Here is a 72,089-nt window from a genome sequence, read left to right as displayed (position 1 = left end):
CTGATGTAAACTAGTTCTCTTTGCAACTCCAACTCTTTTTTAAAATTTATTTTATTGACATGCGAGACTTGTACATATTGTGGATGCCATGTGATGCTTTGCATTGCCCACACGGCATAGCGTTTAAATCCAGGGAAAGATGTGTCTCTTTAAACATTATTCCTTCTTTTTATGTGAAAATATTTAAGTCCTCTCTTCTAGTGCCTTCCTTCCTTCCTTCCTTCCTTCCTTCCTTCCTTCCTTCCTTCCTTCCTTCCTTCCTCCCTCCCTCCCTCCCTCCTTCCCTCTCTTCCTTCTCTCCCTCCCTCCTTTCTTCCTTTCAACTGGGGATTGAACCCAGGGGTGCTTAACCACTGAGCCACATCCCCAGCCCCTTTTGTATTTTATTTAGAGACAGGGTCACAGTTGCTTAGGGCCTCGATAAGTTGCCAAGGCTGTCTTTGAACTCTTGATCCTCCTGCCTAAGCCCCTGAAGCCACTGGGATTACAGGCATGTGCCACCATGCCTGGCTCCTTCTAATGTTTTAAAAGAATGTACAGTGTGCAGCACCCCTCAACATGCCACAGCACACTGGAGCTCTTGGCTCCTGTCTAACTGTAGCTTAGATGGCACTGGTCAGCCTCCGTCCACCACTCTCTCCTCTCTCTCTCAACCTTTGGACCACTCTACTCTTAGCTTCTAACAAATAAACTTTTAAAGATCAATGTAACTCCTGAGAAAGAAATACCTGTCAAAGGACAAACAAAAATGGTACTACATGAAACCATTCTAATGGGTCTCTTTTAGTAAGATGTGTGTGCCTTGAATGCGGTGTTAAGAACTGTCCAAATGGACTACACCCAACAAAAGTCAATATTTTCTAGGAAAAAGAACCTGAAGGGCTTTGTTTTTCAGGAATTTTTTTTCTTGATTCACCTCATTTTATACTCATTGACTCACTTTTACATTATATAATCTCATTAGTTTTTTTTTTTTTTTTACTGTAGTGCCTTCAAAAAGAACCATACTATGTTTGTCTGTATACATTCAAATACTGCATAGTAAAATGCCCATGTGGCCAGGTGTGGTGGTGCACACCTGTAATCCCAGTGGCTTGGGAGGCTGAGGCAGAAGGATCACAAATTCAAGGCCAGCTCTAGCAACTTAGAAAGACCTTGTCTCAAAATAAAAAAACAAAAAGGGCTGGTTATGTGGCTCATTGGTTGAGTACCCTGGGTTCAATCCCTGCTATAAATAAATCAAAAAATCATATAAAAATTAAAGTAAGTAAAAAGAAACGCCTAAATGTAATTCCTTTGACTATGGATGGGTCTTGCTTTTAGCAAGCTTGATATGACAATATTCTAATTGATCTAAAACAGAAAAAAGCTGGCAATAATTAGAAAAGGAGCTTTCTTTCCACATAAAATATTTGGTATTCTGTATTTAAGATCTTTGCAACTCAGTGAGGAGAGCAACAGATTTAGTTAATGAAGTAATTTGTTCATTTATTTTTGGAGGTTAGCTCTGCTTTATTCAGAATCGGAACTATTCCAAAATTCACCATCTTCAAATACAAAACAAGTAACATATCCATTAACTAATGTAATTAATGAAGGATATGTTTAAAAAAGTGCATACTCCCATATGCATTTAGTTAGTTCATAAATGACCTAATTAAACATTAACATAATTTTGAAATGACTTATTCATTTTTTATCTTACACTTTAAATACTTCATTTATACACACACAAACTCTTTGCCTTACTCTCAGGTATCTTCATGTTAAAGCTTCCTGTTTCTAATATGTTGAGCTTATGAAATACTATGAAAGAATGTATCTATATTTTTGGCTCAAGACTCTGATGAAGAGCAACTGATCTAAAAGTTCAATCAATGCACAGTTTTTAGGAAGGCATTTATAATGTAGGGCAAAGAATACTTAGGTCCATTTGTTGGTGTTCTGTAGTGACATGCCTGATTGCATTGCCACTCACCAGACAGATGTTTTTCTATCTAAGTCCATAAACCACTTCAGAGAGATAAGTCTAATCTTTTGAAAGACTTCCAGGGAAATGGAGTCCTTAATCCCCTTCGCTGATGTGTTTCAGCAAAATATTTACCATCTCTTATTTTCCTATTTAGTCTTAGACCCTCACATCTTGGTCAAACCCATTTCCACCCATCATTTTAAGTGGATATGGAAAACAACAGACAACAGTCTCTTGGAGAGGGGTCTTCATATTTAGGAAATTCTCTGCTGATCACCCTTGACTTACTTTTCTTTCAGCTGAATAATCCTGGCCTCATAAACTCAGAGGTAAATCAAATAATTATGCAGCTGTAGCCACAGCTACAAACAGCATTAGTCAGAAGAGTCAAATGACAACTAACTGCACGCCCCATGGGCAAGAGCAGAATGTTGTGCTTTAGTACAGAAGGGAGTGGGGGACTTGGGTAGTCCATGAGAGAAACACATCAAGCTCAACACTGCCCTGTCAGTTTCCTCCTCTTAAACCTTCTACACAGTCTGTTGCTGTAACCCTTTAATCATCCTTGTGGTTTTCCATAGAGCCTCCCTAAGTTCCCCACACTTCTCATTAGTGGATCCCAGGCCTGAAATGGGTATTCTTGCTGACCAGTGCTGTGGATGAGGGCCTGTTGTTCTTGCCAGCTGCATGTCTGTTTACATAGACCTGAGATTGTTTTCAGCAAATAGAAACAGCTGCTTTCTCAATGTGGGTTCATGACCCAGGGGTAACACTCAGGATTTTTCAAGTTACTGTTACTATGATCTTAATTAGTCTGTTTGCATGTATTTCCTAGCCAGGTGTAATCCTGCACTTTTGACTGAGTTTTAATTATTCTTTGAATTTTTGATATTTGCACTTATTTCCAGGTGACCCTGAAGTCTTGGAGAGCAATATATATATATCCTTCCTGCACCTAACCCAAATATCAAACTGTTTTGGCAGTGACTATGTTGACAGGCTATTTCCTGGTTTTCTAACTTTGTTGGGTAATAGGTTAGTGCTGGTCAAATCAGGAAATTTGCAAGCCCTCACTCTTCAACCAAGACACTCCTTAGAGCATTTTAAACATGTGCCCAATGTTTTGGGGGATGGAATATTGAACATTAAGAGGGTGTTTTGGGTTATTGTGAAACTATAGGAACTTTCTCTCCAACTTTCGTTTCCTGGAAACACGCAACAAAAGCAAACACAACAACTTTTATCTTCTGGTAAGAACTATGAAAAGAATTTTCAAGAAAGCTGGGCTCTGCAATTCTGCCAGAAACCCCAGTGATCTGATTATGCATCATCAGCAAGCAGTGAAAAAATTTATAGGAAGGATGTATAGTGTCCGTTTCCGACTCTTGGTCAATTGAACAGAAAAGAATTAATGGGTGCATTTATCTAAACAGGATTTTGTTTGAATATGCAATTAGCCATAGATTACAGCTCAAAATATATATATGCACTTAAAAGGAAAGCGAATGTTGATTTTTTGAGCCTGGAGAACATTATGTATGCTATATATATGTGTATATAAAATAACATCATTATACATTAGAAATAAAATGTGAGAAATCAGTTGCCTATTAAGACACAAAATTATGCAAAACTATGATATTGGATTATGAAAAATAGGCCAGATCTTTCAGAAATGGAATTGATGAGTTTTGATATATTTCCAGATAATTAAATTTAGCCACTATTTCCCTCATGTTGCTAGGGACCAAGCATCTTTGTTGTCACGGATAATAAATTTTATTCCTTAACAAAACATTCAGATGTCTTGGTATTACATAACGATAAAAATATGACTATAAAATTGTTATAAAAATGTTGCATAAGCAACTTACTTTATGTCTACGAATGATCATACATCTGAACCTTTCCTCGGAATTTAGATTAAATGCCTCTTCCTATTGCTTTCTGTGAACCTTGAAAGACTGTAAACAGCAAATGTTTTGAAAAGTAGAAATCCAGAAGCTACAGGGTTTTGTGACTTTTATGAGTGGTAAGTCCAACAAATCAGTTTAAGATTATGTTTGGGCAAACTAGCTTTTGAGACTCAAATTTTAATAATGCAAATCACTCTTGCCAGGATTGATTTTTGTCCTCCACAGCCAACACATCTGGACTTAGCATTTGATGTTATACAACTGCATGGCCCAAGCCTCATTTGGAGCTGGTTAACTCGTTTTATAGAGGGTGCCTTGCTTTACTCAGGTTGAGAACTCAGAGTCACACCTTCATTATTTAGGGCCTTTGATGTGTTCGGGTCTTGTTTCTCTCCTCGTGAAGTTCTAAGTTTGAAAGAACGAAGTTTTCATAAAAATTTAACCATGATTCTGATAGTCTTAATCTCTATATCTGAACAACGAAATCACCCACCAAAAAGCTAACCATTCCCTGTTGGATCCCTCTGGGTTCTTCCTGTTGCTCTGTTTCTCTCCTGTTTCTCCCAAAGACCCTCCCTGCCCCCAAGACCGCGGGGGGGGGGGGGGGGAAGTACCTCTGGAGTGCTCCTGGGTCTCAGCTCGGAAGTTGCGCTGGTAGACTGGGACTGCGCAGGCGTTGCCTTGTGAGGGGCAGTCCTGCTTATAGGATCTGCAGAGAATGCAGAGCTCAGGGATGATGTACAACAGCAGGAAAACCCACGCATTGGTGACCAGGCCAATGCAGATGACTGCGTCGTCCCACTGGGGCTGTCGCTGGAGCTGTGGGTTGCCTTTCAAGAGCATGGAGATCCACACCACCCAGATAATGATGGAGATGAGTACAGTGACGAAGATAAACTTCCCATGCTGCTTCCAGTTCTCACATGGGCCACAGAATGTGGCTTTGGAGACAAAAAACGTGAGGGCTATCAGGAAGAGGACATAGACGAGGAGGACAACAAAGTCCACATTGAGCTGACAGGGTGTCATGTGCAAAAACATCATGCATCTACTTGTCATGAGAGTCACATACTCAATGGCAATAATGACCTGCAACAGAGTGAGAGCAATAGCAATACCCAGAATCGTTGTCCAACAGAAGGAAACTCTACCCCGGACCAGCTTCACCAGGTTGGAGGCATGAGCCAAGAGGCATGAGAAACAGAGGGCAAAGAGAACCCCAAAGAGAAAAAAGCGTACAGGAGCAGTTTTTTCATTGAGCTGGATGATGAAGGCGAAAGCAAGTCCAAAGAGTCCCAGCACACCCAGGAGGAAGAGGATCTGTGTGGGGAGAACATTCCACTGGCTGCAGTCTCGGACCTTTCTCAAGAGGAAGAGAAATGCCAAGAGTAGAATCACCGTGACTATTATGCCGATTATTGCCAAGGACTCTAGAACAATGCCCCATGGCCCCTCATTGTCACAGAGGAAATAATACTCTCCACTGGAGTCCATGCAGTCTTGATACATGGTGACTTATATGAGGACCTCACAAGAATGGTCTTCTGGTCCCCTGCAGGGGGGGGAAAAAGAAATTGGACAAATTTAAGATTTCACATGTATTTACATTGGGGGTCCTATAGAGGGCACCATAGAGTCTCACATTCCAAATGAAGACGCCTGGGCATATGAAAAAAATGGCTATACCAAATAGTCATGCAGACACTGGAGAGGACTCCAGTTATATTTTGTTTGACTCCTGATACTTTTCTAAATGCTAAGCTTCCTTGGTGGTGGATGGTGGTGGGTGGGGATGGGCAGTGGGAATCAGATACATACCAATATGGTCTATAGGGATGGGAAATGCTGTCACACATATTACCCCCTAACTCTGTGACAGTTGCTTAGAGGATGTTAAGAAAGGAGATGAGAAAGCCAATCTAAACCTCTCAAAACTATCTTAGCTCCATCCTTCTCTGGGAAAAGCAGAACAGACTTCCTTAGAATCTCCAGATCATTCATCAATGTTTGCATCACAATTTATACGGCTTTTTGAACATAAATATGGGGTCTTTTCATGAAAAATGATATGTGACAATCTGCCTGACTGATGGAATTCCAGCTATATCAGGTTCTAGAACAAGGACTGCCAACACAAACCCTTTTAAGACCCAAGTTTTTAATTGTGCAAATAGTTCAACAGCACAGGTGCATTAAAATAGGTTAATATTTGTTGCTCAATTTAAGTTTTTATTGGTGTTCCACATCTGGAACGATGGGATAGAATGGGCTTAATACGGGCTGGGGATGTGGCTCAAGCGTTAGCGCGCTCGCCTGGCATGCGTGCGGCCCGGGTTCGATCCTCAGCACCACATACAAAGATGTTGTGTCCGCCAAGAACTAAAAAATAAATGTTAAAAAATTCTCTCTCTCTCTCTCTTTCTAAAAAAAAAAAAGTGGTGTTATATTTAAAAAAAAAAAAAAAGAATGGGCTTAATGCATCATTGGATTATTCTAAATACTGATGCACTGCTTGAAGGAGACAGGAGGATGATTTCCCTCAGTAATTTTAATGACTGTTTGTTCTTTCAGTTCAAGTCAATCCAATGCACCAGATTATTATTAAACACCTGCTATTTGTTCATCAAAGAATTACACAAAATTGTCCCTTCTTTCAAATAATTTTTTGAATAGTTTAGTACCAAAGCCCGTGTCTTGACTGAGGTGACCTAGGGGGGAAAAAAAAACCCCTGCATATTCATTTGGGGGAAAAACAAAACAAAAGACACCTTGCCATCAAATATTGCTAGCCCTATTCTTCAGTTATTCCCCAACCAGATGGCCACAGTGATTCTGGTTTATAGTAGATGGTATGGCCCCTTAATTCCGACTTACCTCCTCTGTGTCCCCTCTGGAAGCTGAGGCTGTAGTGGTGGTGAGGTTGTTACTGCAAATGAGTAAGAAGGAGACAACCTCAGCTTCTTTAATCTCTTCCCAAATGGGCGGAAGGACTGTAGGCCCTCACTCAGGTTCCTGCAGTGCCTATAAAAAGAACCGGAAGGACAGAAAGACACACCTATTCCAGTTTCACAGCAACTTTTCTACACAGATTTCTTTGGTGAGAACAATTATTTTTTATTCTACTGTCGACCAGGGGCAACTTGGTCTTAGACTGCATGGAGTCCATGCAGTTTTGATACATGGTGACTTATATGAGGACCCACACTCCCTGTAGGGGGTGTGAATGTAGGAAACTGCTTCTTCACATATATTCCAGTGTATTCAGGAAGCCAAAGGAGGCCCTCAACTGGCCTCCTACGAGGAGACTTGATTCTTCTTCTGACCTATTCTCTAGAGCCATTTCCAGAGTTTTCCTTACCTCTTGATTTTAATCATGAGATGCAAAAGAGCATCCATTCAACAGTAACAAGATTATTATTACTGGACCAGAAGGAAGAGTAACTTTTTCTACCTCTGGCATGCAATGGCTAATGGTAGGTAAATTTGTGAATTAGGGAAAATTTATTTTGCCTATACTACTCTCTTTTTCTCTCTTGGAAATCCTTCCTATGGCCGTGGCGGTCCATCAAGGGTGGGCCCTTACCTGGACCAGCCATTCCTAATACTGCTCAAGGCTTTGTCTATAATTTCCCCTCCATCCTTCCCTCCTCACCTCCATAAGTCTTTCTTGCTCTGGGTCTCACTCCATGGGGACATTCCTAGGTCCTGAGATGAAAGAATTCACAACTAAAGGTCACCAGCCAATACTGAAATTACATATTTCATTTTTTTTCCTGTGGTGACATATGATAGTATCTAGCCTGTACCAAGTGTACCTTTATAAATTTAGAAGCAAGCATGCTTCTTTTTCTGAATGTCTTCATTTTGACAGACGACTCTGAAGACCCCAAGTCAGTGCTTGTTTCGTTTGGTTTCAAGGTACTTTATGACCTGGCTCTACCTTTCATATTTGTTTCCGAATTCTAGACCTGAGGATTTAGCCAGGTTGGTTTTCCCAAATCATCCCAAAGAAATAAGCTCCCATCTGCTCAACTCCACTTAGATGTCGCTGTCTTCGTCACTTTGTCCCTGATTCTGATCCAAATGCTTTCCCTACCTCTAAGGTCCAGTTCATCTTATCTCCTAGGCTCTTCCTTCCTTCCCTGGTCATTCTATTACTCACTGATCACCTTCCACCAGGACTGTACAAGACTTGGGGTCGATACCATTCAAAATTATAGAAATCCTGTTTTCTGTTGCTAATTTTACCAATAACATTAATTAGGAAATGACAAGTAGAAATAAATGAATAATTATAAATAATAAATTTAGCAACTTACTTTATTTGTACGAATCTCCTTTAATTGGTTAGATTAATAGCTGCTTGAAACAGGGTCAGTTTTCACATTTTTTTGCACCTATAGCACCTGGCCCCATGCAGAGAACCTCTTAGGTGACTATCCATTCTAACTGAATGGTTAACTAAATGATTCTAATGATAAAAGCACCTGCCAGAAGATACTTTTGAGCAGTGTGGCTTTTCATTAGATGCTTTTTAGTGGAAACCACCTGTAAAGAAGTCAGGACCTTAGAACCGTGATCAACTCATTCTGAAGTGCTCTTTTCTCTTTAGAGACTCCTTAACTTGAAAAAGCTTTTTTTTTTTTTTTTTTTTTGCCTTCTTTAAGAGAAGAAAATTTTAGGGATGGGAGTGCTTCCCCTTCTTTGCTTTGGGCATCACTGTTGTCTATCTGAAGCTGTAAGGGCTACAGCTTACATGAAAGGTCAAGGGATTTCCAGGAGGAGGAGATGTGACATCCATGAGAATTCATGTCAAGAGCCTAGTGAGTGATTAAATTTCTGTCAGTAGACCAACAGGAGGATTTTCCCTCTTCCAAGAGAACTATTTTGCTGATTCCCCTTCACCTCATACCCACTTCCTGCTTGTTAGTCAGGTCATCCCTCTTTGTTGTAAGAGATTCTTCCTGACCTCCAGATGGCTTGAGGCAGGTGAATTAGTGGGTTAATGACCACAAAGCACTTTGAGCACCTTAGATAAAAGGACCTGGCTCAGGTATTAATTACTGTTGTTTTATAATCTAGGGTGATAGAATTAACGCATCTGCTGCTAGACCTGAAGGATGTGAGGGCCCATTTTGCCTACACACATCCAAATTACTCACACCTCCTTTCTTTTGGCTTCTCTGCAGCAACATCAGAACCAACAGCTCAGATATGGCTTTGATGAATCAAAATACATTGGTTACAATGAGTCCTTTAAAAATGGAGGTAAAACAGCCAAGAGGCCAAACTCCTTTTGCCAAACACCTATTTGCATTGTCTCTCTCTCTCACAGAAATAGAACTGGAAGGAATGTTAGAGATCATCTAGCATCCCTTTCATTAATAATGAGGAAACCAACATTATAACGAGGAATTTCATCATAATGAAGCAGAGGCCAGGAGAGTTGGAGGCACAGGATGTTAGAGAGGACAGCCAGGGTTGTCTGGCTCCTATCCACATTCTTGCCTCCGTACCAGGCTGCCTCTCCTGACACATCCACCTCATATGGACAGGCCCTTAGAGAGACATGAGCCTTTAGATGAGACTCATGGGTCAGGATCAGAAAGAAAGAAGAAGAAAGTACTAAAATATGAGAGTACATTGTATCCTTCATCCTGCAGCTGTGCCTGGCTGTGTGGGGACAGGCAAGGATGAGGGTGATCTTGGCCAGGAAGGGACCTCTGTTCTTCCACACACTGATATCCCCAGGGCTGGCTTCATGGGGCGCAACCAGTGTTGTTACACAGAGCCTCCACTCAGTAGGGCCCTGGGCTTAGAGTTCAATGGTGGTCACCATCTTGAAATTCTTAGTAATTTTACCTTTGAATTTATATTTGGTAAATGAAGTGGGATGGGCCAAAGCATTCCGCATGTCTTAGAGCTGTCACTCAAACACAGTCCTGTCTCCCATGGCCTCCTTGCCTCTCAGAGACAGACAGGCTGCTGACCACCCAATCTATGCCACCATTTAGTGCCCTGGGTCACCTGGCCTCCCCATTTCTGCTACTACCTATGACTGTTGCTGCCCCTCACTGGACTCACCTGTGTGCCATGGGTTAAGTCTGTGGGCCCTTGGAAAGGGGAACTGTTTTACCTACCTTCAGGCAGGGCTTCACATTTTCCTTTTACATTGGGCCCCAGAAATTATGATGCTCTGGACATCTCATTCAATTTTTATTTATTTTTTTGGTATATGACGGATAATTTGATCAATTATATAAGGGTTGCATACATTGTATAGTCTAATTGTATTAATTATATAATGTGCAGTTAGCTGTGAAGTCCTAGAGCAACTGGACTGGACTAGCAAATTGTCAGGACTCTCAAATGAGTGTCATTTATAAATGTCAGGGTATTTTTTTTGGAAAAGAAGTTATTCTACATTTCCCCCTCTGGTTGTGACTATTATACCATTTCAAGTGAACTGGTATACATTTTCTTATACGGATTTTTTTTATTATTATTATTGGGAGAAAACAGATGAATGAAATAGCTAGAGGTATGTTCAAGTTCAACTGTTGCAACTGGAGGTTAACATCTGACACTGCTGAAAAAAGACTCTAAAGTCAACAGACTCTAGTGAAAATTTTAATTTATTTGAGTTACATTCTAAAAAGGAAAAAGTAGATATAGGACCTTATAGTGAAGATTACTTAGATGTGATTTTATAAAATATGCAAGGCTTAACAAAAATAACAGACTCAATGTCATTTATAATAAAATTCTTGAAAGCATAAAACCTCCAAAATAAAAAACACACCTGGGGAAAATATGATATTCTTTCAAAGAGCATCTCAATATTTCCAAAGGAAAATCATATACATTTATTAATAATTTCTAAATTGTCAGCCACTATTGATGTAAGTGCCTTATAATTATCTATTTAGTTGTGTAACAGGTGGCAAAAATTAAAACAGGTTATGTAGCTGCCAAAAATTATTCTTCCAGGATGTATGGAATGGTACATATGAATTTTAATGATAAAATGATAAATCATCAGATAAATTAAATAGTATACCATAATATCTCAGTAAATCCATATTATAGTTAGTTGAAAAGACACAATGTTTTTAATACAGTTACACTCTGGTAAAGGTTTCATAGTTAAATTTGAATAAAGCACTAATGATTCAGGTTTCCAATCCTTGTAGTCTGATCAGATCTGAGTGAAAAGACAATTTTGACAGAGATTTTGTTACATTGCTTAAATTTAATTTTATACACAACTAGATTAACTATACTTTCCTAGCTATAAAAATATATTATTGCTGGGTGTGGTGGTGCATGCCTGTAATCCCAGCAGCACAGGAGGCTGAGGCAGGAGGATTGCGAGTTCAAAGCCAGAATCAGCAAAAAGCAAGGTGCTAAGCAACTCAGTGAGACCCTATCTCTTAATAAAATACAAAATAGGGCTGGGGATATGGATTGAATGCCCCTGAATTCAATCCCTGGTACAAAAAAATATATATATATGTATATGTTATTGACTTGGAATTATAAACTAAAAAATATTGTAAGGAAACTTCAAGTGTGGGTAACAAATATGACCAAAAACATGTCAGAGTATTAAAAACTATTTAAAAATCACTAACACTCATGGTTCATTTGTCATCAGACATTGACACCAAAAGAGATTCTATTGAACTTCATGGATTTATTGAAATCAAGTAAGATTCTAGTAAACAAAACTTGTAGAAATCATTTGTTCAGATGTCAGAGCTGACCACATCCACTTACCATAATAGTCAAATTCCTGGTTGCCATGAGGGAAAATACCATGCTAGGAAAAGTATACAGATTCAGAAATAAGATTTACATTTTTTTGAACTGAAAAATGATCTCACTTGATAAATATTTTTGGACATAGTATCTGGGTAACAAATTGCATATTTAGCTGATTTGGGAGCATTCTTCACCAAAATTTAAATTAAGGGAGAAAAGTATGATACATTTTAATATGTCAAAACACATTTGAGGATTCCAAAAGACATGGCAGTTTTAAAAGATGGCTATAATTATCTGACATTCTTCCCATCAAGAGGTGGGGTCTAATTCCCCTCCACTTGAACCTAGGATGGCTTTAGTGAGTCTCTTGTAGCCCATAAAATGCAGTGGGAGTATGATGTGTGAATTCCAAGGCGAAGTCAAAATTAGCTTTGCAGCATCTGTTTTGGTCTCTTGGAATACTTGGTTACCAAATGCTCTCTCCAGAGACACAGCTGCTGTGCTCTGTGTCAAGACAAGCCACACAAGAAACCACATGTAGGTTTTCTGGTCAATGCACCACCTGAGCCTGAAGCCCAGACTTCCAGCTATTGCCATGAAAGCAACAGCCACATGCATGGAAAGCCATGTAGGACTGACACTTTTGTTCCAGTTGTTTAGTTGAATCTCTGTGGAACAGAATCATATACATCTCTATATGAAAGAATTATTTGCATTGTTATCAGTTTTCTACAAGCTAACTTTTTATTTCTACAGAGTTTGTCAGAGCCAAAGGCACATAGCCCTATAGGGTCAGATAAACCCAGAGACACCAGCATTCCTCCGAAAGGATGTGCATTCCCAAGTCTTAAAATTGTCTCTATAAATGTAATAATTATAACTTTTCTGTGTTCCCAACACTGTTGCAACCTATAGAAGGGAACATTGTAAAATCAGTTTGAATAAAATAAAATTAGAGATATTGTTATATTTTACTTTTCTCTCAAGGTCACAATGATTATTTTTTAGAAGAAAATCTGAAGCTTGAAAGAAAATAGCTTTCCTTTTCAAAATTCTGAATCAGTCATTTAATTAAACTTCGTGAAGAAAGAAGAGAATAGTGACTGTCATTAATCGTACTGAAGAATGATTAAAAGCATTATGCATATTTTTGGATTAATATTCAAGAAAGACTTCCAGGGCTGCTGTCATTACTATTGTTAACAATCACAATGTGCGTGTATGAATTTTGGGGTAACAGCTTGGATTGGATTTTCAAAAGGAAAGAACTAGGTTGAACAATGTCCCATACATACATGTATATTGACTTGTCCCCAGGTATTCCATTGGAATAAATTTATAAACAGGTTCATTCTCTAAGTAAAAATTATGTCTAAATTTCTGTTTGGTGTTAGAATCTGGAATCAACTTAAGCATGGGATACATTTTGAGAAATGTACTCATAGGCACTTTCATCATTGTACAAACATCATACAGTGCACTTACACAAACCAAAATGGCTAAGACTGTATTTTGGATTTTTTATAAAATATATAAGTATCTATAAAATAATGTGTGATGTTAATTTTTCTATGCATTAACTTTACCATTGGTAGGAATAGTAAATATTGTTCCATAAAATTTTTGTCTGAGTATAAAATGTACTTCTGACTGGGCTTGGAACAAAAGAAAAGTTTGAAAATACTAGTGTCATCAAATGAGCAGTGGAGTCTGGCTTGGGTTTGGACCTCTGCTACTAACTGGTTCTCTGATCTTGGTAAAGTTTCTTCATCTCTTTGAACTTAAATGTTTCTTCTTCCCCATGCTATATTTACATAAGTGAAAATTATCAATGATTTAACTGATCATTTGTTTTGAGCTCAGTTACAGGGTTTTGAAAGCATAAACTGTATCAAAGGTTAAATAAGACTATTTAGGGGGCTGGGGATGTGGCTCAAGCGGTAGCGCGCTCGCCTGGCATGCGTGCGGCCTGGATTCGATCCTCAGCAGCACCACATACCAACAAAGATGTTGTGTCCGCCGAGAACTAAGAAAAAATAAATAAATGAAAATAAATAAATAAATAAATAAATAAGACTATTTAATGCTAATAATTTTGAAGGTTTTTTATACTGCAATTATCAACATACAAACTGTTATATTAAATTCAAGTGTTAGGTTTACATATTAGAGTAGTTCATTTATTTACTCTTAGACCTTCTTCCTAGACATGTATTGTGAGTGTTAATTCATTCATTTGCCCATTCATTCTTTTAATGACTTTTTTGAGCATCTATGTTGTGCTAGGTTCTTGCTGCACTTGAGCTACCACAGTGAACAAGACTCAGGTCCCACTACCCAAACTCAAGTTGCTTATCAACTGGGACAGGGAAGGGGGTAAGCAAGTAATGAAGATATCAGTAGGTTTTCAGCAAATGTCCTGTAGGTGCACAGAAAAGGGGCTCAGAGAAGACCTTTCAGAGGAAGAGATGTGTAAGCTACATGAAATGAGGGGTAAGAGTGATCCAGAGGAGAAAACAGCCTGCACAAAGGTCAAGGTGAGGCCGGCCACAGCCTCTTTTCCAAATGCAGGTAGGCAAGTCCTGGGAGCAGGAATAGTGAGAGGGGAGGAGGGTCCCCTGTCTGATCACCCAGGGCCTGATGTGCTATATTAAGGAGTATGAATATTATTCTGAAAGTAATTTAATTTGCTGCATTTAATTTACAAATTGCATTATATTTAATATTCATTCATGTATTCAACAGATCTTTCAGGAACGTTCATAATACTCATTATACTAAATGCTGTAAGTTCAGTGATGAACAAAGCAGACATGGTTTTTGTCCCCAGTGAGCTTACAGTTTGGTGGGAGAGCAGCTAATAGAACAGCAAATAAAACATACATATATAATTATTGAAAGTGGAAAGTGCTATAACAGATATTGTGGCAGAGGATAATGGAGTTGGGTCCCTTTATTAGGGTGGGTTAAGGTGGGTTAGGAAGGTCTCTCTTAGAAGGCACCATTCAAGCTGAGACCCAAAGGATAGGAAAACATGCAGAGCGGGAGGAAGAGCATTCCAGGTGGGGAGGTCAAGGTAAATGGGAGCGCTAAGATGCCAAAGAGCATAGTGTGTATGAGAAACTGAAGCCCTTTGTATCTGCAGAAAGAAGGGGAACAGCAAAGGATGACAGAGGAGTTGGAAGTAGGCCTTGATGATTCAGGGACTAGAGACCCCAGAAATGTAGTCTGATGCAAAAATACCAAGAAGGAGCATCAAGCAGGGAAGTGACATGATCCAGCTTATGTTGTGAAAGGATCAGTTTGGCTGTAGACTGTCAAATGTACTAAGGGACACCAGGTATTGGGAACAGAGTAGAAAAGACCAGGGTAAAAAGCAAGAGATCCTCTCTGGTCCAGGAGAGACGTAACAGTGGGTGTTAGTTCTCCAGGGTTGGATGGGGGGTGGTGGAGAGAGCTGGTGAGATTCAAGAGACACTTTGGAGGTGGAATCTGGGTCTTCTTGGTTATGGGAGACAAAATGAAGACAGATGGCCCTCATAGCCCCAAACCTGCTCCACCAGGAGCCCTTCACATCTCAGTTGAGAGCAAATCCATCCTCTAGTTGCTGAAACCAAAAGTTTTGGAGTCCCCTTGATTCCAGAGGTCTTTCACAGCCCACAAATAGTCTACCAGGAGATCTTGTCAGTCTACCTTCCAAATATAAATGCATTCTGATCTCTTCCCACCACTTCAGCATCACCATCAGGGTGTTGGTGGCCCTCATCTCTTGTCATCTCTCATCTGCTTTACTGCACAGCTCCTGAATGCTCATCTGCTTCTGATCTGTCCAATTCCAAACCTGCACCTCTTCAAAAACTTTTTTGTCAGTCCTGGGGATTGAACCCAGGGGCTCTCCAACTGTGAGCTAGATCCCCAGCTGTTTTTCTTTTTTCTTTACTATTTATTTTTTTAGTTATAGATGGACATAATATCTTTATTTTATTTATTTTTTATGTGGTACTGAGGATCAAACCCCGTGCTTCACACATGCTAGGCGATCACTCCACCTTTGAGCCACAACCCCAGCCCCTTTATTTTTTCTTTTCAGACAGGGTTTCCATAGTTGTTGTCCAGGCTGGACTTGAACTTGCAGCCCTCCTACCTCAGCCTCCTGAGTCTCAGGGATCACAGGAGTGCACCATCACACCTGGCAAGCTTGCACCCCTTTCTAGTGAGTCATCAGTACAGCAGTCAGGGGGATTTGTTTTTAAGTCGAGTTTGATAATATCACTCTTCTGCTTGAATCCATTAATACACTGCTCCATTTTATACAGAACGAAGGTCAAAGGCTTTAAAGTGGCTTCATCTTCTCCACACTCCCCTCTGCTCACTGTTTCAGCCCCACTGGTCTCCCAGCTGTCCCTCTGTCACATGGGCCTGAGAACCTGTGTACTGGTGGTTTCCTCTGCCAGGAATGTGCTTCCCTAGATATCTCTCTGGCTAACTCAGGCCCTACCTTCCAGCCTTCCTTCTCTGTGAGGCCTTCCCTGACCACATTAGCAAAGACTTCACACCTTCCTCTCACACTGCGCTCCGCAGCACTGCCCGTTCTCTTTATCCTGCTCTGCTTTTAAATTTGTCCTCGCAGTTATTACTTTCTGAACCATAATGTAATACACCATCTATATGCTTATTATTCACTAGCCATCTCTCCTACTCTACAGGGGTGAGGATGTTTATTTTTTTCTCTGATATATCTACTTGCCTGCAACAGGGCTTGGTATGCAGATGGTCCCCATAAATTTTTGTGAAGTAAATGAATGATAAGGAATCAAGATTGTGTTAAGCCAGAAGAAGGAACCAAATACAATAAACAAGGTACAGGCTAAAGTATGGTTAACAGGGAAGAATTTGCCGGGCATGATGGGGCATGCCTATAATCCCAGAGACTCGGGAGGTCGAAGCAGGAGGATTGCAAGTTCAAAGCCAGCTTCAGAAACTTAGCAAGGCCTTAAGTAACTTAGCGAGTGCCTGTCTCAAAATAAAACATAAAAAGGGCTGGCGATATGGCTCATTGGTTGAGCACCCCTGGATTCAATTCCTGATGCCAAACAAAACAAAACAAACAAACAAACAAACAGAGGGAAGAATTTTAAGCGGAGGATTGGTCAAATGCATGTGGTACCCCATATTCTCACTTCTGGCTGGAGGCTTTGTTGGGGTTTGTGTTCCAGGAGGGGGTCCTCACTCTTGCCCACCACCCATCCTTCCATTTTATATAAGAGAAGTTAGGAGAAGTAGAAAACTTGCTGGATGATCAAGAAGAAATGGGACTTTCCAAGGGAAAGATGGCCTTGTGACTGGAGGAATATCTGGTCTCAGGCTGTAGGTACCAGGGGAGAAGGACACAATAGGGCATCAACAAACAAGGGAGATTAACCTTTCTCAGACTGATCTCCGGTTTTTTGGTTTGAGCAGCAGGTGAATGGTGGTATGGTTTAGAGACAAGGAAGATGGAGGGGTGAAAGGTTTTGGGGGTTGGGAGGGTGTGAACCAAGAGTTCAGTTTTGGCCGTGGTAACTTTGCGATATGTGACTTAGTTGTGCAAGTAAGTCAAAGTAGGTCATTGGACATATGCTTCTGGAGATTTTAGATTTATTTCTGCATTTTTATACCTTTCTCTTACAATTCACAGGTATAAAAGAAGGAACACAAGGGAGAATGAGAGATCTGGGTCAAATGATATGGAGTAGCCATGCAACCTGATAAAGACCAGTGTGTGCTGGACCTTGAATGATGATTGATTTCAGAAAGTAAATATCAACAAGTGGAATAAATGAATCAAAAGGATACAAGAGCTTTATATGTAAAGTAATCTATAAGGTAATTTATGAAGGTAATGAGAGGGCTGGAGTGTACTGGAAAGATCTGCTGGGAGATTTATTTCTTACTTTCCTTTTTTTTTTTTTTTGGTTCTAATTGGAGAGGAAGCATCCACCCAGCACACTCACTGGGGATGTATACCCTATACCTTTCATGCCAGCCAGGGAAAGCAGACACTGAACCGAGTATATAGTGTTGCACTGCAGAATGGCCAAGAGCCTGGGCTCCAGAGTTAAAACTGCCACAGTTCAAAGTCTGGCTCTGTCACAAATCATCTGATGGCCTGGAGTTACTGATGACCCTCCCTGAGCTACCTAGTTCATCTGTGAGAGGGGTAAAGTCACAGAAGTAGTGACTGGTAACATAGGTAATTCATGTAACTGGTTTGCAGAGTGCCTGACATGGTGAATGCTCAATGCTAGCTATTGATAGCTCTTATTTTAAAAATTCTAACCAATCTACATGAATAAAACTGAGCATCTTCTATGTACATCTCCTTAAGCAATGGATATGAAGTGGGGGTCATAAATCACAGAAAAGAAGGGTATTACTGCAAGGATCAGGGAAGAATTCAAAGATGCTAGCACTGGACTTGAGGAATGGGGAGAGGATTCTAGGTATAGGAACAGATTGAACGAAGGCATGCAGGAGGGATGGGGGTGGGGGAACCCTACGGGAAACAGCATTTATCCTAATGCCACTGGAGGACAAGGAACCCTGGAGAGAGGAAGAATCATCATATAGGAAGAAGCTGGGGTCTGAGCAGCTACAAAATGACTTTTTGATGAGAATCTAGTTGATTGATGATAAAGAAGAGACAAGAGGTGGTTTTACCAATTGTCACCACACTTGCAGTCCACTGTGCATTGACCTCACCTGGTTTGATTCTTAATTTTGCATTGATGGCTATGTTGTTTGGGTTGGTGCATGAAATTCCGGCAGAAAAATTGTTGCTATAGAAACAAAAATATTTCTAAGGGAAAAGCCGAGAGCTAGTCAAGAGGATAAATTCAAAGGCAAAATCCATGGCATTCAACCAAATAAATACCTGTCAATGTGGCATGCTATGAAACTTTAATTACTGTGCTCAAGATCAAAGTAACATTACTCAAGAGTGGAGAAGCCAAGTGTAAATGAAAAAGATCTTCCTGAAACAAGTGATGACCAACCAGCTCCCTGAACTTAGCCTAGGGTTGCCCGTGTTTATAACAATCATCCCAGGGTCTTAAACACTCATAGAAGCCTAAGAATGTGGTATTGCACCGTGGTTCAGGCAGAACAAATTTTACTGGGTGGAGCTCACAAAAATGCAAGGAATATTAATGCCACAGGAAGGTGGCTTCTGGCAGGAGGCAAAGCATCCTTACAGAATCAGTTCTGGAGAGGCTTCAGCCTTGAGGCTGTGACCCTGGGAACTAAGTAGGCCTAGAGTGCAGATTAGGTATTTGTTGGTATCTGCAGTCTCCTGTTGACTAGTTTCCAACTTCGTTGTACAGCATTCTAAAGTTTTACTCCAGACCCTAGGGAAAGAAGAATGAGTTGAGGCCTTCATCAGCTTCTATTTTGGGAAAGATACTGATTAGGAGTGTGGGAGGGGGGAATCAAGAAACAAGACTACTCTGCCAGCCCATAGATTGGCAATTAGAAACTCTGGCCTGTGGTTCTGTTTGTCACTATTAAATTCAGAATAACGATAAACTTATTTCATCTCCTTAGGTCCTGTCTCTTTTCCCCTCCGTTTATAGTATCACCACTATCCAGTCACCTGCTATGTCCTCCATGTGGGGCAGGTGGCTGAAATCATTTCTCCCTTCTTTCCCTTGACCATCCTCCACTCTTCTGGCTTTTCAAAGGTGAAGAGAGGAGAGTGGAGTGGGAGCAGGACACTGGGAGGGCAGGTAGGAAAGTGCCTCTGAACCAGTGTCCATTGGCTCAGAAGCCAGATGTAGAATCCAAGTCTGTAGGATCTTCTGCAGTCTGTCTCCTACCTCCCACCTTCCCATACTCGTGACCCCAGGCACACACCTACTCTTTGTCCCCTTCCAGAAAATACTGTTGACCAGCTACCCCAAAGCCATTCTGAACATCCTTCTCCCTCGCTGCTCTCACTTTCCCCAGTTTTCTTCTGGCTATAGGGGGCCCTGTGTGTCAGTTCTGACCCATGAATATAGGAACTGATTTATAGAACTGAATATAGAACTGATTCCATAAGGATGCTTTGCCTCCTGATGCTTTGGGAACTTTGGGGAAGTTTGTGTTTTCTTGTAAAATGGGATGGATGCAACTGATACAGCATCTTCTCCTCTTCCCCTTTTCTGGCCTTGAACACTGGTTGTGATAGCAGGTGCTACACCAGTCATCTTGCAGCCCCAAGGGAAAGAGAACAATTTCTGAGGTGCCAGCATTGAGTCACAGAACCTACCTCTGGATTTTTTGCTATGAGGGGAAAGAGGACATTATTGGTTTCAGCTACTGATGTCTAAGTATTCTGTTACTTACAGCTTAATTTACTCCTAAAGGATAAATCCCCGAGGTAGGTGATGGCCATCTAATGGAGAACAAAGCAGATATGAATCTCTTTTTCACCAAACTTACCTGGTGTGAGACACACAAAAAAGGACGTGAAAAAGTCCAAAACATTACAAGTGATAATTTGTGTTATAAAGAAAAACCATAAAAAATGCTGTGACAGAACACCGTAGGGAGGTGGTACTTTAGACAGAGGGGCCATTGCAGGCCTCTTTGAGAAGGGGGTCAAGTTAGGACTATTAGGATGAGAAGACCCAGCTGTTGAAAAGGGGACAAAAAGGGAATCAGGCAGACATAACAGCTACTGCAGCTACTAGGGTCAAGCAGGGCTCAGTGTGTCCAAGGCTGGAGGACAGAAAGAGAGCCAAGAAATGAGGGAGCGTAGAGAAAAGTCAGGGGCCGAATCACACAAGGCCTTACAGGTCTCAAAGTGGAGTCTGAATCTCAGTCTAAGTGAAAAAGAAAAAAAAAAAAAGAGTTTTAAAGCAAAGATCTTTCTGGATGTTGTGTAGAACAAGGGAGGCAGGAGTGCCAGTGTGAAGGCCAGAGAGGGGCTGTTGTAGGAGTTAGGTGAAGGAGGACGCTGGATGACTCAGGACTGGGTCAGAGCACTCTCACAATGGCTGGTTTCTTTTTCCATTTTCTGACATTTCTCCTCTACCACTTCTTTTTTGTCACTGTCAGACTCTTTTTCTCTGTTCTTCTTCAAATGTTCTGTTCCTTCCTCCTCCACAGCCTTTTCCTGAGTTCCTATTCACCCACTCCGTCTCTCTCTACATGGCATCCAAACACAGTTCCTGAGTTAGGTTCCTTGTTTAACCATCAGACTCACACTCCCAGCCGTCCTCTAGGTAGCCTCACTTGAAGGCTTGGAAAACTAAATATGTCCTCTGGACACTATTCCCCAGCCAAGCTGCTTCCCACCTGTTTTTACCTTGAGGGGTGACACTACCCACTCACAGGCCCAAGCCCAAATCCTGGACATTGTACTTGACCTTCCTAAATTCTATGGCTGGGACCTGTGGGTTGAACTGACCAAGGAGACTAGCAGGAGAAAAAGCACGCACACTTTATCTGATGTGAATCTTTTTATGTGGAAAGGGAGAGGGCTTCCCAGAAGAAGTGAAGACCCTGAAGCAGGAGCTAGACCCAGGGCTTCCATACCATCTTAACAAAGAGCAGCAAATGTGGAGACATGATAGGGCAAAGGAGAAAGGGGCTGGAGCTCGGGGTGGTGAATCATGGGAAAGAGACTAGGAAGTTTCCTGGATAACTTACGGAAGATAAGGGTTACTTTTTAAGAACTTTTCTACCTTCTAAAAGTAACCCCTGAGTACTGTTTGTACAGACTCATCTTGTCCTTGACTCCCCCCTCGTCCCTGGTGACATGAATGTTCTCTTCCTGGTACAAGAAGAGCAGATTTCTCAGGAAAAAATGTACTCTGCTTTAGGTAGAAAAGGGGAGAGCAGACAGAGACCTTCTGGTCTCTATTTTCAATTGCCTTCAGCTCAAAATAATGTGACAAAATGACATACTTGGGGGTAATAGGCTCTGATCCTCATCAGAACTTTCTCCCCGATCGCATTCACCCATCATTCACCCAGTCCTGGTGATCCTCTCTTGTTCCAAACTGTCCATGTTGTTCCATCTCCACCACCACCATCCCAGTTTAGGCCACTATCATCTTTTACTTAGCATTGCGACTTGTCTCCTTGCCTTCTGACACATCCCCTTCCCATCTATTTTCCATGCCATGGACAGAAGTTCCCTGCTAAGACATGATGGTATCATGTCCTGTTCAAACTCACTCAGGTACTGTTCATTTTTCTCAGGACAAAATCTAAACTGTTTGACATGTGCTAAGGCCCCCGGGGTGTCCTTTTGTCTTGGCCCTGAGTTCAGTCTTCTCATCTCTTTGTGGGGATCTAATGGTACCTCCCTTTCCCTAGAGATTGAGCATGGAACATATGGGTAGGGGGGTGCAGGCATGGTGTCCAGCATGGTATCTGGCAGACAATCAAGGCTGATTTTCAGAAACAGCCATGACTTGCCTTTAGAAGAGACCCAGGAAGATCTCCAGGAAAAGTGATGTGCAGCTCTCATTCTGCTCCTTGGGAAACCTCGCTCCTGTCCAGTGAGGGCCTCTGTGGTGAGAAGGCTGTTTCCTCTTTCCCTACTGAGCACCCTACCGAGCCCTCACCTCTCAGGTAGTAACCCAGTTGGGCCCAACCCAGTTGGGCCACAGGTGGATCTGAGGTGGAGATTCTCCTGGAAAACCTTTCCATCTATCTATCCTAGATAGGGTGGGGGACAGCTTCAGACTCTGGTAGGCCTTGGGAGGATCGGAGCACCCTCTACATGCCTTGTGACCCACCAACCTCTTCCACGCACACTCACTCACCCACAGCCCTGATCCAGCCTAGCTTTCTGCACTTCCTGCTCACAGCCTCGCCTCCTCTTTCCTTCTCTGCAGCCAAACTGCATGTCATTTCTGTTCCTTTTAGTTAGTTAAGGATATTGAACCACAGCCTTTTTTTTTTGTATCTCATCATCCCAAATAGGTCCTCCTGGCAAACTCCCTGCCCCCAGAGTTGTTTGTGATTCCAAGTGATTTTTCTCCTTGGTCTGCTTCGGTGATTTCTGGGACTCTCCATGGGCCACAGTGATGCTCACCTTAGGGGCATATTACGTGCTCCACGATGGTCCTGGTAAACACCAGGTTAGAGACAGCCAAGCACACGGTGAACATCCCCTTCCCCAGGGTCTTTGTGTTAACATTCTGAAGGACTTTGGAACTCCAAACACAGGATTCCTGCTGTGAAAAACACCGTCAACAGTACTAATAACTATATTGTCTGTAAGACTGCAGAACCTCGGAAATAATCATACTTAAGATTTGTCTCAACTGCTTAAGTCAGAGATCTTTATATTTGGTTTATTTTTAGACAAGCTGTTATAAGAATCAAGCTGAAAGATCGTGAACAATTCACATATTCCCTCATTAACAGAAATACAAATTCAGTGATGTTTAAAAATCAGTTTTTAGTGGCCCATATGGCTGAGAAAGTACTGCTGGAGTTTTTCTGATCTGCCACAGAAAATTCTAAATTAACAAGAACCATATTGCCTGTCTTGGCTGTATTATTCCCCACCACGAGAAAAAGAACCTCAGTATATGGACTGCGCTTATTTCAGAAAACTGGCAGTGACTGGCTTTGAAGGAGAGTTGGAACTTGAGAAGCACTGGCCCCCCCTGACCCCAAGTCAGGGAACGCAGAGGCACACTTCCAGGAAGCTCTCGATGCCATGAGTCACTCAGGTCTTCACGAGCCAGACCTCATTGCGGCGTCCGTAGGGCTTCATGGGAGGGTCATATCCAGTGCAGAAGTAGATGTCATTTCGGTAAGTGGCTGTGCCCTCCAGGGCAGCACACAGCTGGGTGGCATGAGCTACGTAGTCAGCTTCCTTGGCATAACCACCAAACTGCCTGAGGATACAAGAGCAAGGGCTGGTAAGAAAAAATGTGACCTTAGTGTGGGGGGGGGCCATAGCCAAGGTCACTGTGACAAGCATTCATTGTAGTAAGACTACATCCGTCACTTCCTAGATAGGTGAACTGGACCTCTCTGTAAAATCTATAATATATTTTCTTTTTCCTCCACAGTCATGAGTGTTACATGCAACAACAAAGGTGAAGAACTATAATGCAGGGCTTCAAACATGATAGCCCCGTGCTAAATGCCAGCTTCCCTTATCTGCAATTTCCCAAAGAGGTGGTGAGCTAACTGTCTCAGGGCCACCCTTCACCCTTCTCTCCAGCTCCCTCTACTGCTCTAGCTGCTCCTCTTCTGGCCTCTGTCACTAGTAGGAAGGAGGACATCAGGGAGCTAGGGTGGAGCTGCTGTTGAAGGTAGTAGCTACTGTTGCTTTCAAAGCAGAGCAACTATAGTGATGGAACTCATCCAGTAGGGACATGTGACAGCTTCATTAAATCAGGGCTAATGAAGGCAGGGACCCAAGCAAGTTTTAGGAGGGATCTATGTCAGTTTTACACAGACCCCAAATAAGAAAACTCCTTTTAATAAATCCCTTCTGCTCAAATCACGAAAGCCTGCTTTTTCTAATAGGTTGAGACATCTCCCAAATCAGGTGTTTTTCTTGATGGCAGAAGCTGGGGACAAAAGCAATAAGGCCTTCATTTTCAAGAGATTATTATGTCCCTGACGTCATCTGCCTCTGAACCCAAAATCATCCTGTAGCCTACCCTAACTATACCACTCTAAATCTGGTTGCACTAAAATCTTTATTAGAGTCAATACATGGCATTTCTAATGAGCTTTATGACTCAAAAGTCTGAATTTGTACCAGGCTAAGACGAGGCCAAATAACGCATTATTTTTGGTGGAGTTCTCTGAATCATGCTTTGCTCTTTTATAAGTGGTTAGTCATGCTCGGCAAGCATTCAGCATGTTGATTACAGGGTCGCTGATGTGAAAAACATCCAGGATTCATCTGTGAGGGATTGGTTATTATAATGTCTAGACAACAGCTACAGAAGAGAGATGGAGCCGAGACCAATTTCAAGCAGATGAGGCTTGGTTCTTCAAATATATTGAAGAAGGAGTATAAGGCAGATGAAGAAAGTTGTACTCCAGTTTCATTGAGGCTCAAGAAAAGGGAAATTGGATTTGTAGACAGAGAAGGAAGATTCAGAAAAATTTTTTTTTTCTAGCAGTAAAAGTCTGCAAGATGCCAAAGTTTCTCACTCAGAACATCGTTATATTGAGAACCACCTGTCTGAAACAAATCAGATGCTGGAGGTGAGAAAAAGTGTTGAAGCTACCTGAAGGCCCTGCCAGTGAATGATACCTAACTGTGAAAAGGGATGTTACTGGCTCTTCAAACTACTTATTTTGGAAATGCCCAAAAGGACTGGTCCTCAAATGTGGCCATTCATCAGTTGGAGGCAAAATGGCTAATGTGGATGCTCAAATTCTAGCTCTGCCACCTCCACTCTTGGTCTTGTGAAAATTCTTAATTTCTTGACCCTTAAGGTCCTTTGTTAAATATGAATGACGATAGCATTGATTCAGAAGATAAAAGGAGAGAAGACAGCAAACTGCTCAACCCAGAGCTTATAAGATAGTAAACTCACAGCACACTGTAGCTTTTATTGTTAACTATTTCTTGGTATCCATGGGGATGAGTTCCAGGACCCCCTTAGGGTACCAAAATCTGTGAATGCTCAAGTCCCTTATATAAAATGGCACAGTATTTGCATATATCGTATGCACATCCTCCCATATAATCTCTAGACTATTTATAATACCTAATGCATGGTAAGTACTGTAATGTTTAGGGAATAATAGCAAGACAAAAGTCTGCGAATATTCAGTACAGATGAAAAATTTTCCCCAAATAGTTTTGACATACAGTTGGTTGAATCTGAAAATGCAGAACTAGCCAATACAGAGGGCCTGTTATGCTTTGCAATTCTCTCAGGACAGGCTTTCAATCCTGATTCTGAAGGTGAGGGACATGATGGTAATCTAAAGTAGTATCGTGAACTGGCTCATTTAACAGTTCTCACTTTCTCAGGTCTACTCTCAAAACCCTATTTAACCTTGTAAAACCTCCCCCCTTCCCAATCTTTTTCATTTCCTCCTTCCCTCATTTTCCCCTCCTTCCCTTTTCTTTCCAGTACATATCAATAAGATTTACTTATTATGTTCTGTTAGTCAGCTTTTTGTTGCTATAGCAAAATACCTGGGAAAATTAACTTAAAATAGAGGTTTATTTGGCTCCAGATTTTGGAGGGTCTAGTTCACCATCAGGCAGCCAGTCTATTGCTCTTTAGGTCTCTCTGGGGGTACTGGATGGTCATGGCAGGGAGAGCAAACTGCTCAACTCATAGCCAGGTAACAAAAGGGGAAAAAAGGAAGAAGTAGGGTCCTACAATCTCCTTGCAGGGGACATCCCCAGTGACCTGAAGTGACCAAGCTGGGGACTGTCCTTTTAACACATGGGCCATTCAAAATCTAAACTGTAGCATGTCCATTGTTTTTTTTTTTTAAAGAGAGAGAGAGAGAGAGAGAATTTTTAATATTTATTTTTTAGTTTTCGGTGGACACAACATCTTTGTTTGTATGTGGTGCTGAGCATTGAACCCGGGCCCACACGCATGCCAGGCGAGCGTGCTACCACTTGAGCCACATGCCCAGCCCAAGCTTGTTCATTGTTTTATGCCCCCTGGTAGACTAGAGGCTCAATGATGGCAGGGATCTTTGTCACTTTCTATCCACTGATGTACCCAGCACATCTAACACAGTGCCCTTGGCAAAATAAACAAATCTAAGACAAAACAATAAAAAGAGATTGTCTTCAGGTTGACAGACCTAAAGATAGCACTTAAGACCTACTCCTGAGTTAAGTGTTTAAATACGTCAGTGTGCTGCCAAATTCACCCACTCATTCACCTAATGACCCTCTGAGCACGTACCAAGAGGACAGAGTTGGGAGCTACAATAGGAAGCCCGGGTTGACTAGAGCCATGTAGGGGAACCTCATGCAACTTCTTCAAATTCCTAATCCCAGATGCCAAGAAGAACCCACAAAAGGGTTTTAAGGCAAGGGATCGATATGAGCAGGTTGCAATTTAGAGAGATTCCTCTGGTGGCAGTGGAGAGACGGTGGAAATGGTGGGGGACTGAGGTGGGAGGTCACTGGGGGCCAGGAATAGCCATTATGAGGCGATGAAGGCCTGGGCAAGGCAGACTTGAAAGGTGATTGGACATGAAGGGGAGGTAAGAGAGGGAGAGGAGAGGGTTCTCCTAGGCTATAGGTAAGCCCCTGGTTGGAAGCAGACTCCTCTAACTGGAATAGGGATTAAAGGCTGCAGAGTGACTCTGGAAAGGAGCAGTGGGGATGGGGCACTAACGGTCTGGTCTGGGGGCCTGATGACGTTAAGGTGCCTCTGTGAAACACATTCATGTGAGTTATTAACTGAGTACTAAATGGGTGTCTGACACTAAAAATCTTAGACTCAGGAAAGAATTGGAGTCAGAGATATCCACTGGGAAAGTGATGGATCAGGTGACAGAAATTGGGCATCCCCACCACATAGGCACTGGCTGCAGTCATGGTAAGGAGTGATGCAGGTACTGATGTTGCAGAGGGTCAGACGGTTTCTCCTGGGAATCCTAATACCTCAGTGGTGGGTGGAGAAAGAGGATGTGGCAAGGACATTGAGAAAGAAGGGTTGTCTGAGAAGGAGGAAATCCAGCTGTAGGTCATCGGGAGAATATCATCACTAAGGGATTCCAAAAATTCACTACTGGAACTGCCCCTCTTTCTTTCCATTTGTTCCTAGGCAGACCAAGATGCTCATAATGAAGATTAAAAGTCCCCTACTGCTTCATCATGGAAGCATTTTACTAGAAAGCAAACAAAGTTGGGAGGGTCATGGAAACATCCATGTGTTGTCTTCTCATATAACCAACTCACCCTAACCCCAATCACAGAGCCACAGAAACAAGCCAAAAAACCAGACCCTATTCAGGGACGTTGCCTTGGAACATGATCTATGGTCTATAGGGGTGACTCAGCTGGTGATCCAAGAAAAGCTTCCAGGCTGGACACGGTGGAAAACAACATGGTGCCCACAGCTCCTGATTTCACAAGCATGCCTGAGTGTGAGTTAAGGAATGCTCATAATGTGGTTTGAGCTCCTAAAAGGAAGTAAACAGAAGGTATGTATATTATTTTTGTAAGCCTGTTAATAAGTTTATAACTCCCATCTTCAAAGAAGTTCTCTAGGGCATTGTATTTTATCTTACCCAATGTCAGAACAAAGAATTTGGTTACCATGGAAACAAAGGACACACACACACACACACACACACACACACACACACATACACACACACAAAATTCCAGAAAAACAAAAGGAGCTGACTAAAAGACAGAGAATTGGAAGATGGGGAGAAGGGGAGTACTTTAGGTAGTTTGGAGGAGGCTGAGAGGCAGGCTTTTGGTCCAAGGTGGCAAAAATTCATTATGTGTTATTTATCCTTCATGTCTTGGTGCTGTCACGCAGTGAGGAAGAAAGAGAAATGGACTTACTGTGTTTGATCATCCACTGTTGTCTAAAACATCAAAAAACCACAGGTCAACACCAGTTTTTGTAGGATCTATGATGCACATAGCTGTGTGCTAGGCAAAAGGAGTATTGGAGTAGCAGCTGTGAGTCCATCAACAGGAAAAAGGACTAACAGTGCAGAATTTTGTTCAACCAGATCAAACCAGTTCTGACCACATGGAACGTCACTGAGCACAAAGCACAACCAGACACCATAAGAGCAGAAAGATGATGAAGGATTTTTTTTTTTTTTTTTATCATTGTGAGGTCCAACTGTATTGGTTAGGGCAGAAACACAAATAGATAACCCTGGACAGAAAGAAACTCTACAATGGAGGTAGAAGGTACATACAGAAGACTGTGGAAAGAAGAATAGGAAATAGTTGATTCTGAGATACTAGATAAAGGGAGTGATTATGGAAGACAAGAGTAAGCATCTCTTTTTGATGCTGGTAGGGAACAATATGACAAAGTTCCTATTTCTCTTAGAACTTAGGCAAAGACTGGGGAGTGGAATGAGAAAACTCGGATGTGTGAGCAAAGGTCTGGAAGTGGCTGCAGTTGGGTGATGGTTAGGATCCTCAGAGATCGGCCTCCTGAATTCACTGGGATTACTGCTGGGCACCACATTTTATGCCTTTAATAGAGCAGTATATGACGCTCTATATTTATAGTTATATGCCCTGTATGAATACAGTTGTTTATATATTTGGGTTTCATTTTATTTTTACATGAAGAGGAGACCAAGGATCATCGACTTCACATTGCCTTCAGCTATTTACATTTATATTTAAGCTGTAGCTCAATGACACAATAAAGTGCGCATTTCCTTATTTGGAATGAAGTACCATGACTGGGGCCATGTTGTAGAGGGTGGTAAATGCCATGACAAGGTACTTTCATTGGGTGTAACCACCTGGTCATATATGGGGAGACCCAAGATTTTCCCATACCCCTCTTCCTGGGATTGGAGCAACTCCCTACTAACTTGGACTTTGGTCCAATCCCTGACCTCTATCATGGTCAGGGACATGTCCACAACCAGAGCTCAGCAGACTTCCATGAGGCTCAGAGTCCAAGCAGGTAGAGGTGGTGTGAATGGTCCTGTGCTTTAGGGTGGGGTGGGTAATGATAAAAGGGTAATTTGGAGGAGGCAGTGGTGGGAAAACCAGAGCCAATCAGGAGGCCATGATAATCATTCAGGCAAGAGGTGAAGGAGACTTGTGACAGTATGGCTGTAAAGGTAAGGCTGGGAGGTGGTAGGACTGGGCCAATCAATGCATGTAGGAGGTGAAGGAGTGAGAACATCTGCACCAGGTAGGCAGGGGTGGAGGGGACTGCTGGTAGGACAGGGATCACGGACAGAAATCAGACTAGGGGAGGAAAGCCGAGTTTGGCTGGGGAACTCAGATGGGGTCACGGTGGGAAATGAAACGGTGCTTAATTAAATTTTAGATATGGAATCTTTTCATTGGCAAGGCTTTTAGAGGTGAGGTGACTTAAATATCAGAGATTCTCAATAATCACTTGTTCAGCTGAACTAAGCGTCCACTCATCTGCATCGTTACACAGCACAACATCACATGCCTCTCCAGATGGTGTGTGAACCCCTCTGGGGGAGAGGACTTCACGACCTTGTCATCAGTCCATTTTACTGTCTGGAACCTTGTGCCACAGTGCTTTTATCTTTGAGTAGAAATATATTTCCCTATAATGTTGGTCTGTGGACACCAGTTCTTATCTCGGGAAAAATGCAGTCCTTCAGTATCTGGAGACATTTCATTTTTGACTGTTTTCCCACTAGAATGTCTTTCCTACTTCCAAGGGCAGATGTTGCTTCTTCTCTAAAGTTCCTTCAGCACCTTCCCAAAGTTGTGAAACTAATAGGTAATAGAGTTGAAATTTAGACCCAAGTGTATCTATAGTAACTTTGATTTTTTTTGTTGTTTTTTTTTTCTAATAAAACTTTTTAATTCTCGAGGCAGGTAAAGTCAAGAAGAAGAGAACAGGCTAGGATTTACTGAGTGTCTACCTCATGCCCAGTATTGTGTGGGCATTTATAGATATAGTCCTATCTCCTGTTTACAACAACCATATGAGCCAGGCACTCTTACCCACACCTTACAGATGAGGAAAATGAGGCAAAGCAAGGCTTGGTTACTACCGGTGGTCCTGTGGGTATGGTGAGTGGATTGGAGCACTGGTCATCCTGGCAATGACCTTCTGGTTTCCAGCTCTTTCCTTCATATGCAAATATTTCATTAAAATGGTGCAAGTTTTAATAAAACTATCCAACCTTTCCCACTGTGGATCTTGTGGAGAACCTAGTACTGGAGGCCAATCTCTAATATCAGTGGCTTTTAGAAAACACAGAGGAAGGACAGTGGTCTGGAATATCACCCCTGGTCTAAGTTCGAGGATAATTCTATTACCTCCTAAGACTACTATGCATATTCTGATAGTGGTCCCCTACCCCTACAGCATTCTATTTATCAAAATACAAACAAACAAACAAAAACACCCCCAAATAAAAAAGCACTGGCAATTAATACTGCCAATAAGTGTGCGATCCCCTTTGTGGAGAAGGCCATAAAAAATGAAGACTTAATTCCGATGTAAAACTTTCATCTTAGAATTAATTTTGTCATGAACTCCCATTTTTACCCCGTATGGGAGTTCATAACCCACTTGAATCAAATGTATGAAATATGATATGTCAAGAGCTTTGTAATGTTTTGAATAACCAATAATAAAAATTTTTTAAAAAAAGAATTAATTTTGTCATGAAACACTTCACTGCTTTATTTGAGAGGTGCCAAAATCTAACCACTAGGCCACCAAGGAGCATCATCACTGCATCCTTTGAAATTATACTTTTGTATTTGAAATAGTACTGTTGCCTTCTACCATCTCAATGCTCCTTTCAACAGAATCAGAAATAGCACACATTACCACAGGGTACTTTTAAATGCACATTTGATTGTGCAGTGACATCAAGTGGCTGGTTGAGGAACAGCTATATGCTATTAAAACATTTTTTAAAAAATTCACAGAGCCAGGCTAAATACCATATTTGTAGGTTAAATACCATATTTGATACTTTCATCTGGTGAGATTTCAGAGAATTAAAAGGAAACTTACACAAACCTGACTTTAATCTATCTTTTAAATTGATATCTTTTCCATTATAGGAACAGGATTTCTTAGAGAAATGGCTAATTCTTCCTCTAGAATAAAAAATAGTGCTTGAAAATAGAAAGTGATAAAAGACTATTAAAGACATGTCAAAAGGACTGAGAAATCAACTTAAAGAGGCTTTACTGGCCCAAGAGACAACATGAGCATCAATAAAAAAAATTTTTCAAAGAAAGGAAACACAACAGGCATGTTTAAATTCATGTGTTTCTGTTGCTACTCAAAAAACAAAGACGATGACCACCTCACCTTTGGAGGAGGTCAAGGAATGAAATTATTATTCCAAAGTCTGGCAAATAAAAGAAGGTATATCAAGCACTGATCTTGCTTTTTCTGTATGACTCTACCTTTGCAAAACCAAACAGGAGATAAGGAAAGCTTCTCATTATTTAAGTATTTCAGCTAATAATATGAAGAAGGAAACAGAACATTACCAATTTGCAAGCTCTAATGAATAAGACACCTACCTTAACTCTGGTCTCTAAATCACAAGAATAGAGGTAACCAGACACTGTGACCCTGATGGGAATATACATCACCACCTAGGAAATATTCTTGCCCAGAATCCTAAAACCTGAATCTGAACACATCTCTAGTTTCAGATGCTTTAATTTATAAGGCAACCAAAGGAGGCGGAGGGACAAATAAAAGTGCCACAGAAACAAAATCAGCAAAATCTTGACTGTGGGAAATAGGACAAATGATTCATAAATTACAAGGAAAAATAAACAAGTACCATGGTGAGAAAAGCCATGGATTGTAAAAGTTCAAAAACATACCAATAGGGGACTGGGTTTGTGGGTCAGTGGTAGAGCACTTGCCTAGCATGGGAAAGGCATTGGGTTCAATCCTTAGCACCTCATAAAAAAAATAAATAAAATAAAGTTATTTAAAAACACACACACACACACACACACACACACACACACACACACTGACAGGCCAAGTGCAGTAGCACATGCCTATAATCATAGCTATTCAGGAGGCTGAGGCAGAAGGATCACAAATTCAAGGTCAGCCTGGCCAACTTAGCAAGATCCTATCTCAAAATAAAAATTGAAAAGGTCTGGGATATAGCTCAGTGATAAAGTGCCCCTGGGTTCAATCTCCAGAACCGAGAGGGGGTAAAATATACCAACCACTTGCAATGGATGGATATTACTTGGATCCAGATTCAAACTGTCAAAACAAACTATAAGATAATGGGAGAAGTCCTAACACTGTCTATTCTATGTTATTAGAACATTAACAAATTCCTATTAAAATTGGATTATGATTATATATTTTAAAAAATCTTCACTAGTCACACTAAAGTATTTATGAATGAAATAATATAATATTTGAAATTTGCCTAAAATTAATCCAAGGTGGTATCATGTCAACACATGACACAAAACTGCCATTGAGTTAATTTTCAATGGTGAATGCTGGGTATGTATGGCTTCATTGTCTTATTTTCTATAAGTTGAAAATTCCCATACTAAAAAGTTAAAAGAAGTAGGGCTGGGATGTGGCTTAAGCGGTAACGCGCTTGCCTGGCATGCGTGCTGGGTTCGATCCCTCGCACCACGTAAAAATAAAATAAAGAAGTTATGTCCACCAAAAACTAAAAAATAAATATTAAAAAATTCTCTCTTTCTCTCTCTCTCTCTCTAAAAAAAAAAAAGAAAGAAAGAAAAGAAAACAATTGTGCCAACTCTTGACTATGGCTCTGGTCTAACAAATAATGAGACATTAGCTTATCAGCAGGAAGTCTTAAGTGAACTAATTTGTGTCAACCTCACTCCTAATGAAACGAGAGAGAGAAAAGAATAATTACTGAAACCTACTTCCAGATGATAAACATTAACTAATTTATAAATAATATCTTAGTACATACTGAAAGACATTCTTTAACAATAATCCTACAGAATAAATTATATTATCAGTGCTTAGCAGATGTGGAAACTTAAGTTTTTTTAAAAATATTTTTTAGTTGTAAATGGACACAATATCTTTATTTTATTTATTTACTTTTATGTGGTGCTAAGGATTGAACCCAGTGACTCACATGTACAAGGCAAGCTCTCTACCTCTGAGCTACAACCCTAGCCCCATGGAAACTAATCTTTTATTTTTTTTATTTTTTGGAAACTAGTCTTAAAGGGGCCTAATAACTTCCCAAGTGTCATCCTGCTACTAAGGAGCAGAGCTAAGATTCGCACTATAAAATACTAGCTTGTTATATTGTACCAGGCTGCCTCGCAAAGCACAGGAAAGAGAATGGGAAAGACAGAGCAGAAATAAGGATGAGACAAGCACATATTCAGGGTGCAAGACAAGGAGGTGCTCACTTTTAGTGCCTACCCTGCACTTGGAGACAGGGTAGACTATGAGACTGAATGCTTCTTTAAATTTTGTATCCTATGGCTGGGGATATACCTGGGTTTGATCCTCAGCACAAATAAAATAAAATAAAATTGTATCCTAGGTGACTCACTTTCCTACCCAGAGAAAATACACTGCTTAATCAGAGTCTGCTTTCTCTGCAGCTTCTGCACCGAAGGCTGGGAAGTCTGAACCAGGTCTGGATTAGAGGGAAATAGGAGTTGGAGGCTCCCAGGCCAGCTGTGCAGTTGCATTGTGTCCACTGTCCTCTGGGAGGCTCTGTGGCCTAAGGATGCCACAGTAGGAAGGTTCAAAGCACTGCGCTATCTCCAGGGAAAGCTGGCCCACGGTCAACTGCAAAGTTGAAGTAGGTAAGCCAAATAACCAAGTTTGGAGGTCCTGGGAGTGGACTAAAACTCTGTCCAGTGCAAGATTATATGTAGTTATTTTTCATGAGGTTGTTGTAGAAAAGAACCAAACCCCAACCCACGGTTACCACTGGTCAAAATCCTGTTCTTCTCTTGTACCTGGTCCCGTGCCAGTCACACAGGAGGATTTTAACAAATGGGGAGTTACTAACCATCTAGAAGAGACTTGTTTACTGGGTAATGATTGGGGCTCAGGGATAAATACATGTAACAGGGCTGTGGGCATAGCTCAGAGGTACATTGTGTGCTTAGCATCCATCAAGCCTGGAGTTCAATCCCCAGCACTGCCAAAAACAATACAAACAACAAATATGCAACCATTTGTTTCTGCTACATTCTACAGTCAAGGGAACATGACTCTGAATGAGGTCCTGGAAATAGGATCAAAATGACAATAGCATGAATGCATGCCACAGACCGTGAACAACTAGGGATATGGAAGCCCAGCTCTGGCAAATGCTCTTTGCCCTTCTGGCATTCAAAGGGAGTGTGGGGTGAAAATCAGGTATTCTCCAGCTTTTCATATTTCCCATGCATATGTGACCCCAAACCACAGCTTAACTTAGATATTCTGAGTATCTTAGAATGCAGCTAGTGTAATTATTCATCTTAAGCTAAAACTAAGGGGATACAGTCTTTACCCACCAGTTTAGCAACTGGCCAATGCATGTATTCAGAGAAATTACAAATGTCTGTGTGCTGCAACCTGAGAAAATTAACATGAATAATTCTTAAGCTCCAATATTTCTTACTTGAGTTAATTCAGCAACAACAAAAAGCCAATACAAGTGCTAACTGGAGATAATCTAAGGAGTGGCAATGGAAATCAAGTGCTGCCCTTGGATGCCTTCAGAAAAGTTTCCTTACGTGGAGTAGACAGTGATGCTTTCCCGCTCCTCAATCTTGATGCTTTCATCACTGGGAATTGGTGGGTTGCTTTGAAACTGGTTTGGAATCCGGAACCAGACTTTTAATTTCTTCTGTAAGGAGCCATCTTCATTGGGGAACACAGCAAAGGAAATAGGGACTGTCATCCCCATTCCAATTCCTGAGAACATAAAAACACAGAATGAAGTAGGTATTAGAGATAGAGCTTGCTCAGGGCAATGGGAAATACACTAACTAGTGTCATTTTTCTTTCATGCCACTATTTTTTGTTCTTGAAATTAAGAACAGGGTTGGGGTTGTGGCTCAGTAGTACAGCACTTGCCTTGAATATGTGAGGCACTGGGTTTGATTCTCAACACCATATTTAAATAAAAAATAAAGGTCCATCAACAACTAAAATAGATATATAAATAAAATTAAAAAAAGAACTAAAAAGACTATGATATTTAAAAAAAAGAAATTAAAAAGACGGCGGAATATGATAGACATCATTCATGTATGAAGACATGAATGGAGTGAATATACTTTATGTACAACAAGAGATATGAAAAATTTTGCTCTACATGTGTAGTATGAATTGTAATGCATTCTGCTGTTACATATAACAAATTAGAATAAAAAAAGAAATTAAGAACAAATAATTCAGGCACTAAACTATATAGTTAGACAAATGCAAACAACTTTTATTTTTATATATATTGGAGGTAGGAATATGGTGGTACAATTCTTAAAAAAGATTATTTGGCAGTATGTCTCTAGACTATAGACATATCAATATTTAATTACTTCCTATCTAAACATTACTTTTAGAAAATAATCCAAAATATGGAAAAGGCTATATATAACAGGATATTCAGAAGCAGAATTTATAATTCTGTTCAAACTGTCCGCCCCCAAAAAAACCCCCAAAACCCTAGGAATCCCAGCAGCTTGGGAGGTTGAGACAGGAGGATTTTGAGTTCAAAGCCAGCCTCAGCAAAAGTGAGGTGCTAAGCAACTCAGTAAGACCCTGTCTTTAAATAAAATACAAAAAATAGGGCTGGGAATGTGGCTTAGTGGTCAAGTGCCCCTCAGTTCAATCCCTAGTATCCACCTACCCCCCCCCTAAAACCCAGTAATATATCTAGGTAAATCATGGGCACATGATACAATATAATGTAGCTATGAGAAATTGTGTGATTAAGAAAACTATTTAGAAATAGTAGAAAGTAATCATGAAATAATAATTTAACAAAAGTAAAATATACTATTGTAGGATTATTAAGATTACATTAAGGGGCTGGGATTGTGGCTCAGTGACTGAGCTCTTGCCTCATACATGTGAGGTCCTGGGTTTGATCCTCAGCACCACATAAAAAGAAAATAACAAAAAAATAAAAATTAAAAAAAAAGATTACATTAAAAAGCCCTAAAAATATCTTCAAAAGACAACAATGATTGCTCTAGAATGTGATCATTAGAGATACTATTTATTTTCAGGATTTTAAAAAATAAATGTTATAATTTTTGTTCATATATTCATCTAAGAAGATACTATGAAAATACTAAGGAAAAAATATTTCTTCTTGACCTCCTATCTGTCAACTTATTTTCCAATCCAAAGTCTGATTACTTTGTTCATAGAAAATGTTACTACGGTTAATACCATTTTCTTTCTAAATTATCAGCTGGAGCAACAACCTAAAAATTAAACCCAATATCTCTTTTTTCACTTGCGTTCTGACTCATATTTAGTTTGCAGTGATTCCAAAGTGCTGACCAAATTAGAAAGTTTTCTTAAGAGTTCAACATTTTAAAATATGGTTTATATTCTAACATGTAGACCTTACATGAAACTCAGACCTATCATTTTGAAAATGAGGAGTCAGCCAGCATGGATTGCCAAGTCTTTTAAAAGTGGAATGACCTAGTTGGGCAGGGTGGCACACTCTTGTAATCCCAGAGACTTGGGAGGCTAAGGCAGGAGGATCCCAAGTTCAAAGCCAACCTCAACAACTTAGTGAGGTCCTAAGCAACCTAGAAAGACCCTTTCTCTAAATAAATATAAAAATGACTGGGGATGTGGCTCAGTGGTTAAGTATCCCTGGGTTCAATCCCCAGTATTAAAAAAAAAAAGTGTGAAATATCCTAAGAATTCTCAGAAACTTCTGTTACCAAAACAAAGTCTGGAACCTATTATCCCCATAGGTCACTAGGGTCTCAGTATCTAGCAGGGTCTGAGCTACCAGAAGTTGGTTTGGTATTTCCAATCTGATGCCACCATGGAGGTCTCAAGTCAGATGCTGGCCTTTCCTTGCACTGGGGCTTGGCTTACCTGGGTATACCTTACTCAGTCAGCCATTCCAAAGACACAATGAATACTGTAAGATTAAAAAAAAGGGAGGGAGAAGCCTATGGCTACACATTAGGAAAAACCCATGAACTGACTCATACAGAACAGGGAACCTCACAGTGGGGGTAGCTGGGCTGACATGAGAGTGGCTCCTGCTGAACTCCTTGTTCAGGCAGCAACAGGAAGCTCACATGATACTGAAATAGTTAGGGGAGCCTTGTAGGCCCCACTTATGTTTTCTCCTGATGAAGTGAGATTATGCAGTGCTTGCCTCTGAGACCAGATCCACATCCTACAGGGAGACTCACCCTTGTCATTGGTACCTCCCACATACTTCATGACCTTGGGCATTGCTTCCCGTAGAGCCTCATCTACAGGCTTCTCTGTCACTTCCACAGTGGCAAACTTCCCCCCTTCACAGGCTCTTTCTTCATAGGAGACTTCTTCCTAGAGATTTAGGAGACATTGTAATTGAGAGGTATAAAGTAGCAGTCTATGCCAGCTATAAGAAGCACAAAATTCTAAGAACTTTCCATAATGGATATGGTGAGAACAGACAGGTCTGAGTATGATGGACCATCAGAAATAGATTCTTGGATTCCTTTGAATGTAGAGATACCAGAAGCTGAAAACAAACAAATAAACAAACAAACCCAAAAAACAAAAATCAAACAAAAAAATTCTCAGATTTGATATTCTCAGTTTTGATATTCTCAGGGAAATAAGAGAACATATTGCATTCTAAAACAATGGAATACTATAAATATGGAACACTCAAAGATCAAAACAACTCTTGGAAATAAAAACAATCTGATAAGAGAGATGAAAAATTCCATAGAAACCTTGGAATATAAAATTACAGGAAATCTGCCAGAAAGTAAAGTGAGGAAGTCCAAAATAGAAAAGAAAACAGGAGGATTAAGCCAGGAATCTATCAACTGACTAACAGGAGAGCCAGAAAAAGAAGGAAAACATGGAAGGGAGGAAACAAAAAATACAGTACTAACAACAGTCCCATAGAAGTCAAAGGCCCCCAAATCAGCCATTCCATTATCAGAGCTGTCCTGTTCACACCACTCTCCTGGACACGACGTCTTTCTCTCTTTAAAAAAAAAAAATAATGCATTATTTTTATTATAAAAATTAACTCATGTTAATTAATTGCAAAAATTAATGGGTTTCACTGTGATATTTCCATTCTTTAATCGTATCCACTCTCCCTATGACCCTCTCTTGCCCTCTCCTCTCCTCCTACCCCCAGTCCTCTTCCCCTTCCCTAATAATCCCTATCTCTCATTCACACATTAAAAAAAAAAAATGAATGAAAGACTTTAAAGTGAGACCTGAAACTTTGAAACTACTAGAAGAAAATATAGAGGAAACACAGTAAGATACAGGCCCAGGCAACACTATCCTGAAGAAAACTCTAAAATTAGCTCAGGATATAAAACCAAGATTTGACAAATGGGATTACCTCAAATTAATAAGCAAAGAAAACAACAGAATAAAGATACAACCTACAGAATGGGAGAAAATTTTTACTAGGTATTCATCTGACACAGGATTAATATCCAGAACATATAGAGAGCTCAAGGCAGTTATCAATAAAAGAATAAATAATCAATTAAGACAAATGATCTGAACAGACTCTTCTCTTTTTTCCATATTTTTCTTTGTATTATAATACACATAGGGGGCTGGGGATGTGGCTCAAGAGGTAGCACGCTCGCCTGGCATGCGTGCAGCCCAGGTTCGATCCTCCAGCACCACATACAAAAAAAAAACAAAGATGTTGTGTCCGCCAATAACTAACTAATTAATAAATAAATAAATAAAACAAAATGACCACTTTCACCATTCTTTTTTTAAAAAAAAAAAACAATACACATAGGTGGAATTTGTTGCTACATATTTGTACATGCACACATTACAATAATATAATTTGGTCAATATCATTCCCCAAGTATCTTCCCTTTCTATCCTTTCCTCTTTACCCTCCCCACCCCAGGTCCCTTTCTTCTACTCTATTCTCTCCCTTAGATTTTCATGAGATCTCCCATTACTACCTTTTCCCCCTTTTTCTGCTCCAGCTTCTCCATATGAGAGAAAATATGCAACCCTTGACCTTCTGAATTTGGCTTATTTTGCTTACCTTCAAGTTCCATCCATTTTCCTCAAATGTTATACTTTCATTCTTAAATGTTATAATTTCATTCTTTTTTACGGCTGAATAAAACTCCATTGTATGTATGTGTGTGTGTGTGTGTGTGTGTGTGTGTGTGTGTATATATATATATATATATATATATATATATATATATATATATATATATATATATATCCCAGATTTTGTTTATTCATTCATCCGTTGATGGACACCACCAATGGTTGGTTCCATAGTTTGGCTATTGTGAATTATGCTGTTATAAACATGAGTATGCGTGTATTACTATAGTATGCTGATTTTCATTCTATAAATACAAAGGAAAAGTATAGCTGGGCCATACGGTGGTTCCATTCCTAGTCTTTTGAGGAACCTCCATACTGATTTCTGTAATGGTTGTACTATTTTATAATCCCACCAATAGTGTTAATGTGTTTTCTTTTCTCCACATCCTCTCCAACATTTATTATTTTTGTATTCTTGATGGTTGCCCTCTGAACTGGAGTGGGATGAAATCTCAGTCTAGTTTTGACTTGCATTTCCCTAACTGCCAACAAAGTTAAAATTTTTTTCATGTTTATTGGACATGTATATTTCTTCTTTTGAGAAATGTGTGTTCAGTTCATTTCCCCATTTATTAATTGGGTTACTTGTGGGGTTTTTGTGTTTTAAAGTGTTTGGAATTCTTTATGTATTCTGGATATTAATCTTCTGTCAGAAGAATGGCTAGTAAAATTTTCTTCCATTTTTTAAGTTTTCGGTCACATTCTTATTTGTTTGCTTTGCTATGCAGAAACTTTTTAATTTGATGCTGTTCCACTTACTAGCTCATGGCATTATTTCTTGAGCTTTAGGGGTCCTATTGAGAAAGTCATTCCCTGTGTCTATATCCTGCAATGTTGACTGTTTTTCTCTAGGATTTGCATGGTTTCTGGTCTAATTCCTAGGTCTTTTATCCATATTGAGTTGATTTTTGTGCAGGATGAGAGATAAGGATCTAGTCTCATTACTCTGTAAATGGATAATCAGTTTTTCCAGAACCATTTATTAAAAATGCTGTCTTTTCTCCAATGTATGTTTTTGGCACCTTTGTCAAGGATAGACGACTGTTCTGGGTGGATTTGTCCCTGTGTCTTCTGTTCTGTACCACTGGTCTATGTGTCTGTTTTATGCCAGTACCATGAATGTTTTGATACATAGCTCTGTAGTATAATTTGAAGTCAGGGATTGTGATGCCTCTAGCATTGCTTTTTTTGGCTGAGAATTGCTTTGGCCATTCTGGGTCTTTTATTCTTCCAAATGAATTTTAGGAACTTTTTTTTTTTTAAGTTCTGTGAAGAATTTCATTGATTTTTTGATGGGGATTTCACCAACTCTGTATATTGCTTTTGGTACTATCACTTAAACAATATTAATTCTGCCTATCCATGAACAAGGAAGGTTTTTCCTTCTTCAAACATCTTCTTCAATTTATTTTTAATTTTAATTTTTTGTAGTTGCAGATGGAAAGAATGCCTTTATTTTATTTGTTTGTTTTTATGTGGTGCCGAGGATCGAACCCATTGCCTCAAGCATGCAAGGCAAATGCTCTACCACTGAGCTACAACACCAGCTGTTCAATTTCTTCCTTCAGCATTTTATAGTTTTCATTTAGAGGTTTTCCACCTCCTCGGTTACATATTCCTAGATATTTTAATTTTTTGAGGTGACCATGGATTATTTTCCTGATTTTGTTCTCAGTAGATTCACTATTGGTGTATAGGAAAGCTACTGATTTTTGTATGTTTATTTTGTAACCTGCTACTTTGCTAAATTTGTTTGTTAGCTTTAGCAGTCTTCAGGTGAAGCTTTTTGAATCTTCTAATTATAGGATTATATCATGTGAATCAGTAATAATTTGATTTCTTCCTTTTGTGTTTTTATTCCTTTTATTTCCTTCTTTTACCTAATTGTGCTGGCTAAAATTTCTAGTGCTGTATTGAATAGGGGTGGTGAGAGTAGACATCATTCTCTTTGAAAGGAAACTTCTCAAGAAAAATGTGATGGCCAATAAATATATAAAAATGTTTAACTCCTTTACCTATCAGGGAAATGCAAATCAATACTACACTGAAATTGTACCTCACACCAGTCTGAATTGCTATTATTAAAAATAATGCTGGTGAGGATGTGGAGAAAAAGGAATCCTTATATACTGTTGGTGGGAATGTTAATCAGTACAGCCTCTATGGAAAACAGTATGGAGTTTCCTCAATAACTAAAAACAGAGCTACCATATGATCCAGCTGTACCTGCCCCGGGTATATATCTGAAAGAAATGAAGTCAGCATACAAAAGAGATACTGGTACACCTATATTTATTGCAGCAAAATTCATAATAGTTAAGATATGGAATAAGTCTAGGTGCCTGTCAATCGATGATTGGATAAAGAATGAAATCATTTCATTACAGGAAAACAGATGGAACTGGAGGACATCAGGTTAAAGTAAGTAAGCCAGACACAGAAAGATTAGTATCACACGTCTTCTCTCATATATGGGGGGAAAAGATGTCCTTTAGCCATTTTCTTTGTAGGGATTAAGCCCAGGGCCTTACACATGTAACCGTATGCTCCACTACTGAGATACACCCCCAGCACCTCTGCTCCCTAACTCTTATCTCATGTGTGGTAGCCTCCCAAGCCCTTAGTGATCAGGTCTACTCTCTTCCCACACAAACCCTTCCCCCACCCCCCTCACCACCACTCTCTGCACTGAGTTTCTGTCCTAAATCCACTACCTCCTCCCTAGTGTCTGGATTCATGGCAACTCATGCAGCTTTCCTTCAGAATCCCAGCCCCTTTTTCCTTGCCATGTGGTGTCTCATAGGATATAATTTTGTATTGCTGGACATTTAGTAAGGTAAACTTTAAAATAATCAGTCCACACCAAAAAAACATTTCTACATCTTGCCTTATCATGAATATACACATGCTTAAACTAAACCAAAAACAACACTTTACCCTTAGGGATGGGGTGTATTCTGATTCTTTTTCTCTGTCCTGTTTTCTCCGACTCTGCTTGAGTGAATTTTATTCTATTGTACTAAAGAAGAAAAGTTGGTCTATATTGATTTAACAGTCTGCTAATGGAAAACTGTTACAGTTTGACAAATCTACAATGAAGTATATGTGGACAGGAACTATACCACAGAGCTTTATATGATAGAAGCTCAATAGGTATTTATTTGATTAAGGAGCTTCCTCTTCTACTAATGATTAGGAAAAACAGACACAGGATAGAGCACCTGGCTGCCTCAGGTAGGTCAAACAGGCTTCCCTATGTATCCTAGACTAAAGATTCTCAACTAGGTAGGAGAGCCTGTGAGTGGCCTGTGCAGTTCAAACAAATGTATTTAATATTATAACTATATCTGGAATGCAAAAACACCTATCATTTTTGTGATGTAAAATTAAAGGTGAATAGTGAGAAAGAGGTCAGGGTCACCTGACACCAAACCCTGAGTGTCAGTTTCATGCTTAAACTCTCCTAGACATGGGTGGGAGAAAGCACCAGATCAAGAATCAAGAGGCAGCAAATCGGCCGGCCTTGACTTTGGGGCCTTGTGCCTGGTAATCCAAAGATGGCTGCAATGCCCTCCATTCATTGCATCTTACACTTTCAAAGAGCCGTCAGTAGCAAACTGTTGTGTAAGCTTGGGGCCTTTTGCTCTTTTAAGTTCTGTCATAGCAGAGAATTCCAGAACTCCCCCTTTGTTTGAGACCCCACTGATCTTGCCATTTGTAGTGTTTTGAATTCCAGAAGTGCTACTCTGTGAACCGCATAATTTCAGCACTGCAAGTGGTTTTAAAATTCACCTCATCTAACTAATTTTACCAAAAAGGAAATGAAGAATGAGACAGACTGAATTGCCCAAGTTAGCTTGGTTACTAAATGGCAAAAACAGGAAGTAGAATTCCAGTCCCAGCCTCCACTAACGCTTGTTGCAAGACTCTCCACTGCCCTTGGGTGTGAAGTGAGTATTTTACCTCTCTTTTAGCCACTGTGTTATTTATCTGGGGAGACATCAGTATGCCCGTATCAAGCTCAGAATAAAGGTCTTACAAGTTATTTCATGCAGTTACTTCTTTTCAAACAGAGAAGCAACAACAGGACCTTCCTGGAGGAAAAGCTAGCTAGCTCCTTCCTTTGGCCTTTCTTTCATTCTCTTATGCATTCAACCAATAGCTATTGAGTATTTGCTATGTTCTGAGCATGGTGCCAGGTACTACAACACAGAGATGAAAGACAGTTTCTACCACCAGGAAAAGCCGGGTCTAATAAGGGAGGAAGCCAGGGAAACAGAAGATTATTATCTGAAGTGGTGAGGAGTGCTAGGGCAGTGTGGGAACACAGAATAGGACTCCTTAGGTTAGCATGGGGGCATTTATGTGTGTGCTCACATGTATGGGTAACTCTTGTTGCCTCTGAGGGGCTTATAGATCACCCACCTGGGTGTTCAGTCCTGGTTTCATTGATTCACTGAAGATACATTGAAAACATCTGCCAGATGCTACAACTTGGAGATTAACATGATAATGAAGACTGTGGTGAAAAGAAATACACAAATGATTATTACACGATGCGGTAAGTGATGATTGCTTAGGGAAGGGATTCCAGGTAGCAGTTTTGTTAGTTTAGATATGAGGTATTCCCCCAGAAGCTCATGTATGAGACAGTGCAAAAAAAATCATAGAGTGAACTGATTGGGTTATGAGAGCCTTAACCTAATCAGTGCATTAGTCCACTGGAATGGATTAGCTGGGTGGTAACTGGGCAGGTGGATGTGGCTGGAAGAGGTAGGTCATTGGGATATATGTTTTGTTCCTGGTAAGTGAAGCTTTCTGCTTCTCAGTTGTCACATCCTGAGCTGCTTTCCTCCTTCTGTCATGGTGTTCTGCATCACCTTGGGCCCACAGCAATAGAGTCAGATGTCTATAAACAGAGACCTCTGAAACTGGCTGCAATGCCCTCTGAAACTGTGGGCACCAAATAAACTTTTCTTCCTCTAATACTGTTCTTGCCAGGTCTTTTAGGTCACAGTGGTAAAAAAGCTGACTAAAACAAGTTACTAAATGAACAAAACAGGAGAGGTCAAGGATGGTGAAGAATACAAGAAGTTCAGCCAGGCATGGTGGTGTGCGCCTGTAATCCCAGCTACTAGGGAGGCCGAGGCAGGAGGATTTAAAGTTCAAGACCAGCCTAGGCAACTTAGCATGACCTTGGTTCAAAATACAAAAGGGCTGTGGTTGTAGCTCAGTGGCAAAGTGCCCCTGAGTTCAATACCCCGTACCTCAAAAAACAATGATATACGTGGCTGGAGCAAAGATTGTTAAGCCAGCCTCGGCAAAGCAAGAGGCCAGAAGTTCTGGCTCAGAAGAACTCACCAGCTATTGTAGGGAGTTAGATTTTTAGCCATTAGTTCAAGGATAATGATCTGATAGTATGCCAGACTCATCTACTCTGAATTAGTTCAACTTTAACCAAAAGAATGGGAAAATTGGGCTGGGGATGTGGCTCAAGTGGTAGCGCACTTGCCTGGCATGCACGGTGCGCTGGGTTCGATCCTCAGCACCACATAAACATAAAGATGTTGTATCCACCGAAAACTAAAGACTAAATATTAAAAAAAAAGAACGGGAAAATTATACTCCACATATGCATAATATGTCAAAAATACATTGTACTGTCATGTATAATTAAAAAGAATAAATTTAAAATTTTAAAAATGAGTTCAATTGACTTTTGTGATCTAAACATAGGATTCTTCAAATATATGTCAGTCTCAGTGAGTCTCAAGGGAAGGGACCTGGAGCAGGAATGTGCGCTAGGGAATGTATAAGTGATCTGGGCCCTCAGCCTCTTAGGCAAAAAATCCACACCAAGGAAAGAAAGGCTGCCAACAAAGGGTCCGATTCAACTCAGATTGCCAAGGCCCCCACTGTAAGACCACCTTCTTAAAGAACGCTCTTCAACACCACCTCCTCCATTTGAGTGACCCTCCTTTCTATGAATTACAAAAGTCAGATTTAACTAGTCTAGAACTGCAGGGCCTTGATGCTCTGCCCAGTCATCTGCCTCCTGATGGATGAGCAAAGTGTCCATTGGGAAGTTAGTTACACTGGGATCTGGAGCTCGCAGAGGCTGGCATAAACAAAAAGATGTAACTTGGGGAATCATCAGTACACAGGGAGATTCTAAATGGGGTTGAAACTGCCCACGGACCTATGTAGAACAATCTATATAAATCCAATCATGTTCACCCATTCCAAGCCTTCATTCACCGAGTTCTTAGCCTATTCTGGATAATCCTGACACCACCCAGCTTCTTTCTAACCTTCTAGACACACCCAGAGTACCTTCTCATCAGCCTCCTGCTATTTCTTTTCTTTTTTTTTTTTTTTGGTACTGGGATTGAATTAGGGGCGCTCAACCACTGAACTACATCCCATCCCTTTTTATATTTAGAGACAGGGTCTTGCTGAGTTGCTTAGGGCCTCACTAAATTGATGAGGTTGACTTTGAACTTGTGAACCGTCCTCAGCCTCCTGAGTCACTGGGATTACAGGCGGGCGCCAGGGTGCCCAGTTGCTATTGATGTGGGGTATACATGTTGATTATGGAAGCCTGCTTTCTCATTATACTATTAATAATAGTATCCTTTTCTGGGGGGGTGGTTACTGGGGATTGAACTCAGGGGTACTAATCTACTGAGCCTCATCCCCAACCCTATTTTGTATTTTATTTAGAGACAGGGTCTCAATGAATTGCTTAGCACCTCACTTTTGCTGAGGCTGGATTTGAACTCTCAATCCTCCTGCCTCAGCCTCCCAAGCTTCTGGGATTATAGGCGTGTGCTATTGCACCCAATATTAGTGTCCTAATGGAATACTTTCTATGTCTGGCATTGTTTAAACACTTTACATTAATTAATTCATTCAATTCTTCCATCAAGTCTGTGAGAAATTTAGTGCTTTAATACTAATTTCTAGAGCAAACTGAAGAGGTAGTCCAACAGTGGAACCAGGACTGAACCCAGGCTATCGGGTCCTAACATATTTGCACAGGCTGGGCACATCTGATAAAGACCAAGTTTTTAATTATCAGTCGGTCGTGTCCTGAACATTCATAGGACCCACCCAATCCCACACAGAAAGCTATCTGCCCTTCTCCCTACCTGTATTAGTCAGCTTTTACAGGCTGTGATCAAAATACCTGACAAGGAGTTAAAGTTTATTTGGGGATCACAGTTTCAGAGGTCTTGGTCCATGGATGGCTGATTTCATTGTTTGGGACCCAAGGTGAGGCAGCCCATGGTTGGGGGTGATGTGGATGGGTGGCCTGGATACTCATGGCAGGGTCAGAGGGGGGGGGAGAGAGAGAGAGAGAGAGAGAGAGAGAGAGAGAGAGAGAGAGAGAGAGAGAGAATAGGAATATATGAGAGAGAGAAAGGAAAAGGAAGGGATTGCAGGGAAGAGGCACCTTCAGGTCACACTCCCAGTGACCCACCTCCTCCAGCCATGCCCCACCTGACTTCAGTTACCAACCAGTCATGGACTGATTGGACTGCAGGTCTCACAATCTAATCATTTCACCTCCAAATATTTCTGCATTAACCCAGGAGCTTTTGGGGGACACCTTATATTCAAACCATAACATTCCCTAAGCAATGAAGGAGACACTTGAAAAGGTCTGCCGGACGGTGTGCCTGAAGTTGGCCTGAGCATCTGGAGAGCCTGAAGCCCACACTATTGGGAAACATCCAATTGCCAGGGAGTGTGGCCAACAATTTCTGGGCCAAACTCTTTCCAGAATAAGGGACATAATTTCAGGCAGAGGCTGTCTTCAAAATAATACCACACTGGCTTTGTAAATTAAAAGTTCACATGACGATGGGCTGGGGTTGTAGCTCAGTGGAAGAGCACTTGCCTAGCATTCGTGAGGCACTGGTTCGATGCTCAGCACCATATATAAATAAATAAAACAAAGGTCCTTTGACAACTAAAAAAAATTTAGAAAAAAAAGTTTACATGACTCTTTAATATTTAATTAATTGTCACACCAGCTTATCTTCAGAATTGAGAAATGAAAGGGTTTGGGGAGGTCGAGATGTTAAGTAACTGACCTAAAACTACCTGTAAAACTGGGGGAAGCTAACAGTAATGGTGCTCAACCAAGGGGCAAGTGTGCTGTGAAGCAATTTATAATTGATTATCTCACTGAAACCTCAAAACCATCTATTAAGACATGATCTATTACTTTCTCTCATGATTAGCTTCAGAGATTAAGTTACTTGTAACAGTGGGGCACAGGCAAGTTATGACATAATTGAATTATTATATATGTAGAGAGTACTTGCTTATAAAACAGTTTCATATTTTTTTTAAAAAAAATTATAGTATCTCTGGGAGTAGATGGTAAAGCTACTTTTATACCCATTCCAGCTGCAGAAACTGGGATTCCTTCAGGTCGAATGATTTGCTTCGGCCTGGTAACAGTATGAATGATATATCATATCCCATATGGCCCCATGGCCCCATCAAACATGGCAGGAAATGCTTATGAAAAGCTGTATTTATCTCTAGAGGTAACAAATCAGTGGCAGGTGACATTATTAATAAGCTTCTAATAGGAATGGGAATGACTGGAACACTCAGAACAGAAGCATTAAAATGCAAGGAACTGGTTACATAGTTAACAGAAGAATTGAGATGCCAAACAGGACAGAGAGGTAGCCCAGAGGCTAGTAAACATCCTAAGAAAGACAGAGGATTACCTGTTACCTGGGCTTCAGTATCTGGATCACTGAGTAGAAGCTAGAACCATGGAGGCATGTGTAAGAGAAGCCCAAGTTACAAGTGCCCAAATCTAGTGTTGGAGACTTTCTGTCTCTCTCTATACCCCCCCACCCTCACTGGGCAAACCAAGATGGGAGCCAGCTGACAGCTGAGACTGGGAAATAACTCACAGGGTTCAGCCTGGACTTCACACTGACAGACAGCAGGGCTAGGAATGGGTGAGAAAGGAATCGAAGGTACAGGCCACAGTCCAGCTCAGTCGCTGAACGGGCATCACCATTAAGCCAAAAAGACCAAGTGAGCCCCATTCATTATAGAAAAGAAGGCTCTCTGGGAGCGGTTTGTAACACACATTCTGATCTATTGGAGCCACAGGAACCTTATCAGGGCTGAAACCACAGACCGGTTTGACACTGGCATGATCTGATCCAGGCAGGATCCTTGCAGTGTTTACGAACATTTTTAGTCACTTATTAATGGTTAGTCTGACAAAGTTGCCTTACTCAAAGCCAAAGGATCACTTCTAGTGCTCCCTATTCCTTACTCCCCTTCCCTGCTTTTTTTTTTTTTTTTTTTTTTTTTTTTGGTGCTGGGGATGAAATCCAGAGCCTTTATGCATGGTAAGTGTTCTACTACCAAAGCTACCTCCAAGGGCCTTTCTGCTTACTTTTTTTCATAGTACAGATTACCACCCGATATTGGATATAGTTACTTATTTATTTGATCATTAATCACTAAAACATAAACTCCATGAAGGCAGGGATTTTTGTTGGTTTTGTCAACTCTTTATTCTGATAGCTTAGAAGAGAGACTGGCACATAGCTGGCATTAAAAAATTTGTTATTTGTTAAGTTAATGAATATTAAATTGGGAGGTTTCACATAAAGAATTTGGATATCTGATTTTCCTTAAAAATCTGGCAACACTGGGCCTGTAACTCAGTTGCCAACAATGCATGAGAACCTGCATTCAATCCCCAACACTAATAAAAAAAAAATGATGTGATTCTGCAATCTGTATATGGGGTAAATATGGGAGTTCATAACCCACTTGAATCAAAGTGTGAAATATGATATGTCAAGAACTATGTAATGTTTTGAACAACCAACAATAAAAAATATATAAAAGGAAAAAAAAAGTAATACTTTTTCACATTACTGCATTGCAACAACTGGTTAAAGTCATCTTTTATACATGCAAATCTGAGCTCTCTCTTATGTTTGCCTCAGTCTCCACCATGCTGTATAGTAAAAAACAGTCAGTTTAGTTCATTTCCATTACCTGCCTGGGTGCTGCAGGCATCTGAATGTGTCACCTTGATTGGGCCTTAAACTACTCAGTCTACATATAGATGGGGAAAATTAGATACGGGGATGAGTGACAAGCCTCTGGATGGCTGAACAGTCCAGACTAGAGTTGAGTGAAGGGCTTTTGTTTGATGCCTCTTGTACTGTTTCAAAAGTTGGCCCCCAGGTAACATGGTCCTTTAAAAAAGTGAGATGGTGTGCTGGGAGGTTATATACAGCTTCACTGTACAAACTGCCTGTCTGAAAGGGTATTATAATCAAGCAACACTCTCCTTGTTTTCAGGGAGGCAGTCCCACTGATGTAAATTTGGGGAAATTATAGCAATTATTCCTCATTCATTTTATTCATCCAATTCTAGAAGTTCCTGTTTTTGGAGAGGGGGCTACTGGGGATTAAATTCAGGGACACTCAACCACTGAACCACATCCCCATCCTTATTTAGTATTTTATTTAGAGACAGGGTCTCATTGAGTTACTTAGCACCTTGTTCTTGCTGAGGCTGGCTTTGAACCTGCCATCCTCCTGCCTCAGCCTCGGGAGCCGCAGGGATTACAGGTGTGTGCCAATGCGCACAGCCAACTCTTAACAGTTGGCCAAAGGCAACAGTATGGCTCTGGGCCTTTGCATATGCACTAATCTATTTTGTGCACTCTTAATCATCCCTGAGGCCTTTCATGGCATTGCTATGAAGATCCGAATTAGACGGCTCCCTTCCCTATATTCCCTGCCCTATCATGCATCAGGTCTATGCAGTACAGACCTTACTTGTTCTTTAATACTCAGTTCTCTAGTACTTGGAAGTTTAGTGCCGGCAAGGGCTTTTGGGCAGCAGTTTCTACAACGATGTGCCTCTCAACAAACAAAAATATTCAGAATGTTTTAATGAGCAAATGCTTCATCAGGTGGTGTCCAACTCGCCAAGGTGGATACCGCCCGCCCCCCGCGCCCATCAACCTCTCCCCTGACCCCCGGTCTGGCTGCATGGGACCTTTAGTTCCCCACCTTCTCTGGATAGTAGGGGGCCAAATCACGGCAGAGACCAGAACGCACACTCGGGGGCACAGTCCCATCCCACCTGACCTCAGAAAACCCAGCAGCCCGGGCCAGGATGAGGCGAAGTCGCAGGCCTCCTTCAAGTTCTCAGCAGCCCTACGGGCTTACCTTGCCCCCAGTGCTCAGGACCTGCCAAGGCCAAGTCTCTACGCTCCCGAACAGCGAGTTCCTGATCATGCCCAGCATGTTGCCGCCGCGCCTTTCCGGCCTCAGCAGTCACTGCAGTCAGCTCGCTGGCCAGCGGCGGCAGTGGCTGGGAGAGGAGAGGCGGGGCCGCTAGCGCTCCGCCCACCAGAACGGCGCTCCGGCAGGGGACGGGGCGGGGCCAGCGGCTCAGCCTACCAGAACGGCGCTCCGGCAGGGGGCGGGGCGGGCGGGGCGGGGCGGGGCCAGCGGCTCAGCCTACCAGAACGGCGCTCCGGCAGGGGGCGGGGCGGGGCGGTGCCAGCGGCTCCGCCTACCGGGACGGCACTCCTGCTGGAGACCCGGGCGGTCGCGCAGCGCTGCCTGGAAGTGCCGGACAGAGCGGAGCTGTCCTGCACCCGTAGATACCGTCTGGGACACCAATTCCCGCCCCCGACCTCTCATCTAAATGACTGGAAAAGCCGCTGCACTAATTTCCTACCGCATTCTTTCCTACAATCTATTTTACTCACAGATTCTGTTAGTTGTCCGCACAGCTTTGCATATTCTCTTATAAAATCGTCTAAACAATTGTGTTACCATTTATTGCATTGTCTGCTCCCTGCCCAGTATTTTACAAATATGATCTCAGTTTCTCATATTACTTTTAAAAATAACATTTTGTAGCCATTTTACAAAGGAGGCAAAATAACGTTTCCCAGCCAGTGGGCAGTTTGGCCAAGATTTAAACCAAAGCTTCTGGTGTCAATGTCCAAAAATCTTTGATTGCACCGTCACCCCAGCTTTTTACAGATCTATGTCTACCTCTACATTTGTCATTGCTTTCCGATTATTTTTTGAATGTTCCTCCTCTGAGGCACATTGATCCCTCCACCAGGTCAGTGACCCCTCTGACTCACCCTTGATATTTGGCTTCTATGTAAGTACACTTCAAACACGGTGTTCCCTCAAGAACTGTGTAATCCTGTTTGTTCTAACATTCTGCGAATATGATGTTTGTTTATGTACTTTTAACCCATTGCTCCAAGTGACATAAAATCTGTAGTCATTTGAAATTTTTAACTGAATCCTTAGTCTAATTTGTGGAGGCTACTCTGAGCTTAGCTGAGGGAACTTGTCTTGTGTATCTGACTCTTGGGAGAAAGTACAAGTCCAGCCTGAGCCAGCAGAGGCAATCAATAATGGTGAAATTGCTGATTTCTAGCTTTGTGAAAACAGTAACTTTATTAACTGTGAATAAAAAGATTTACTTTTTGACAAATATTTGTTCATTGCTGTAAAATAAATTACTAAATTACCATTTAATTATTTAGTTTTTTTGAATAAAAAAAGAGTTATTGATTGTAAAAGGCACAATTATTTCATGTACTGCCAAGAAAGAAAACAAATGCTACCTGGTAAACAATGACATTCAATTGGTTTAAAATGCATCCAGAGACTTTAAAATATGAAATGGCATTTAGCTTACAATTCATAAGAGATTGTTATGTTGCTTTTTAAGAGTCTGAGTCTTTTTTCTGCTTGCAGCCATGTCTGTCTGTCCCCGACATCCAACTACCCCCTCCCCAAGTGTGTGTGTGTGTGGGGGGGCGCCTGCATGCGTGGGTGGGGGCTGGGAATTGAACCCAGGTTCTCAAGCATACTAGAGATAGGCAAGCACTCTATCACTGAGCTTGGTCCTTGTCCCTAAAGCCAATCCAATAAGGAGGACAAGATTTTGAGAACAAAGGAAAAAGAAGGTTTATTGCTTTGTTAGGACTTCTGTCCTAAAGGCTGTGATTCTGCTCATCAGCAGGAACAGGGAGCTTTTAAAGAGGTGATTCAAAGCTGTTTTCGGCTTGGGAGGCTGAGGCAGGAAGATCCCAGCAGGATTTCTAGTTCAAAGTCAGCCTCAGCAATTTAACGAGGCCCTAAGTAACCCAATGAGACCTTGTCTCAAAGATAGAATATTAAAAAGTGCTGGGGATATGGATCAGTGGTTAAGTGCCCCTGAGTTCAATCCTTGATACAAAAAAAAAAAAAAAATAGTGATTCAAAGGCTATATTCCCTGAGTTCCCTATTGGAGTTGTAATTCACTTGTATATTTGTCATTTCTGAGAACCTCTGGTACCATCCCCAAGTCCGGATTACTTGGTTCCTATGGATATGTACAAGGACAGATATATCTGCCTAAAATGGAGAAGAAAGATAATCCTGTTTCCCATGAGATTAGGGACGGGGAGAGCCTAGAAAGAAACAGGGAGATAGGAAGAGAAAGAAACATGTCCATTTTAATTGGGCCAAGGACCTGAACAGACACTTCTCAGAAGAGGACATACAATCAATCAACAAATACATGAAAAAATGCTCACCATCTCTAGCAATCAGAGAAATGCAAATTAAAACCACCCTAAGATACCATCTCACTCCAGTAAGAAAGGCAGCCATTATGAAGCCAAAAAACAGCAAATGCTGGCGAGGATGTGGGGAAAAGGGTACACTTGTACATTGCTGGTGGGACTGCAAATTGGTGCAGCCAGTTTGGAAAGCAGTATGGAGATTCCTTGGGAAGTTGGGAATGGAACCACCATTTGACCCAGCTATTCCCCTTCTCGGACTATACCCAAAAGACCTAAAAAGAGCATACTACAGGGACACAGCCACATCAATGTTTATAGCAGCACAATTCACAATAGTTAGAATGTGAAACCAACCTAGATGCCCTTAAATAGATGAATGGATTAAAAAATGTGGCATTTATACACAATGGAATATTACTCAGCACTAAAAAATAATAAGATCATGGCATTTGCAGGCAAATGGATGGCATTAGAGCAGATTATGCTAAGTGAAGTTAGCCAATCCCTAAAAAACAAATGCCGAATGTCTTCTCTGATATAAGGGGGGTGACTCAAAATGGGATAGGGAGGAAGAGCATGAGAAGAAGACTGCCACTAAATAGGGAAGAGAGGTGGGAGGGAAAAAGAGGGAGAAGGGGAGTTGCACGGAAGATGGAAGGAGAACCTCATTGTTATACAGAATACATATATGTTGGGCCTGGGGATGTGGCTCAAGCGGTAGCGTGCTCGCCTGGCATGCGTGCGGCCCAGGTTCGATCCTCAGCACCACATACAAACAAAGATGTTGTGTCTGCCGAAAACTAAGAAAAATAAAATATTAAAATTCTCTTTCAGAAGACATATATGATGTTGTGATGAGAAAAAGAAAAAAAAAGTGTGTCACATTAGATTGGATAGAGAGAAAGGATGGGAGAGGAGGGGAGGAGTAGGGGGGATAGGAAGGGCAGCAGAATAGAATAGACAATATGATTGATGCATGTACATTCCATGTATGTGTTATATGTCAAAATACATTCTGCTGTCATGTATGACTAAAAAAAAATAAAAATAAATCGTATGGTTAAAAAAAAAAAGAAACATGTCCATTTTAAAAATAAGTTGCAATGGCAGAGCAGCAAGTGCTATATTCAAAGCATAAAGTGGACCACTGTTACATTGTATCTCCAGTTCATCTGTCTTCTTTCTTATAAACTAACCTCTTAAATGATGAAGGTAAGCAGGTGGCAGTGCATGCCCATAATTCCAGGAGGCTGAAGTAGGAGGATTACAGTTTTGAGGCCAGCCTCAGCAACTTAGTGAGACCCTGTCTCAAAGTAATAAATCGAGGGCTGGGGTTGTGACTCGGTGGTAGAGCACTTGCCTAGCACGTGTGAGGCATGTGGTTCGATCATCAGCACCACATAAAAATAAACAAATAAAATAAAGGTATTGTGTCCATCTACAACTAAAAAGTATTTTTTTAAAAAGTAATAAATAGAAAGGATTGGGGATGCATCTCAATGGTAAAATACCCCTGGGTTTGATTCCTAGTACTGTGGGTAGAGGTGGGGGAAGAGGGTGAAGGGAAGTTTACATTTTTCTCTCTTTTTTTAGGTGTGTTAAATAAAAGTTACTGGAAGCCATTTTTTGCACCAAATTCCAGGCCACAAAAGAATTGGTAAAAATCAAAATGGAGTCATTCATGTTAAATTCTATGTTGTCAACTGAAACTAAGCTGTTTTCTGACTTGAGAAATCAGGATAAGAAAGAGAACAACAGAATTTCCCCCAAACTGGCCAGTTTTAATCTAATTTAAACCAGTCGTTTCTTTTTCGATTGTCCTATCTCCCTGCCTCTGCCTTACAAGGAAAGTGATTTTAAGATGACCAATTCATTTTCATTTCCTACTTCTGCTTTCTTCAACATTTTTCTGTCTATAAAGCCAAACTTTTCTGCTTTGCTCATTGCAACACTTGTTCTGTTTTATAGAATGAAGTGTTGCCTGATTCTAGAATAGAAAACAGAGTCAATGAAGGTCTTTAAGTTGATGCAATTTTGCTCTTTGATGGGTGACTGAGGGGTTTGAATTAGTCATATTTAACTAAGGAAGGGTCTTCAAGCTATACTGAAGGGCTTGACAAGAAGAGGTACGGCCTGGTCGGGAGGGGCCTCAGACAGACAAAGTGAGACACATGATCACAGGCACTTCCAGGGACATCACAGACACAGCAGAAGGTAGAGGATACAGGCTCTGGGGCTTCCAAGCACCCTGGAATGAGTGAGGTACAGAGGAAGCAAGGGAGCTGAAGAAGGATGGAATAGGCGTGGGCCAGCTCCACAGACCCACTGGCTCTGTCCTCTCATTACCTAACTGTCTTCCTATAGGGTGGGCAAGGATATGGGGGTACTTCTCTTTGTATTCCACCCCTTGCCCTTCAAACCTTATCACCCAGCATTTCCCAGGTCACCTTGGTCCCCAGCCTTGGCCAGGGGCAGAGAGAATATTCAGCCACTGAAAAGAGAGCACTGTTTTGCAGGAAGACACTTTAAAGGTGATTTTTTCTTTCTGATCTATGAGATAATTCCTTCTTCCTTTTCTGCAGGAAATGTTCATTAAACCAACATAATTTCTTGAAGTCAGAAGGGTTTTAGGGGAGATCATGTTTGAGACTGGTGTGAGAAGGTAACCTGAGGGCTGGGATTGGGCTTGTAGCTTAGTAATAGAGCACTTGCCCAGCATACAGTTATATGTATATATTTGAACCCAAGGCCCTGGGTTCAAATATATACATATAACATTACTTTGTGTTCACATTTGGTTAACCCTGATTTTTACCTTTATTCTTCCCTCAAATAAAAATGCACGTTACATTGAGAATGTGCCATGTTATACATTCTTTATCCCCAAACAGGACTGAGTCATGAAGCCTTATTGTGGGGGGAAAAAAAATTCAGGACACTTACTGAAGATTTTAGCGAGTAAGGGAAGCTATTCAAGGGGAGCTTATTGCAACCGGTGTAGGGCTCATTGCAGAGGGGAAGAAAGTTGGGGCTCAACTCTGAACACAAGGAAGAGTGGGAATTTAAAGTCCAGGTGCTGAATAGAGGTCAGAGGGTAAAAATTATTCAGAGGACACATCAGGAACAAGGGAAGATTCTGGCTAACTGACCTAACAGGCCAAACTTGCTGAAAACAGTCCAGGATAACCAGACCTCACCTGGGAGATGGTGAATGATAAGGAACCCAATTAGATATTGAGGGTGATCAAATATTGAGGGTAGGGGTTTCTGGCTTTCTGGCTAAACTGACTTAACAGAATTCTTGCTGAAAGTAGACACTGCAGAGATGGAACTCAGAGGTCCAAAAGTCAGAGACCAGTTGGGAAGAGAGTTCATGACAGCCTGAGTCGAGTTTGGTCAATGAAATGGTGTCTTGCTACACTACCCAGGTTGGCCTCAAAGTCCTGGTCTCAAGAGGCCTCACTTCTCAGCCTTCCAAGTAGCTGGAACTACACAGGCACACTGCACTAGGGAGAGAATCTCTTTCACAGGTAGGAGAAGCCATTTCTCCTTTGGTCTTCCACCCTTCAGAATAGCATTTAATTTATTGTTTTAAAAACTACTCATACAGGGGCTGGCTGGGGTTGTGGCTCAGTGGTAGAGTGCTCACCTAGCATGCATGAGGCACTGGGTTTGATCCTCAGAACCACAGAAAAATAAAATAAAGATATTATGTCCACCTAAAATTAAAAAAAAAATATATATATATATAAAAAGAAAACTACTCATACATTAACTGGGCATGGTGGCACATACCCGTAATCTCAGCAACTTGGGAGGCTGAGGCAGAAGGATCACAAGTTCAAAGTTAACTTTAGCAATTTAGCAAGGCCCCAAGCAACTTAGCGAAACCCTGTTTCAAAATAAAAAATAAAAAAAGGGCTGGAGATGTGGCTTAGTTGTTAAACACTCTTGGGTTCAATCCCTGGTGCCCCTCTGCCCCCTCAAAATCACTCACACATTAAAAATTTGGCATTTTACTCAAATATACTTATTGTGGCAAATGTACAAAGAATAGTACTAATTAGGCCAGTGCACTAAAATAACTCCTAATGTCTTTGGCATCTTCACTGTGTGACAATTAATACTTAGTTTTTTCCTGAGAGGAAAAAGATGCTCTTAATATGCAGGTAAGCCACATTTCTGAACCTTCAAAGCTGAGGCTGAGTGGTAAGCCCAGGACCATGGAGTGTCAGGGGAGAGATCAAGGTTGGAAGGATAGATATGAAAGGCATGGGCCTCTTTTGCTGATTAGTGGCATCTCAGAAATGATGAAACTGCTCAGACAGAGATTGTAGAATAAGAAAGAGAGTCTGAGAAACCCTGAGGGATACCAGCACTCAACAGTAGGAGTCATCACCCTATGGAGAAAGAGAAAGAGGGGGGTATTCAAAGGGGAAATCCTAGGAGTCACCGAGTCCAGAAGCCAAGAGAAGAGCCTGTTCCAAGAAGGAGTGGTGGACAAAGCCAGATGCTGCCAAGAATTTAAGTGAGAAGGAGACTAGGAAGTGACCACTGGAATTAGCAGCAAGAATGACTCTGACCTTGGGAAGAATGGTTATCATGCAGGTTGGGGGTGCAGAAATCCTTTATGGGCAAGCTGCGGAAAGAATGGGTGATAAAGAAGTGGAGAGGACACAGTTTGGCTGTTAAGGGGAGGTAGGCAATACACACACAGGCAGCTGAACCAAGAGGTAGGTTGAAGATACATTTTTTTTTTGTTTGTTCGTTTGACATGGGAGAAACTTAGCTAGTTTTAGTTTTGCAAGGAAGGAGCTAGGAAGAAGACGTGTTAAAATTTCAGGAGGGAGCTGGTTGACCAAACGGTTCTCCTAAGAAGTTAAAAACAAATATCAACAACAACATGGGAGGTTGGACATAGTTTTCATTATAGGAAGAGGGAAGGAGGAAAAGACAGGCATTTGTGTATGCACTTTTGTAGGATGGAGGTGGGCAATTGTGGAAGCTCTTGTTGGCTTTATTTTTCTCTGTGAAGTAGGTTATGAAAATGATGGAACATGTAGCAGGCTATGGCAGGTACCGTTCTTTGCAATCAGGGCATAGGCAAATCAAAGAATAACTGGCAATGAGGCAACGGGCATATGCAAACTAAGAAGGCTAGATTTTATTCTCAAGGTTGTGGGACTCTATCTCACTAGGATTTTTATGTGAGATGGCTGAATAATTGAAGTTCCTAGCCAGGCAAGGTGGCTCATGCCTATAAACTTAATGGTTTAGGAGACTGAGATTGGAGGATTTTAAGTTTGAGGCCAGCCTCAGCAATTTAGTGGGGTCTATGCAATTTAGTGAGACCCTGTTTCAAAATAAAAAATAAGCCAGGGGTGATGGCACACACCTGTAATCCCAATGGCTCAGAAAGCTGAGGCAGGAGGATCCAGAGTTCAAAGCCAGCCTCAGCAAAAGCAAGGTGCTAAGCAACTAAGTGAGACCCTGTCTCTAAATAAAATACAAAATTGAGCAAGGGATGTGGCTCACTGGTCAAGTGCCACTGAGTTCAATCCCTGGTACAAAAAAAAAAAGTGCTGACTATGTGGCTCAGTGGTTAAGCAACCCTGGGTTCAATTCCCACTACAAAACAACAAATAAACAAACAAAAACCTAGTGCCTGCCTCACCTCAGGAGTAATTTCTGGTGCCCCTTCTTAGAACACAGGGCAAAATCAGCAAAGGAAGTATTTACTTACCAGTAATTGTTTCCCTTCATCTTTCCCTCTAAATTGCTAACGCTGGCTTTGAACTTGCAATTCTTCTGCCTCAGCCTCCTGAGCTGCTGGGATTACAGGCATGCATCACCACACCCAGCTCATCTTTCCCTCTAAATGGTAAAATAAAAGTGCATCTCTTTTGATTTCCAACATTTCTCAAGATCTTATTTGTTTAATGTGATTTGTTAATCTAGCATGTTGTTTATTTAGTACCTACCCTGTTTCCAGTTAATCTCTGGGGTTCTAAACTGTATCGGACAAAAATTTTTGAAATACTGGAGTTCAAACTCCCATGTGGAGATGGGTGGTCAGTAAACACATTAATAATCTCTAATAGGGCATGGTGGTGTGTGTTGAGGCAGCGGTTTGTCAGAGTGTGCCATGTTAGATGGGATGGTGACATCTGAACAGACCCCAAAGAAAAATCCAGAATAATCGAGGAGATGGCTGGGAAGAAGTTTTCAGGAAGAACTGGGCCAGGGTCTTGAGGTGGGAGAGTACCTGGAATATTGAAGGAAATAAGGAGGCCAGTGAGCTGGAGGTGAATGAGAAACACCAGCTCCAACCATTACAGGTTGGGTGACCTTGGGTGACTTATTTGTTCTTTCTGTATTTCCAGGTTCTTATCCACAAAATGGAAATAATGATAATATCTTGTAGACTTGTTAGGAGGACAGTTATAAAGTACTTAGAAGAGGGCCTGGCACAGAGTAAGTGCCCCAAAGTCCATCCTTCACCAAGAAGGAAGAAAAATGACTATTTTTATTTTTGGGGGGGCTTTCTCTTGGTCAATCAGCTCACTCCTGAAGCATGTAGGACCTCGTAGGCCATTTACTAAAGGGCTTGGGGTTAATTTTGAATAGCATGGGGAGCCATTGAAGGGTTTAAAAGGATCCCTCTTGCTGTTGCATTGTTGAACACAGATTGTGGGAGGGATGGGCAGAAGCAGGGAGACCATTTGGGAGAGTCTTGAGGTAAGGAGTGCAGGTGAGAGACGTTGGAAGCCAATGGTGGGAACTATAGAGATGGTGAGAGGTGGTTTCCCTTGAATGTACTTGAAGGCACAACTAACAGGATTTGCTGGTGAAATGGGGTGTGTGGTGTTGAGGGTGACTCCATGACGTTTGGTCTTAATAAATTAAGAACTTTATGGCCCTTCCTCAGGAGTACTGTACTCTGCCTCAGCTACTCAGCTCTTGCTTGCAATTGCTCAAATAAGAACAAATATAGCTCTCAAATAACCAATGGTTTTTAGATACAGTACAGTCTAAGTTTTATACTTAGAAAAGGGAGTATGTTGGGGCTAGGGATGTGGCTCAAGCGGTAACGTGCTTGCCTGGCATGCGCAGGGCACTGGATTCGATCCTCAGCACCACATGAAAATAAAATAAAGATGTTGTGTCCCCCAAAAACTGAAAATAAATATTAAAAAATTCTCTCTAGAAAGAAAGAAAGAAAGAAAGAAAGAAAGAAAGAAAGAAAGAAAGAAAGAAAGAAAGAAAGACAGACAGACAAGGGAGTATGTTTTTTCTGCAGGAAGTGGTCTGCATAGATGACCTTGGCTTGTATGCTGACAAACCATTGTACTGGTGCTCAGGGCCCTTAGTTTCTGGTAGTCACAGCTTTCCAAACATGACCACTTCCCACCTGGTTTCTGCTTACACTGGCATAGCTAAGTAGTCCAGTTGGGCAGTTCTTCTAAATGTAAGTATCTGTTTCAAAATTACACTCAAGCTCTACCTCTTGCAAAAAATAAAACAACAACAACAACAAAAAGCCCCACCACATTTGCATGTTGAAAAGAATGTTTTTCCAGCTTTTAGCATTCCTAAAAAATGGTATTTGAATATTGAATAGGCAAATTTTAGTTGGCATTAAACTTCCTCTCACCCTAGTAGCAGTCATTGTAAAGAGCAAGTGTTACCCAGATGCTTGGTCTAGCGTAATGACAAAGAATGTCTATTTTCCCCATTTTACACCTTTGCCTTCTCAATTGGCTGCTCTGCCAAAGCCTCACCGGGACTTTGGCTACACTGATGTTTTTCGACCCTGTCCTTATCTAGATTTTAGACCACAGCGTAGCCATTACCTACAGTACAATGAGTCAATGTGTGTTCATGTGAGGAAAGTGAGAACCCAGCAGTTCAACAAAAATTTATGAGCTGTTTTTGCCAGGTGCTGGAAACAGAAGAAGAGTATTACAGTACATGTCCTCTTGATCAGGTAATTTTACACTTGTGTGAGTTGTTGAGAATATATGGTCCCCTGTCACAGACTGAGATAGACTCGATCTGTTTGGATTTTTTTTGGGGGGTAGGGTGGGGTGGGTACCAGGGATTGAACTCAGGGCACTCGACCACTGAGTCACATCCCTAGCCCTATTTTGTATTAGAGACCGGGTCTCACTGAGTTGCTCAGTGCCTCACTACATTAATGAGGCTGGCTTTGAGCTCACAATCCTCCTGCCTCCGCCTCCTGAGCTGCTGGGATTACAGATGTGTACCACCGCACCCAGCCTCTTTTTGGTACTGGGGATTGAACTCAGCGTCACTTAACCACTAAGCCACATCTCCAGCCCTATTTATTTTGTATTTTATTTAGAGACAGGATCTCACTGAGTTGTTTAGTGCCTTGTTTTCTGCTGAGACTGGCTTTGAACTCTGGATCCTCCTGCCTCAGCCTCCCTAGTCATTGGGATTATAGGCATATACCACTGTGCCCAGCCAACAATTCTTTTTTTAAAAAGTGTTTTATTTATTTATTTTTTTATGTGGTGCTGAGGATTATACTCAGTGCTTCACATGTTACGTGAGTGCTCTGCCACTGAGCCACATCCCCAGCCAAATTCTTTGGATTTTGATGTAAACAAACTAAGGGGAAAAAAATCTAAATAATACAGAAAGTTGGATCCAGGAAGTATTCTTTGTATGTCAAAGAATCAAAGAATTCTTTTGGTGAAGAGTAAGATATTTATATTCTTTCAAAATATCTCCCCACAAAGAGTAATGATACAGTGGACAAAATGGACAATCTCTTCCCCAAATGATTAAAATAATTAAAATTGACATCACCAATAAGGGGTGATGTGTTTCTGAACTGATACTAAAATTAAAAGGGTAGAAAATTGCCTATTTGGCCAGGTGTGGTGGTGCATGTCTGTAATTCCAGAGGCTTGGGAGGCTGAGGCAGGAAGACTGCAAATTCAAAGCCAGCTTCAGCAACTTTGCAAGGCCCTAAGCAACTTATCTATAAATACAAAAAAGAAAAGAAAAGAAAAAAATTGTCTATTTGGCCTTCTAGCCAAAAAAAAAATTTAATCTAAGTCTAACCATCAAGACATCAGAAAAAATAAATTGAAAAAAATTCTAAAATGAATGGTCTGTATTCTTTAAATATGACAATATCTCAAAAGACAAGAAAAGACTGTGGAATTGACCCACATTAAAGGAGACTAAAGAGATATTATAATTAAGTATTGTCTGTGATTATGGACTGGATCCTATATTAGGAAAAAAATTGCTATAAAGAACATTAGTGAGCTGGGCATGGTTACTATACCTGTAATCCCAGTGGCTCAGAAGGCTGAGGCAGGAGGATTGCGAATTCAAAGCCAGCCTCATCAATTTAGGGAGGTTCTGAGCAATTTAGCAAGATCCTGTCTCTAATATATATAATATATATATAAACGAAACTGGGGATGTAGCTCAGTGTTCAATGCCTGGTTTAAAAAAAAAATAGCGAAACAACTGTCTAAATTGGAATAAGGACCATGGATTAGATGAAAGGATTATATCACTGTTGAGTTTTCTGAAGTTGACAACTGTTTTGTAGTTGTGTGAGAAAATATCCTTGCTATTAGGAAATATACACTGAAATATTAAAAAAGGGGATATGATATATACAACCTACTGAAGGGAAAGTGAGTAACGAGAGACAGGTAAGCAAGAAATGAAAGACAGAGACCAGGCAGAGCTACACAGGAGAGTATTTTTTTTTTTTTTTGTCAGAGCTGACAAAATTAAAGGCCATCATCTCTCTATCGCAGAGAGAGGCAAAACAGGCTTGGGTTCCAGGACTTTTATAGGGCGGACTCAGGAATCAGAGCTGAACTGGTCCTAATGCAGGTGGTTAGGGGTTGGGTTGTTATGAGGGAGTGGTGAGCCTTTCTCAGAAAGGCCCTTGGGCGGGAAAGTGAAACTTTTTCCTTAAAATGGCTGCTGTCATTTAAGATGGCTGTTCAGATGCTAAGCAAGGACCTTATACCTACTATCAAAATCCATGGAGATAAATTGTAATACACACACACATACACACACACACACCACTTCTTTAGCTTCATATTTAGTGTCCTCTTTCTTGTTGACTGTATTCCAGCCATAATAGTCTTTGCATTTCTTGAGAATGTAGATATATTCTAGATTAGGGATGTGGCACCTACTCATCTCCTGCTTGGAATGTTCTTCCCCTATGTTCAGGTTATGGATCACCTTTTCAGAGAGAACTTTTGTGACTACCCAAACTAAAGTGCTTCCTTTCTCCTAGAGCATTTAGCATCATCTCAAAATATTTATTTCATTCTGATGCTCTTTTCCCTGCTTTTGTCTCTTCTTACTAGGATGCACACATCCTAAGAGGAAGGAGCTCGATTACAACTCTGTCCATAGTACCTAGAATAATACCAGAAATATCAGCTCTTGATAAGTTTGTGCAGCGGATGACGGTGGGACAGGGTGGTGTGGTGTGAGATGGGGCAGGGCTCTAGGAGGAAAGTGATGGTGTGACATGGTCATAGGAGGGAATGTGTGTGCATTAGTGTCTGATGATCCAAGTGCATTTTCAAGAAAGGGGACATTTTTAAAAGTGTGCTTAAAAGAAGAAGAGGGAGAAAAGGGGTGGGGGGGAGGAGAGCAAGCATGACCAAGGGAAAAGTTGTATACAATGCTTATTGAAACTTAAAGGTTGATCGTAATCAGCAAAAATTATGAAAAAGAAAAACCAAAAGAAGAGGAACATTATTGACATGGCCATAGTTCAATTTTAAGATCAGCTATTTCTTTTTGATGACATAGTCTGTATTAAAATTGCAGCAAGAATGATGAGAGGAGCTATTAGCATCTGTATTGGTTCATTGTCCATTTATCCAATTAACATCTATATGGGTTCACTATTCTTTATTTTGGAAAATTTATTAATTTTGGAAAATTTCTTTTCCATCTTATTTAGGATGTTATGATTTTACTATTAGGATCAGCACCTAGCTTTGGCTTTTCATCCTTTTTTGTGATACTTCTTTCATAGCGCTCTTACCTGTGGGCCTGTGATGTGGGCCGATGGTCTTCAGTGTACTTCTTGCATTTCTGCATTGCCTGCAGAGCCTTTAATAATGCAGATTCCTTGACCCCAAATCAGAATCATGGGCAACAGGAAAACTGTTAACTTTTCAAAATTTTCATGTATTTTTTTTAGTTGAATATATGTTTCAAAAATTCAAAATATGCTGAAGGATATGAAATAAAGAATTTTCCTTCTAGGTTCTGTTTCCCAGCTACCCACTTCCCTTTCTCAGATATATGAATTTTTTTTATTAACTATATGTAATTTCTTCTGGAGATATTTTATGTATAGAAATGTCAATATATGCATATATTCTTCTCCCTACTCCTGAATTATTCACATGGTAATATACTATATGCATACTTTCTATATTTTTTAAAAATATGACAATATATTTGGAAATAATTCCAAAATATTTCAGGGTACACAAGAAGCACCTCATTGTTTTCACAACTGTATAGATTTTCATGTATGTATGTATGTGCCAAATTATTTGACAACAAGCAGCCTACTAGTGGACATTTATGTTGTTTTAAATTTTTTTGAAAATAGCAACAGTGTTGCAGTGAATAACTGCTTGCATACATCATTTCCCACCTGTGCAAGTGAAGAAAATTTTCCTGGGTCAGAGGATATATAAAATTTTGATAGATATTTATGTTAGTCTGCTTTGTCACCACAATAAATATCTGTGATAATCAACTTATAAGAGAAGGGTTTATTCTGGGCTGTTTGGGGGGCTTCAGTCCATGATCAGATAGCTCTACTCCTTTGTGCCATGGCATACATTGTGGTGGAATCCTATGGCAGAGGAAAACCACTCACCTTATGGCCAGGGAGGGAAAGAGTTAAAAAAAAAAGAGGAAAGGGGCTAGAACCCACCCTTCCCTTCAGAGACACACCCCCAGTGACCATAAGACCTCTCACCAGGCCCCACCCTTTAAAGAATCCATCATCTTCTAATAGCACCAAGCAATGGACTAAGCCCTTAACATGTGGGCCTTTTTGGGGCGACATTTAATATCCCAACTATAGCAACATTGCTAAATATTCTTCCATCTGGGTTGGTTAATTCACCAGTACAACTGTTCTGGCCTGTGATTTTCTTTTTTGAATGATTGTTCATAACTGATTCAATTAAAATAGAGCTATTCAGGCTATTTATTTCTCCTTGTTTGAGTTTTGGTATTTGTATTTTTTAAGAAATTGGTCTATTTTATCTAAATTATCAAATTTGTAGACATGGAGTTGTTCATAGTATTCCATTATTGTCCTTTCAATGTTTATAGGGTCAATAGTGATCACCTCTCATTTTCTGACATTGGTAATTTGGGTCTTCTCTTGTTTTTTCTTAGTTAGCTTGGCTAGAAGGTTACTAATTTTATTTATCCTTCCAAAGAATCAGTGTTTTGCTGTGATCCCATATATTGTTTTTCTGTTTTCAACTTCATTGATTTCTGTTCTGATTTTTATTATTTCTTTTGTTCTTGCTTTAGGATTTGATTGCCTTTCTTTCTCTAGTTTCCTAAGGTAGAGGCTTAGATAAATTTATCTTAGATTTCTTTGCCTGTCTAATGCATGCATTAAATTTTCCTATAATACTGTTTGTGTTGCATTTCACACATTTTTGTAGTTGTTTAGTTTGTTTGCTTTTTGGTGCTGGGGATTTAACCTAGGGCTTGCGCCTGCTAAACATATGATTTACCATTGACTCACGCACCTCCAGTCCATTTCACAAATTTTAATAAGTTGTATTTTCATTTAGTTCAAATTTCTCTTGAAAATTATATTTTGACTGTGTGTTATTTGGCAGGATTTTCCAGCTATCTCTCCCTTATCCATTTCTAGTTTAGATCCATTGTGGTCTCAGAAATTCCTTTGTATGACTTGTATTCTTTTTAATTTGCTGAGGTATGTCTTGTGGCTAAGAATGTGGTTTTTCTTGATGAATGTTCTGTGTAGGCTTCAGAACAGTGTGTATTCTATTACTGTTGGATGGAATAATCTATAATGTTAATTAGATCAAGTGATTGATAATGCTATCCAGGTCAGCTATATCCTTACTGATTTTCTGCCTGCTTGATTTATCAATTTCCAGCAGCAAGTTGTTGAGGTCTCTAACTATAACAGTTGATTTGTTTATTTTCTCCATTCAGTGTTGGCTTTGGCACATTTAGGAGTGTATATCTTCTTGGATAATCGACCCTTTGTCATTATGTAGTGCCCCTCTCTCTCTTTGAAATTTTTTCTTGTTCAAAAGGCCATTTGTCTGAAATAAATATAGCTCCCCCAGCATTCTTTTGATTAGTGTTAGCATGATCTATCATCTATCTATCTGTTTTTCTCCATCCCTTCACTTTTAATCTGTCTTCATAATTAAAGTCTACTTCTAGTTGACAGTACCATGTTGAATTTTGTTTTTCTTTTCTACTGATAGCCTTTCTTTTAATTGATATCTTTATTGTTATATTTCGATAGATATCATCTATGTTTGTAACTGTTTTTTATTTATTGCCAGAGCCTTCTTTTTCTGTCTTCTCTGGTTTTAATTGCACAGTATTTTATATGATTCCATTTTACCTGCTCTCTTAGTTGATCAATAATGTCTCTTTGAAAAAAATAGTAGTAGTTTTCCTAGAGTTTACAATACATGCCTTTTACTAATCTAAGTCTACCTTCAAATAATGCTATGCCACTTCACGTGTAATGCAGGTATTCTATATTTTATTTTTGATGGCATGGCTATATCATTTTCTATTCAGTCATTTTTTCTATTGACAAGGAATTCTCTTTTATCCTGTTCTTAGCCACTTTGGACAGTATTGCAAAAAAAACCATACATCCCTCATGAATTGTTTTTAAGCAATAAATTCCTGGAAGTCCATGCTCATTGCTGTGGTCTGGATCAGTGTCCCCCAAAGGTGTAAGTATGACAGCGTTGGTTCCCTGCTCCCGGTGATAATGGAGATGGTGGATCCTTGAAGAGTTAGGTCATTGGGACATGCCCTCAACAGGGATTGTAGTACCATGGTCTTATCTCTTTGTATCCAAACTATCATGAGGTGAGAAGTTTCCTCTGCCACATGCTCCTGCCGTGATGTACTTCCTTGCCACGTGCTCAAAAAATAATGCATTGAACTAACCATGGACTGAAACCTCCAAAACTGTGAGCCAAATGAATCTTTTCTTTTCTCTTTCCAATTTTTTTTTAGTAGTGCATTGCAGTTGTATTTAATGATGGGATTTTGTTGTTTCATTTTTGTATATGTGTACAATTTAACAATATAATTTGTCCAACCATCACTCCCCAGGGCTTCTCCCCTCCCTCTCCTTCTCCCAGTCCTTAGTCTTTTTCCTCTATTGGTCTCCCTATGATTTTCATGAGATTCCCCACCCTCCACCTTTCTTTTTCTTTTTCCTCTCTAGCTTTCACATGTCAGAGAAAACTCATGACCTCTGACCTTCTGAGTTTGGTTTATTTCACTTAACATAATGGTCTAAACTTCTATCTATTTTCCTGCAAATGACATGATTTCATTTTTCTTTATGGCTGAAACTCCATTCTGTATATATACCACATTTTCTTTATCCATTCATGCATTGATGAAACCTAGGCTGGTTCCATAGTTCAGCTGTTGTGAATTGTGCTGCTATAAACATGAGTATGCATGTGTCACTATAGTAAGATGACTTCAATTCTTTAGGATGAATACCAATGAATGCTATATTTGGGTCATATGGTGGCTCCATTTCTAATCTTTTGAGGAACCTCCATACTGATTTTCATAGTGGCTATACTAATTTACAAACCCACCAACAGTGTAAATGTATTCCCTTTTCTTCATAACCTCTCCAGCATTTATTATTGTTTGTATTCTTGTTCCATTCTAACTGGAGTGGAATGAATCTCAGTGTAGTTTTGACTTGCATTTCCCTAACTGCTAAAGATGTTGCAAGTTTTTTCATGTTTATTGGACATTTGTATTTTTTCTTTTGATAAGTGTCTGTTTAATTCATTTGCTTGCTTATTGGGCTATTTGTTGGGGGGTTTTGGTGTTAAGTTTTTTGAGTTCTTTATATATTCTAGATATTAATCTTCTGTCAGAAGAATACATAGCAAATATTTTCTCCTATCCTGTAGTTCTGTCTTCATATTTCTTATTGTTTCTTTTGCTGTACAGAAGGTTTTTAATTTGATGCCATCCCATTTGGCATTATTTCTGAGCTTTAGGAGTCCTATTGAGAAGGTCGTTGGTGCCTGGGTCTCTATATTGGAGTGTTGACTCTATGTTTTCTTCTAGGAGTTGCAAAGTTTCTGGTCTAATTCCTAGGGTTTTTATCTATTCTGAGTTCATTTTTGAACAGGGTGAGAGATAAAGGTCTAGATTCAGTCTTCTACATATGGATAACCTGTTTTCCCCAGTACCATTTGTTAAAAAAAAAAAAAAAAAGATACTTTTTTTTTTTCCCCCAAAGAATGTTTTGGACTCTTTTGTCAAGGATCAGATGACAATAAATGTCTGGGTTTGTCTGGTGTCTTTCTTTCTTTACTACTGGTTTATTTTAGGCCAGTACTGCAAGGTTTTTGTTACTATAGCTTTTTAATATAATTTGAAGTCAGGTATTATGATGCCTCCAGGATTGCTTTTCTTTATTTCTTTTTCCTTTTTTTTTTTTTTTTTTGCTATCTTGGGACTTTTATTCTAGGGCTGTTTTTTATAGTTGTGGGAAGAATGTCATTGATCTGTTGATGGGGATTGCATTGAATCTGTATATTGTGTTTGGTAGCTTAGCCATTTTAACAATATTAATTCTGCCTATTAATGAACAAGGGAGGTCTTTCCATCTTCTGACACATTCTTCAATTACTTCCTTCAGTGTTCTAAAGTTTTCATTTTACCTCCTTGGTTAGATTTATTCCTAGGTATTTTTTTACACTATTATGAATAAAATTGTTTTCCAGATTTCTTTCTCAGCGAATTCTTTGTTGGTATATGAGAACGCTATTGATTTTTGTATGTTGATTTTGTAAAGTGCTACTGAATTTATTTATTAGCTTTAGCAGTCTTCTGGTGGATCTTTTTGTATATTTATGTATAGAATCATGTGCAAACAGTGATAACTTGACTTCTTCCTTTTCTATTTTTATCCCCTTTTTCCCTTCTCTTACCTAATTGCTATGTCTAGAATTTCTAGACTTAATTAAATAGGAGTGGTGAGAGGAAACACCTTGTCTTGTTCCAGATTTTAGAGGAAGTGCTTTCAGTTTTTCCCAATTTACCATGAGGTTGACTTTGGGTTTTGGTCTGTCTATCCCTAGTTTCTTTAGTGTTTTTTTTTAAAAAAATCATAAATGGATGCTGAATTTGTCCAAGGCCTTCTCTGCATCTATTGAGATAGCGAAGTGATTTTTTTCTTAATTCTACTTATATGATTAATTACATTTATTTATTTGCTTGTGCTACCCCATACTTGGAATAAAACAAACTTTGTTGTGATGTACATAGGGTTTTTTTTTTTTTTGGTACTGGGGATTGAACCCAGGGGGGCTTAATCACTGAGCATCTCTCTGAGTTTCTTAGGGCCTCACTAAATTGCTGAAACTGGCTTTGAACTCATGATTCTCTGTCTCATCCTCCTGAGTTGCTGGGCTTACAGGCGTGTACCACTGCAGCTGGCTACAATCTTCTTAATGTTTTGTTGAATATGATTTGTTAATATTTTATTAAGGATTTTTGCATTGAAGTTCAGGAATATTGGTCTGTTGTTTTCTTTTCTTGATGTGTCCTTATCTGCTTTTGGTGTGAATGTGATACTGGCTTCATAGAATAAATTTGGAAGTGTTCCATCCCTTCTATTTCATAGAATGATTTGTATAGCACTGGCATTGATTCTTCTTTAAAGAAGTATTCTCAGCTGGTAGAATTCAGCTGAGAATCCATCTGGTGCTGGGTTTTTCTTTGTTGGAGGGCTTTTAATTACAGCTTCTATCTCATTACAAGTTATTGATCTGTTTGGATTTTCTATGTCCTCTTGATTCAATTTTGGCAGATCATGTATGTGCATCATTAAGTTGTTTGGGATATTATGCCTTTCTTACATAGGCATTTATAGCTATAAACTTTCCTATTAAAACGGCCTTCATAGGGTCCAGAGGTTCATTACTATTCTTGTTTGAATCTAGGAATTTTTAAATTTCATTTTTCACTTCTTCTATCACCCATTAATCGTTCAAAAGTGTATTTGTTCAATCTCCATGTATTATATAGTTCCATATCGTTTTGTTGTGTTGATTTTAAGTTTTGTTCTATTATGATCTGATAAGATACAAGGAATTATATCAATATTTTTTGGTACTTGCTGAGTTGCTTTGTGACCTAAAATATGGTCTATTTTGGAGTAGCTTCCAAGGGCCACTGAAAAGAAAATGTATTCAACTGTTGTTGGATAAAATATTCTTTAGATGTTTGTTAGATCCATTTGATCTATGATATTTTTTAGGTCCAAAAATTATTTTAATGAGTTTATGTTTGTATGATCTATCTAATGTGGAGAAAAGTGTGCTTAAATCACCCAGTATTATTTTATTGGATCCATTTGAGGCTTTAATTTGAGTAGTGTCTCTTTTACACAATAACTTGCACCCATGTTTAGGGCATAAGTTTTTATTATTGGTATTTCTTCTTGTTGGATTATTCCCTTTACTAGTATGTAGTGTACTTCTTTGTCTCTTCTGATAAACTTTGGTGTGAAGTCTGCTTTGTCAGATATGAGAGTAGTTACTCCTGCTTGTTTTTAGGCTCCATTCACAGGGTATATTAATCTTCATTGTTTAATTTCAGTCTGTGGCTGTCTTTGCCTGTAAGGTGAGTCTCTTGTAAGCAATATATGGTTGGGTCTTGTTTTATAATCCTGTAAGTCTGTATCTTTTAATTGGAGAGTTGAGACCATTAACATTTGATGTTATTAAAGAGAGCTATTTATTAATTTCTGCCATTTTGATTTATTTATAATGTTTAATTTGGTCCTGTTTCTCATTTGCTTTTCTACTTTTCAAATATGACATTCATTTGTGAGCTCTGGGGTTTGTTTTTTATTTCTTCTGTGTGGAGTATTGCTTCAAGTAAGTTCCATAGTGTTGGCTTAGTAGTCTCTTTTAGTTTATGCTTATCTTGTAAGGCTTTTATTTCTATTATGATTATGAAGGATAATTTTGCTGGACATAGCTATCCTGGTTGACAGTTATTTTTTTTCAGGACTTTGAACACAGCATTCCAAGCCCTCCTAGCTTTTAGAGTTTGTGCTGAGAATTCAGAAGTGATTCTGAATATCTTGCCTCTAAATGTCACCTGACTTTTTCTCTTGAGGATTTTAAAATTCTATCCTTGTTCTGTGTAATAGGCATTTTATTATAATATTTCATGGAGAGGTTCTTTTCTTTATCTTATCTATTTGGGGTTCTGAATTCCTCCTGTAACTGGATGTCTATCTCATTCTGAAGGTTTTGAAAATTTTCTGTTATTATTTCCCTGAAGAGTTTACCCATTCCATTAGTCTGCATCTCACAACCCTCCTCAATTCCAACATTCTTAAATTTGGACTCTTAATGTTGGTCCCAGAGTTCTTGTATTTTCTGATAATAGTTATTTCTTTTCTTTCTTTTTTTCTTTCTTTCTTTCTTTATTTCTTCTTTTTTTCTTTTTTTTTTGGTACCAGGGATTAAACTCAGGGGCACTCAAACACTGAGT

At 40.2% G+C, this 72,089-nt stretch overlaps 2 protein-coding genes across 4 annotated transcripts in view; both read right to left on the bottom strand.

Moving 5' to 3' along the window:
* The window catches only part of Gprc5d (G protein-coupled receptor class C group 5 member D), an 8,502-nt gene extending 3,066 nt beyond the window's left edge, over positions 1 to 5,436 (bottom strand). Inside the window, exon 1 of the mRNA XM_005331900.5 lies at positions 4,503 to 5,436. Within this exon, the coding sequence (XP_005331957.1) occupies positions 4,503 to 5,397 (895 nt within the window). The 5' untranslated portion in view covers positions 5,398 to 5,436. The remainder of the gene's footprint in view (positions 1 to 4,502) is intronic.
* A 17,509-nt stretch (positions 5,437 to 22,945) lies between these two features.
* Hebp1 (heme binding protein 1) lies at positions 22,946 to 51,031 on the bottom strand. Of its 3 annotated transcripts, none has more exons than XM_005331899.5 (4): positions 50,868 to 51,031; positions 37,706 to 37,844; positions 35,045 to 35,225; positions 22,946 to 23,537 (listed from the first exon to the last, which is right to left on the bottom strand). In XM_005331899.5, the coding sequence occupies exons 1-4, from the start codon at positions 50,943 to 50,945 to the stop codon at positions 23,366 to 23,368; spliced, it is 570 nt and encodes a 189-aa protein (XP_005331956.1). In that variant the 5' UTR covers positions 50,946 to 51,031; the 3' UTR covers positions 22,946 to 23,365. The 3 variants fall into 3 exon arrangements, with proteins under 3 accessions (XP_005331956.1, XP_077871342.1, XP_077871341.1); XM_078015216.1 differs by lacking the exon at positions 50,868 to 51,031 and adding an exon at positions 44,052 to 44,090; XM_078015215.1 differs by lacking the exon at positions 50,868 to 51,031 and adding an exon at positions 38,405 to 38,458.
* Positions 51,032 to 72,089: the final 21,058 nt, after the last annotated feature.

This window comes from Ictidomys tridecemlineatus, chromosome 6 (genome assembly GCF_052094955.1).
Source record: "Ictidomys tridecemlineatus isolate mIctTri1 chromosome 6, mIctTri1.hap1, whole genome shotgun sequence".
NCBI lineage: Eukaryota > Metazoa > Chordata > Mammalia > Rodentia > Sciuridae > Ictidomys > Ictidomys tridecemlineatus.
Note: the sequence above shows the minus strand (reverse complement) of the source record. Positions and strands in the feature narration are given on the sequence as shown.

What these genes read in the sequence shown, in the direction of transcription:
- Hebp1 (XM_005331899.5), bottom strand. Translation starts at nt 50,945, where the DNA reads ATGCTGGGCATGATCAGGAACTCGCTGTTCGGGAGCGTAGAGACTTGG. An exon ending in TCCTGAGCACTGGGGGCAAG is followed by an intron (nt 37,845 to 50,867) that starts GTAAGCCCGTAG and finishes CTAAATCTCTAG; the next exon opens with GAAGAAGTCTCCTATGAAGA. An exon ending in GGGAGGTACCAATGACAAGG is followed by an intron (nt 35,226 to 37,705) that starts GTGAGTCTCCCT and finishes TTATGTTCTCAG; the next exon opens with GAATTGGAATGGGGATGACA.